Source organism: Brachyistius frenatus, unplaced genomic scaffold, assembly GCF_029030835.1.
Source record: "Brachyistius frenatus isolate BFR_SWC_R1_liver_20210118 unplaced genomic scaffold, ASM2903083v1 Contig_8, whole genome shotgun sequence".
NCBI lineage: Eukaryota > Metazoa > Chordata > Actinopteri > Embiotocidae > Brachyistius > Brachyistius frenatus.
Window position 1 is genome coordinate 5,454,260 of NW_027210607.1, and position 71,606 is coordinate 5,525,865.

General features: G+C 43.2%; 3 protein-coding genes across 6 annotated transcripts; 1 reads left to right on the top strand and 2 right to left on the bottom strand.

Moving 5' to 3' along the window:
- Positions 1-13,733: 13,733 nt before the first annotated feature.
- On the top strand, positions 13,734-41,887 carry LOC138616051 (uncharacterized). 4 transcript variants are annotated; one of them, XM_069690058.1, is made up of 34 exons: positions 13,734-14,366; positions 15,020-15,109; positions 16,429-16,572; positions 19,443-19,589; positions 20,060-20,251; positions 21,186-21,272; positions 21,515-21,633; positions 21,740-21,854; positions 21,952-22,029; positions 22,131-22,246; positions 23,583-23,745; positions 27,288-27,433; positions 27,535-27,631; positions 28,534-28,683; positions 28,930-29,079; positions 29,561-29,817; positions 30,894-31,029; positions 31,649-31,843; positions 32,262-32,414; positions 33,329-33,546; positions 33,852-34,035; positions 34,133-34,288; positions 34,672-35,031; positions 35,301-35,420; positions 37,147-39,117; positions 39,809-39,943; positions 40,057-40,131; positions 40,212-40,298; positions 40,405-40,496; positions 40,633-40,718; positions 40,818-40,881; positions 40,981-41,186; positions 41,376-41,525; positions 41,610-41,887. In XM_069690058.1, the coding sequence occupies exons 1-34, from the start codon at positions 13,866-13,868 to the stop codon at positions 41,861-41,863; spliced, it is 7,194 nt and encodes a 2,397-aa protein (XP_069546159.1). In that variant the 5' UTR covers positions 13,734-13,865; the 3' UTR covers positions 41,864-41,887. The 4 variants fall into 4 exon arrangements, with proteins under 4 accessions (XP_069546159.1, XP_069546161.1, XP_069546160.1 ...); XM_069690060.1 differs by having other exon boundaries at positions 27,538-27,631; XM_069690059.1 differs by having other exon boundaries at positions 21,189-21,272.
- Positions 41,888-52,712: 10,825 nt separating this feature from the next.
- ntpcr (nucleoside-triphosphatase, cancer-related) lies at positions 52,713-56,418 on the bottom strand. The gene is made up of 5 exons (XM_069689781.1): positions 56,339-56,418; positions 55,559-55,721; positions 55,358-55,460; positions 54,044-54,253; positions 52,713-53,431 (listed from the first exon to the last, which is right to left on the bottom strand). Exons 1-5 carry the CDS (start codon positions 56,370-56,372, stop codon positions 53,354-53,356), a joined length of 588 nt encoding a protein of 195 aa, XP_069545882.1. The 5' UTR covers positions 56,373-56,418; the 3' UTR covers positions 52,713-53,353.
- A 1,216-nt stretch (positions 56,419-57,634) lies between these two features.
- On the bottom strand, positions 57,635-60,266 carry map10 (microtubule associated protein 10). Its single transcript, XM_069689782.1, has one exon. The coding sequence runs from the start codon at positions 60,176-60,178 to the stop codon at positions 57,752-57,754; it is 2,427 nt and encodes an 808-aa protein (XP_069545883.1). The 5' UTR covers positions 60,179-60,266; the 3' UTR covers positions 57,635-57,751.
- Between the last annotated feature and the right edge of the window lie 11,340 nt (positions 60,267-71,606).

The following is a 71,606-nucleotide window of genomic DNA, read 5'->3' on the forward strand; positions in this document are numbered from 1 at the left end:
ACCTCATTTAAAGTCCCACGGATGTGAAACTGCACTAATAAGCACAACAAATAACTGATGGCCTTTCAAAAATAATATGTTGTGTGAATTGCTTCATATGTTGAAATAAGGACAGTATTGTGCTGGAAAACGATTCACTATTTATGTTTTGGGGGTCTTTAACAAACTCTTTTTTTTCTCCATGAGCCACCTTTGTTGGCTAAAGGCAAAACATCAGCGCTCAACATTAGAGGTGAAATCAAAGAAAGCTGAGGAGTTATGGTTTACTTAGGCATGTGTGTAATAATCGCAGAACAGAGAGGAACAAATGCTGCAGACGTTTTAAGACATTGGGTCTCAATATATAATAAATATGGGGGTAAAAAGAGGTTAAATTCTACATTTCAGTTACAGAAGTTTGTTTATTTTTTCTTAACTTTTCTGCATTTTTCTTGTGAAATATTAAGTACTTTTTGCTCCCGGTGCCTCCAAAAAAAAAACCTTCAAATGGAACAGTGTAGGACAGAAATTATATTTTGTTAAAAGTGCTTATAACTAACAAAATCATCAAGGCGCTACTCTGTGATGAGGGGACACAAGTTGATATTGCTCCATTTTAAGGGGTCACAAGTCAAAAAGATCGGGAGCCCTTGTCTTCACAGACTAAACGATTGGAGGAAGATGATGAAACAAGCTGATGAAACCCTCATCCCTGCAGTTTATGGCTATAATGACCCAACCAGTGACATAACTGCAGCAGTAGATGGCGCTGTGGGATTGTTGAGGTCAGCAGGCTCTTACAGACCCAAACACACAAGACTTTTTGCCCACAATGTTTCTAAGAATACGATCCCTACTGTAGTATTATTGGCCAGATAACGTGATCTGATTATCCAGTTGGTCTGGTTGAGGAGCAGTTGGGCTGTGAACTTCATAATCTAATTCTGTGTGTTGGCTGCTTGGATGACAGCCCTTCATAAGGACTGGCAGCGCATTGGGAGTTAGAAATCAGGATCCCTGAAAATCTCTGCATTATATTGTCAAAACACCTCAGCGTGGTAGATGCATACTGACACAGACTGGAGTCCGGCTTGTCTGTTGGTAAGCCACTGTAATGACCCACTTAATAAGCCTAACAACCTCAGCTTACTCCAGTGTAATATTGTGGTCAAACTGGGAAGTTCTTGCATATATATTTATGTTTGATATAAAGAAAATTCCTTCATGTTGCAAAAACTACATCCAGCTCACTGATGTCATCAAATAAGAATGTGTTTTTGGACAACATGCCTTGGTTACAGAGCAAAATAGCCTTCATCTGAGATTCATATGGGCATGACTGAACAAATCCCACTGTAACTGGTGTCCAGGTGATGGGGCCAAGGATTAATATGAACAACTCTGGTGGAGCTTGTTATTTTGTGGTATGTGAAGCCTGTCTCATGTGTTAGTGAGTGTAACTGAAACCGACTGAATAGCCTGTTTCACACATTTAGACTGGAAATATGATGCTCCATGAAACTTTATTATTCTGCATCATTTTCAAAACGCATTGAATTACAGGGGTGGGTTTAGTGTGATCAGCTCGGTTCCAAATGGTCAGGCTGAAGTGAAAATAGAGCCTTGTAAAAGGATTACGGCGCTGAGGATCCATATTACAGCTGCTATGGATCTGCTTGTATCAGTGCAGGTCTGCTCCACTCAGCAGGGCTTTGATTGATTCATTGTGTGTAGGCATTCCAACCCAATGCCAGCTGCACGTCGTGCACAATGGTGAGATTGTGCCTGTCCGAACGACAGCTGCCCATGGCTGCCCGTTGGAGCTCTGATAGGTGATTAGATGGAGACTCATTAAATGATAGAACACAGTGCATCTGGAGCTTTGTAGTTGGTTGCCTGTGTAGACCGGATTCAATGTTGTCAGTTAGCATTAAACAAGTTTTAAGGTCTCTTGTGTTCTTTATCTCGATCTGGTAAATGCAGAAGAAAAATCTTAAATGAGTTCTGACAGTCTGGTGTGTAAATCCCCAAAGCCTTCCACTCTGCAGTTTTGTCTCGGACTCTACTGACATTACACAGTTGCAGTTAGATGATGTTATTGTCTGGAAGCAGATCCAGGAATTTCTGGAAATGTCTTGGATAAGTTTATTTAAATGATCACACGTCTGCAGCACAGGATGTTATTTATGGTAATTGTTTAGTTTTTTTTTGCTTCTACATACAAACCTTAATATTGCATGATGTGGGATATAATACACCAATATTAGTCTGAGGCTACATACCTTCCCATATTAGATTTTGCGCCTCGCCTCAGTCTATAATGTCGTAAATGTTCTTCCTGTTCACCAAATTAGAGAAACTGTGTAGGGCTCTCTTGTTTTTTAGTTAAATCCCACTTACAGCAGTCATTATTTAATTACTCCAGAGACTTTTCCGTCGCCTCACCTCACTTTATAGAGGTGACGTGTGAAATTATAGCTTCAAAAAGTGAGTTTGTCGTCACACAGGAGTCCAGCCCATCCTGGTGAAAGTCTCTGTAATCTCCTGCAGATCCACCCAGTCTGCCATCCCCACCTGTCAGCATTTGCACAGGTTGCGTCACCCATCTGCCCCGCTGAGATGCTCTTTGACACATTTGCTTAGTGGTGTGTTTTACCAACTTTATAGCCAACACATGCGGTGTCTGCTTTGACACAGAGAACAGGAGTTGCCCAACTGCAGCATAGCTCTCTGCGAGTCAACAACAACTGCTAAAAGCAACTGTTGTTCGGTATTCTTGGGCAGGCCGGGTGATGGAAGAGCTTTGCAATGCTTTGTGGCAGAGAAAAGTACAGCTTCTACTTAGAAATGGCTGGTTTGGTTAACCTTCTTCTTCACCATGGCACATAAAACTCCAAAGTGTGCTGTTATTGTGAACAGTAAACCCAACCCCATGCAAAACAAACCAATATATAAGAGGAAAGGGGAAGAAGTGTTTGCTGTTGACATGAAAAAGAAGTACTGTTGTAGTTTACTATACTTTTGGAGCATTATTTCCACCTGCTTTTCTATCGTCTTTAATTACTGCATGGAACTTGCCTTAAAATGTTGTTATTATGTTTTGCATTATTATGGACCTACCCCTGAGGTTCTTTCATAGTTTCCACTACGTGTTTTCATTGCATGGGCCCAAGTGAGTGACTTTCTCGCTGTCGAGAGCATAGTCATGCTGTTGTCGAGGCATTGGACTAAAATGTCTTCACTGTCGCGATGTCAGCTCCTACTACAAACACATGCATCCACGAGCGGTGCTTTACTACAGTGTGCAGAGATATTCTGTGGATGTTTAATGTACGGATTTGACTTCCGCTATAGCTGGATTAGGTCAGCAGCATTGAGCAGTCCAGAATGATGTCATAGAGCATGATCTAACTCTGTGGCCAGATGACTGAATCATACATTTTCCTTTAATTTGGGGGGTTATTAAATGAACAGAGCTCTTCTCTGTGAGCTTCGAAAGAAGACGATTGGTATGAGCCTTAGGTCATTTTCTCGCTCATGGTTCATTTGAATTGCTCTGAATTAGGAGTAAAATTAGTACTTTGCAGCAGCTTTTATTGGTTAGGCCATGTTTCCAATTACCAATTAACCAACAAGCTGTACTTTATAAGCAAAGTCATGTGGCGGTGCAGGGAGGCAGGTTATTGGACAAAGCTTAAAATCCTGAACAGATGAATGATTTAATAGAGTATTATCATTTCCACGCCGGTCATAAAACACGCACAAATGCTTTGGCAGCAGTCAGAACTGGTGAGAGTAGATTCAAACATATTTGACAGCTCTATACTTCACCTCTGACCTGGTTGTTGAAAAGAGAATCAAAATGTAATACAGAATTCTGATTAGGAGTCAATAAAGAATCATATTGTAGTTGTAAACTGAGATTAATGATGCCAGAAATCTGCCCTGTACATTATATGATTTTCTGAGAACTATGGTGAGTTCATACTGATGAAGTGCTCACTCCAAAACGAAGTTGAGTGTTTGCTAAGCTTCATTAAAAACTGGGGTTCTGTGGCTTGTTCTTCTCTTTGGTAGCTGGTTGGAGTCAGTGCTCCCATTAGACAGAGCAGGGAGAAGTGTTTTTTAGTGTTTGTGGGAATGTTGTTTGCAGCTGCCTCACCTCCCAAAATAAAAACCAAAGGAAGTGGAGGAAATGCTGCTGTTTTTGGTGCAACTGCACAAAACGGGGCAGGTGTGAAAGTGCATTTAAGGTCCTGTAATCTCACATTCTCCCACAGCAGTTTTAGTCTGTTTGATTTTTGGGATCCTGCGTTATTGACCCATTTTAGTTTCTATTTAGTTTGCATGACGCTAGGCGGGATAAAACAGTTACCATTCCAAAGAGTCTTTCAGATTGACTGCAACAGGAGAAACAGACAACTGGTAGCAAGAAGTATTTTCATCTGAACCACTTTAATTATTACGTGGCTCACTTTCTATTTTTGTCCCCTGAGAGCCCCACTCCCCCCCACATTTGGGACAGTTGTTTCAAAGACTACACAGCACCTGTTTTAAACCCAATTGTTATCATCCATGGATGGTGGATGGATACGGCAGCGCAGGCTGCTTTCCTTGGGTGAGGTAGAAAGTCAGTCACAGAGCCCAATTGTTGTCCCACACCCTTTTTAAGGAGTCTTGTACCTCCTGTCCTCCCCTGTTCTGTCTTGCCATCTTTAACCTGGAATGTGTGAAGCATTATTTAGCCACTTGTTGTCTCTTCAAAGGGACAGTTAGTCTTCATTGCCTACAAAAGTACATATGAGCTTCTCACGATCCAGACACGCGTGCAACAATCTGTCCCAAAGAAGACAACAGTCTGGATTATCCTTTGGTAAAAGGGACTGTGAACACCAGTGTCCAGCAGTGGGAACAAGTTCTGCTTTGTCACTGGTGGCTGTGCAGTGACGTGACAGTGAATTGAAAGTCAAATGTCCACAAGTGCTTCATGAAATCACAAAATGGGCTTTGGAGTTTTGCCTTTAATGGTATCACAAATGATTGTGATGGCTCACAAATAGTGACTGAACTTTGCAGATTTATATTATGTCTATTTGCCTTTTTATGTGTTACAAATTGTCAATCTAATATGGAGACATGTAATGTGGTTAGTAATGAAAGCTTTATTTGTAAAAGTATACCACATAGTGTTACTTTGTTCGTGTGTCAGCTGACTTTTAGCATCAACAAAACCACGCATAGCTCAGACTGGTGTCAGCAATGAGCTCATTCATTCCACTAACAGGAGGTGACATGAGCGAGGCAAACAATAATGCAGAACTTTCAGGTAGGTCCAGCTTGTTATGTAAAAGCCTTAAGGCCACCTTGTATGCCAAAGCAGGGGGGGAAATCACGTTTGCCTGTCCTCTATTAAATCCAGACTCTTCGAAGTGAAGTATAACGATGTCTTCATTGTAAGACAGAATGAGTGTTGACCGAACTGCTTCTCAAGCGGGTCAGAAAACATCTGTAAAGGTTTTTCCAAGTTGTCTGTGTATTTATTGATATTTTTGTATTTATCTCCAATTAGAACATGACAGAGAATACCTCAACCAAAACATTAAACTAACCTGCAACACAATAGTCATGTTCAAAAATGACTCAAGATGTACGTTGGCTTGTCTATATTTTTCCATTTGCCTTAAGCCCTCAGATGAAACAGTTTTCTTTTTCTTCTGCTGTTTCTCTCGTTACGTTTTGAAGTACATTGTAATGATAAAGGCGATCTATCAAAAGTCTGAACATGTAAATGTTTGGATGTAAATTTGTAGGTTTATCTCTTTCTTGATTCATTGTCTCTGCATTGAAAATGTTTAACAACACTGTCCACTTGGCTAAAGCGGCCTTTTCAGATGTCAAGCATGCAGGCTAGCAATATACTCCAGGCAGGCTGCGGCATATGATTAAAGTTTCTGTATGTGATAAATAAATCACGCCGCCAGGTCAACAGACTTTCTGAATAAAGGCTTGAAGGCACCCAACTTGCTGCCGGAATGACATCAGAGGTCAAATGTTAAGTTCCTTCTCAGGGTGATTGATACTGTTGGAGAGGGCAAAAATAAGGAACAGGTTTCTTCTGTTATTCAACCTTTGATATGGGAAAATTGCTTCCTGCTGCTGGAGCACAGTTGCCATGTTAACTTATGATGTCACGTAATGGAGTGACCTCATCCCGCCTTTCAGCCTGACTGCCACCTGGAGGTGGCTTCAGATTGCACTCAGAGAAAAGTACAATAACAGCATGTGTGACAGTCTGTCCCTGCTTGTTGTGCTTCTCGCACTTGCAGTTTGGGGCATGGAGAAGCTGAACTGCTTTCTATTGAGTTCATTACAAGTTTAAAAGTCCATAGTGCTGTCAGAGCGTACGACCAATTAAAATGTTCACAGACACACTCGACACTTCCTGTGTGCATTTTAAATTAAAAGCCCTCTAGCATTTTAGTAGACACAAACCCTTAATTTCTTAACAAGGCTTTTATTGTGAAAGATTTGCAGGAGCATGTTGTGACTGAAATCAGACAATAACAGTTTGATGAGTAATCCAGGACAACTGTTGAAAATAGCATGTAGTTGGCTTTATTAAATTAAAGTGATGGAAATATATATTATTGACCCTTAAACTTGCCACTGCAGAAAACCATACCCTGCGTGTGTGCGTCACTCGTGTGCGCCAGTATTTTAAGAAATAGCACCACACCCCTGTAAATGTCTACAGCCATGCTAGTGCATGTAAAGCTAAAAGCTAAACACTAAAATCAACACGCTAACATCAGGAAGATGGAAAGTTCTGATGTCCGAATAGGAAAATAAACCTGAACACCTGTCAAACTACAAATATCCCTCTTGAAAAGTGGGAGGATTTTCCGAGATCCGAGAAGTACATTTGACGTCACTGGGCATGGCAGCGTTTGTGGTAAAAACTGCAGAACATTAAACGGTGTACCTTACATGTCATATTTATCTCCTGACCTCCTATAAGTCCCTGTTGGAGTGGATAAATGGATGCTGACGAGGTTGCTTGTCAATTTTCTGTATTCTGTCTGATTTTTTGGGGGTCTGCCATGTTGCCTGTATGAATGCTCGCAACCAAAAAGTGGGATGTTCCCAGATAGTTAATGTCTAACAAGTTTACCATCTCGCTTTAGGAGTTTCAATGATAGCATTTGCTTATTACCACCAAATAAAGTGCAAGGAAGGCAGAGGAGAAAGTCATTTAGTTTTTAAGCTATTCGGTTATTGTATAGTTATAAACCAAAGTGGTGGAGAAATTACAGTTTTTACCTGACAATGGTGCAAACGTTATAGGTGCTCCAATTCATCCTCAAGGGAACATGGATTTCTGTTCCAATTTTATGGCAATGCATCCAGCAGTTGTTAATTCAGCATGGACCAACTGAGAGATAAAGTCAGCCCAAGAGGCATGTTGGTAGCACGACTAAAATTTAATAAAGTAAGATAAAATTTTCCTTATGCAGCCAAGAAAAATGCACTCATTCCCTTTGACCCTTATATTTGTTGAGAACCAATGATCCTGTGGATGCCAACCTGTCATCAGCTGGCCTCCAGTCCAGAAGTAGAAACAAAAACTAACTGTGAAGTGGATACATTTGATCATCTCCAAATTTCCTTTCAAATCTGGTCTCTGACTTGGTGGACAAACCTGAATGTTGACTTTGAATAATCAGCTTTTTGAAGAGGCAGTGAAAGCTTCTTTTGATCTTAAACTTTCGTAACTTCTCCAAATAAAATCCCTTTTTCCCCAACTCCACTGCCACATGTATTTTTCTAATGTCATGGCCAATTGTTATGGTAGGAGAAGAAGTCCATTTCGGCGGTCTGAGCAAAAACAAAGGAACTCTTGTTTTAAAGCCAGGTCTGACTGCTGCCTTTATTGTATTACATACTTAGTAACACAGGTTTCTAGACAAGCCTTTTACTCACGATGCTACACTGCTGCCAAAGATGGTGGCTAAATTGAACAAATATTACATGTTTTCATGAAGGGATGCTACAAGAGCAGGGCAGAGATTATAGTATTATTGATTTCAGTGCAAAAACATAAATGTGACCCACGAGAGGAAGATGTTAAAATAGGGGTGTTGTGTTTTGGGAACAATGCTGCTATAGTTTAATAGACAGAAAAAGTATATGCGTCATGGCAGACGGTTATGTTTCATTGTCTCTGAGTGACAAACTTGGCACTGACTCTCTGTAAACAATGAGCACTGACTGATGAAAAATGGCATTTTATTGCATGTGATGTCATCCAACACTCGAACTTGCTCGGGCTCTTAATGTTTGTGATAAGAGTAGACATGTTCAAAAGAAATGTGTGAGAGAGGACTCCCAGGATGAAGCTCCACAGGTGTGTGTGGACGTCAGATGATAAGCATTCGGCCTAACCGGGTCAAATATAGCCTCAGGCATGAGTATTAAATCGATGACTAAAGGGTTCGGCACTCAGCTGACAGGTTTCAAGGCTTCAGCTTTCATGTTTTTAAGAGGATTTGACTGAAGTTATGTCATATTGCAGCTCCTTCCAAGAGATCTGGGGTGGGCAAAACCCATGTGGACACCATGTAGTAAATGCTGAAAATGTGTCTTTTGTAATGTGTTTAGATTATCCCTTTGTCCATAAACTGCAGATGCCGTATTGTTCTGTTCAAGCACAAATCATTTCGCTTTCAGTCAGCGGCTGACGCACAAAAGCCCGCGGGCGGCCCATCTGAGACAGGCTAGGTCATTGTCAAGATGTGGGTTCAAAGTTGTGAGCTCAGAACAAATGAATTTTAAGCCGTTTTGATCAGCAGATAAGCATTTGTATAAATATATGAGTTCACAGTTTTACTGGCACAATGCCCCCCTGCCATTTAGATTGTGTGTTGTCTTTGATTTTCACAGACTTAACAGAGAAAACAACCATCTCTATTCTGTTTTTGTTTTTTTATATATATAAACAAAGTAAAAAGTGAACTGGTATAAATATTTTTTGTTTTAAAAGGAAACAAATACTTTTTGTTATGTTTTATGTTAACATTATACAATACAGTATATACAGAGATAATTACTTTCTGTAAGATAGAGGTTTTAGTTCAAATTGAGCTGACTGAGAGGTTTCTTGTGTGATGTTAAGTCTAAATGTTGGTCTAACAGACCTTATGTGACACGAGATGATGTGTTTTCCTTTTTCTATTCCTTCCATATCGACCTTTTTTAAAACTTCATCTTTTCTTTTCTGATTGTGATCCACAGCAAAAAAAAAAAAAGCAGTCTTATCTGTAGTGAAACTTGACCAGGAGGCCGATCATGCCTTTGTGATGACATACACAGAGTGGAAAAGTACAGACGCCCCTCTTGCTCCCATGCATTTTCTCTCCTCCGCCGCAGCTATCGCTCTCCTTTCATGCGGGCAGCCTCTGTGACATCACCCCCGGAGTACGTCTTCCAAGTCGTATTTACTGACTCTAACAAAATGGAAGATATCTTACAAGGGCAATCACTAAGCAGGGTCTGTGGTGAGAAAGCATCGGGTTTTTATTATCATCTTAGGAGGCAGTGATATCAGCCGTCAGACCAGAACCAGCTTGTCTTTTACATCCCTCCTCAAAGGTGCACACAAAAGAGGGTGGCACATACAAAGTGCAATCAGATCGAGACTGAGGTCTGAATTATTCGTAACGGATGTGGGCAGCACAGTTAAACACACGATGTGAATGAGAGCTGCGGGGAGGGAGGGAGCACTTCCAGGGTAAACAACATAAGGAAGGTGTTACGGTAGCCTAATCTGACTTGGTTGGCAGAGGCGGGACACCTGGTTCAAATCTAACCTGACAGTAACTCCCTGAGCAAACAACTTTCCATCCTTTTTAAATGTTTATAGTCTTAAGTGGAGAACAGGGGCAGCACACACAGACCTTTCAGTTCAAAGACTAAAGAATGAGTTTTCAGAAACCTTTTTTAAATTATTGCACATCAGCAACTTCACATTTTTGGAAGAAACTCTGAGTTCAAATCAACTCTATTTGCTTGTACACGTGAGACCATCAAATACACTCTCAAGCAGAGTGAAAGAACTCTTTTCTAGGAGTTGATCTTTTAACATTTTTCAGGAGTTGAACCTGAACTCTTTGGGAGTTAAAACTCGACTCCCACGAAAAGTAAAATTTTTACTTTCACCTTGAGTTGTTTGAATGTGAACTCTTTCACAGTGTTAACAGTCAACACTTAAAAGTGAATTATTTGACAGTCATGGAGTTCAAATTTCATCACACTAAAAAGGTTTTAGGTAAGACTGACTACAAGATAACAACATGTTCGTCACAAATTTATATTTAACAATTATATACGGTGTGATTATATGCAGTGTGCAACATTAATGCTGCAAGAAAACTTTGTGTAACAAGTTACAAAACTACGAAGCTTTAACAAAACTAAATATAATTTCTGCCCATCACTTAGATTTAATTTGGTGGCTTTATTCTCAAAAGTTACAAAGAAATAACTAAGGCATGCTGGGAAATGCTAATACGGCAACAAAGCTGCGAGGTAAACACGGGGAGTGGTGTTGAATCATTCTCCTCAACACTCAGCGAATGAACACCAAAATATGACCAATATCACAAAGAGCATCCCTGAACACAAGCTGTAGTCTAACTTAGAAAATAAACTCCCAAAATCCAACTCTTTGTTTAACTCCAGGATATTCCCCTCCAGAAATTTGCTGTGTAGAATTTCAGTCACAAAATAAAAGTAACATTTCTCTAAATGTAAAAGTCAACTTTTAACAAATTCCTAAATGATGCTAAAGAATGTGCCTGTTTTACAATGTAGAATCCTTAGTAAAGATTCTTTCAGTGCCCTCGGCCACGGAGAATGATTTTTTTTTGGACATGAGTTTTGTGTTTCACCTCCATGAATCTTTCCACACTTGTATTGTCCTTATTAAAGGAAAAGTCAAAGCAATGAGTTAAAAATTTGGGGAAATAGTTTTTTTTGGTGTGCAGAGTTAGATGAGAGGATCAGCTCCATTTTCATATCTGCATGTTAAAGGTGCCCTGTGGAATTTTCTTGGAAACAAAAATTATGTCAGCATTTCTCTATGATCACGATTTGCTTGCATCCTTGACATTTTACAAGTGTCGAATTTTAATCCTCATAAAAGACATGAAAAAAATTTTTTTTTTGGAACGTTTTAAATTGTGCTTCGTTTATGTCTGTGTTTGCAAACTTGCAGTCTTCTTGCTAAGCTGCTTTAAGTACCATCACCACCAACTCTCAATAACTAAAATAGCATGAAAACCAAATGCATGGTGGGAGCTGGCTCACGACTTTTACTCGTGAATTAGGGACCACTGATCAAAACATTGCTCCATACTGCTAATATTGTTCAAACATTCCATATGGTACCTTTAACCTTTTAGGAATTAGCTTAGCATCAAAATTGATGTGAAAATACACAACTGAAGCTCATAAAATATGTAAAGTTGTGATCTCTAAGGACACTTATAGGTGCATTTTAGTTGAAAATATGAAAACTACAATGTAAGATGCTTCATTTATACCTGAGAGTTTTGCACAATATGTAAAAACTAAAAAAAAAAAAATGCTAAGCTTGTAAATGAATTACACCAAAAAGTAATATAATCTCTCTTGATTGTATTTTTAGGGGAGATAAAACAAGATAGTCAGCATGGCTGCAAACAGTTCAGGCCCACACACACACTATTTAATGCTTTTGTGCAATGTTTGTGCAAGTGCATACCCTGTGCAATGTTTTGGTGTAAATGTTACACAGTCAATTTAAAGGAGTAAATCTGTTGTGGATTTAACTTGCATCAGGTTGTATTATATAAGCTGTGAATTGAACATTCTCAGGAACAGCTGTCAGTGGGCTGGTTTGCCTTTACAGAGCATGACTTTCCACATAAATAAAACAACAGCAACAACAAAATAATCCTAAATAATCCCTCACATTTCTGAATGAGCACAAATTCTAACTGAACACAATCAAGATTTCAGCATATGTTGATGTTACAGTCACACAGTGTACCCACTGCACACATAAATTACCCATTTTTAGAGCCACTCACTCAGCAATATGAGGAAATGTCATTTTAAAGTTAGCCAAACCCCAGGAACTCCACCCATCCAGCCTGCCGTGCACACCACCCACCCTGAGCAGAATTTATCTCTGATTTCAAGCTGCAACACATTAAAACTCTTCCTTAGATGACTTCATCGTGAAACCAGAGCTCTTTTAAAAGCATCATTAACCATGACGACTCCGGGGCCACGTCTGTCATGTGGAGCTCTGCTGAGTTACTGTTGTCGCGCTGTCGGCTGTGTTCACCCTGCTCAAATAATAAGGCAACACTGGAGACATTAGGGCATGTGAGTGTTATACGTTATATAATTTTACTGCGTGGGTCGCTCTTATGTGACACGAGGCGAACGATCACCTCACTTTCACACTGTATTGCCTCAGATTTGTTCTGAGTGGCTGAACTTCTCTGTGGAGCCACTGGACCAGGTGCTGAGGTCAAGTCGGAGGGCAGCAGAGTGAAGAGTGAGACTTCCTTTTTTGGGAAAGGCTTTCACCAGTGGAAGCAGATTCTCAGCTCTGCTCCCTGCAAATATTTTCTCTGCTGTCTGCCCTCCTCAGTAATCCTCCTAACCCTAACACGAGCACGCCAACCCTGCCATTCCAATCCGTCAGCCCAACATTTGCTCTGTTGAACCTTAGCCACCATCAAGGAGTGGCAGGGGTCATCATCTGCTTGCCTGCTATTTGCCCCCCACTCCCACCCCTCCACACTTGTCATGCCAGCAGCTCTGAGGTTTAAGAAGCAGAGCAACAGTGCTGCTCTGTTCCATTCAGCTGTAACCTGTGTGACAACTGCTCCTCGCTGATGGGGAAAGAGGAGGGTCAGAGCTGAGGAGAGCACTCTCACTTCTGGACAGACAAGCAGCAACATGAGTCTCTGAAGATGCTCCTCTCCTCACATTTTAGAGGAAGACTTTTTCTTTGTGTTGTAACTTTTGTGCCGGGACAGAGCACAACACCTTAGGGCTGAACCTGTTCCTCTGTGCTTCAAAGTGGAGGTAAGGGAGAGGCTTTGTGTGTGTGTTTATGGGCGTGTGTGTGTGTGTGTGTGTGTGTGTGTGTGTGTGTGTGTGTGTGTGTGCGATTCAGGATTGAGGATATTACCTCATCGAGGATAAGTTGTGACTGACGAGGTCTGACAGAGGTCTCTCCCTCTGACTCCATTACTCTTATCTGAGCAGATTTTCTGTTCGGGTTCAGGGGGGAAGTTTTGACAGCCAAGCTTTACAGCCCCCTCTCCACTCTGTCGCTCCTGACAGAGAGAGAGAGAGGTGGTGACTTCATCTCCTCTCTTAACCAACCCTCCTCTTTCCCCCTCCTTTTCTGAGTTTTCCTTTTTTTTTTCCCCAAGACTTTAGCGGAGCTCAGTCAGGCAGTATGCCAGCAGTTTTCATCTTGCTGCGGTCCCTGGTTATCAGGCTCCTCAGTAGCAGACTGGCAGGCTCAGTGGCACAGTTCCTCAGGAGAAGCCTCTCTACAGGCGCTGCCCACATTGGCACGGCGCTGCGCCACATCTGGGACCGCATTAGATCCCAGGAGTCCAAGGAAGCCATCCTGGGCTGTGTGCTGTGCATTCTCAACATGCACAAGAAGGTGGAGAACTGAGCGCTCCCTCCACTTGCCTGTTAAACAGAGACTAGACAACTGTTTAGTGAGGAGAGAGTACCAAGGGATGTGACAGACTTTTTTTTTTCAGAACTCATTTGGACTTCAGTAACTTTGTTTTCTTATCTGGACACTGGTCATGTCTGAAAGCATTGTGAGGAAGGTGCAACCCTTCACCATTGGGACAAAACTGTCAGTTCCCGCTGGGCCAAAATGCCAGGAGTTTACACAGACTTATCTGCCCGGCGACACTCTGGATAACTGCGTTTTACAGCACAACCTGAACTCGCTCTACCTCAGCCGATCCCAGGTCTGCGCACACGGCCCCTGCCTGGTCCCACCGATTGTCAAGCAGGTCGCCCCCGTGAAACACAACCAGGAGCACATGGCAGCGGAGGACCACCTGAACCAGAACGTAGCCTCTCCCTCTGCTGTCTCCAGATCCATCAAGAAGATCACAATCTCTGGGAGTAAAGACGGATCAGTGGACAAAACAGCAGTGGAACCAGCACAGCTTTCAATCACGGGGTCCACGTCTGAAAACAACAATAACAACAACAACATCACCTGTACATCAGATCCACATTTGCCCAGGATTGTGGGAGTGAGCTGTGAGAATAAGCCAAATTCTCAGTTTAAGGTACAAGATACACTTACAATACTAATGCAAATATGTGAATAAATATCACGCAGAGTTTTGATTTCTTTTGATTTTGCACTATAATTCAAATCATTTCATGAAATAAAAATTCAATTTTTACTCAATACAGACAAAACGTTGGAAGTTTAAAGATAGTTTTTATAAAACATGTGAAACATGCCGTTTTAATTACACAAAGTTTACATGATAAATCTTTTTTTTTAAAAACGTTCTAACAAGAATTCTGGTGCTATATCTAGAAGCAACCTCAAATTAAGAATGGAAAGTAAACATTTTATTCAACTTTTCAACATTCAGTGCAAATATATTTGAAGAATCCAGGTCGTTCACCGTGTACTTAATTTGTGGGGTTTTTTTTTTTTTTTTTTTTGGGGGGGGGGTTAAGTTATAGAATATATTTCTGACATAGCAGAATGTTAACGTTACCTAAAATGGTTGAGATGTTTGTTTTAATAAGTCAAATTGTGACACTTTTTGTAATAAGTCACATGTACTTTCTGACCTTGTAAAAATTATAATTTGTAATTAGCAAATTTCCTGCCTCTGTTTTTTTTTTTTTTTTTGGTCCTTCGTGTCCAGCATGTCCTTCTTATTTAAGGAATGTTTTTGCTTATTCTATCTTAATATTTTAGGTTTTTCTAAGAAAAGACAGCAGTGACGAATTTCCGGCCACGCAGGGACAAACCAGGGCGAAACTTAACGGAGAGAAATCCGTCCAACAGGTAAGATACCAGCGAACAGCTACACACACAAAAAAAAAGACAAATAAGCAGCTATAGTGACTTTTATTTTACTTAAATTAGCAGTGAAGGTTGAGTAAAAAGTCCATCATAATCTACCTAAAATATATATATATATATTTTTTTTTGCTGCTGAGTGTTATGTTAATGATTTTTCCCAGCTTTATTCAGGCTGTAGGAAAACAGTTGTTGTGTTGTGAGTCTTTATAGCCAGCTGTGTGTTGATTAATCTCTTGGAGTTTAGGAAGTGAAGTCATGTGCTGTGTACGCCAGAATTCAACAGTTACTATATTATACATTTGGAGCAAAGTTACACAGAGGTGGAAAACAAGTTATGGGAGCGATGTGTCTTTGTTTGAAAGACACCCAAAACACCCTGATGTTTCCTCTGATTTGGCTATAGTCTATTATAGGAACAGTATACAGAGCATAAACAGTAAAAAGTATATTGTGGGATGTTGTTTAAAGTCAGTGGGCTGTTGGATTTGGCCTGTTCGTGGTTGAAGTCATCGTTGCATGTTGTGGATGAAGTGGTGTGTTACAACAGATCTTGCTGCGGAGGCAGAGCTCACTGGAAAACATGAAGTCAGGGAAGATGTTAACAAAAGAAAAGTCTTGCTGAAAACCTCGTGGAGGCTGCTCATAATAACACGCTGACACGGCAACAGCCTCATTTCCCTTTTTAGAACAACAACAAAAACACTAATCTTTCACATCATGCCTTATTCTGTAACCACAACAATACTTGTCTTTTTCTCCGCACGTATATTATTCATGCAAAGAGCCAAAAAAAAAAAAAAATCTAATTACATGCGAGGAGGTAGTGGAGCGTTTACCTGTGCAGGTACGACAGAGAGAACATGATCTGTTAAATCCCTTCAAAGGTGATGTTTACACGTCAGGCTGAAAAGACATCCGAGGATCTGTCCGTTCCTGCTTCCTTCTTGTGCCCAGATGTTTCCTGATTGGAGAGCAGCAGGAATGCTCGTCCATTAGTGAAGCTGTGCCAGTCGGGTTCATTTCGTAGTGCTGACACTGGGTTTTTGTTAAGAGGGACCTTGGGGCCAGTCTGACACGTGTTTGTAATGTCTCTCCATGGTAAACAAAAAAGGTATAATCAACATGAATGGACACTTAGACAGCACCTCATTGTGAGGTGATTACAGCTGCAGAGCTGAGCCTCCTTCTTAAAGGTCTAATCCGACGCAAGCATCCTCTGCCGTTCCAATTACAAAGGTTAGCGTTGCCATCAAATTGCTGTTGTGTTTCCAACACTTTGTCTGTGTTGTTTGCTCACGCAGATTTCAGTGCCAGAACTGCAGAAGAAAGAACCTCAGAGGAAAGAAAGTCATCCACACACACAGAGTGAAGTGTTGGCAGCTGTTTGGTCCCAGAGCGACTGCTTCACTCAGCGCAACTCGCTCTTCAACAAGGAAGTACTGCAGGTAAATGTAGCATGAACACTCAATTTCAACAGTTTTTAATGGTATTTCAGGGGGTTGATCACATGCTTTGTTTTTGAATCCTCATAAAAAAACAAAAGCTGCACTTTCCTCCACTCTCTGTTTCCTCATATCCATCAGCTCATGTTTTAGAACATACTTCACTCTCCACTTTTCTAGATTATGTACATTTTGCAGATAGAGATGCTTGGAATTATATTATAATGAAACCAGCTTATCAGAATCTCTCTTCCCCTCTGATGTAAAACGACTAAATGAAAAGAGTCTGGAGTGGGGGTTCACCTCAAAAGCAGCACGCTATGCTGTTGAGATGAAGTCAGAAAGGAAGCTGCCTGTCGCATGACCCTCCAAGGAGAACAAAATATGTACTGGTTCTTATTTTGTCCCAAGAACTGTATGAGCTGTGTTCGGCTGAGGGAAGAGAGGGGAGGGGAAACCGCCACAAGCAATTATTTAGTGATGAGATCATTGTTTGGCTCCATCTCTTCACGCCTATGGCCCGGAGAGGCTCAGCCAAGCAGCACAACTGGTTGTGTTATCTCATCGCTGCGTCCACCCCGACGCGAGCGAGGACATTTTTCAGCGGGTTCGGCTGAGGGACGTTTTGTCCAGCAGTTGGCTTTGTCATCAGACTTCTTTTTGAGCAACCAAGTGATAGGCCGTTTACTTCCAGAAATAAGAATTTAATATTGGATGTGTCAGCTGAATGAAACATATGATGTATGTATGTGTTGAAAACAGCTCTGTAGCACATTGTTAACATTAACAAGCTTAAAAGCCCCTTTGCTCTTAAGTGGAGCCTCAGTTTCTGTAGCTTTTTGGAGGAAACTACCTTTTTGTACTTTAACTTTTCTTTTTTAAAATAGACTTTAAATAGCCAGAGGTTTTGGTACCTGGGGACCTGCTTGTTTTACAGGGATTTGGTTGACTGCTATCGCCGGTGAAAATGTATTATTACAGTATTACATTGCTGTGAAAGTGGAAGTGAGCTTTCCAGGGAGACTTTTAAAGGCCCCTAATGGTTGAAGCCAGGGGAGCAAAGCAGGTCACCACTTTTTATTGTCTTCTTTTTTGTCTCGAGCCATCTGTCTGCGAGGCTGCTCTGCAAAATATCTCACCTTTCACCATTTTCATTTCCATGATAGAGCAAGGAGAGAAATTTCAACTCCCACTAGTTTCAGGGCCAAGTTGCATTACAAGAGAGTCAAAAAATTTGGCCAGTTGAAAGACATTTCATAACGTGTAAAGATGTGCACTTGGGCTGACATTCAGTTTCTTTAAACTCGTAGAAATGAAAAGCAGCCTGAAAAATTATCCCATGTTCATTGTGAGGATGTTTGTGTGCCAATTGATTTAAAAAAAAAAAAAAAAATCAGATGGAGTGATACAATTTGAATTTCATGCTTTAGCTCTCTATTCTGGCCTGACTAAGGCCCAACTGTACGTTTTGATAAACAGACCATTGTTGTGGAGAGTGGACAGGAAGAAACAAGAGAATCATAGACTTCCTGTATGAGGTCATTATAATGCCATGGGAGCCAGTGTGAGGAGATAGGGGCAGGCCTGTTTTGTCAAGCTCTTTTCCTTCTGTTCAACAGGAGAAATACCTCTGCCGCCCTGGGGGCCTTGTAAAGTTAATGACTTGCTTCTCTAAAGAGAGGTGACATCATATTTTAATCTCGAACAAAAAGTTGTTCAGTGGATGTGTCATGTGCGATCTTGATGCTTTATTGATTCAAAAGTCGGGTTGTTGTAGAGTCTATAAATTCATTGTCAGTCATACTAAATTGAAAGGGCTATTTATTAAATAGTACATTTACTAAATAGTTTCTAAATAGTAAATAGCTCAGATGTCATTACAATATTACATGAAAGGACTATTTACTAAATTCTTTGCTAAAAACAAACATGTACTTTATATCAAAGGGCTTTTTACATAATGGTAAATAGCCCTTTGTTGTAATGACTTGTTTGTGTGTTTAACTGTTATTTGACATTCTGCACTGTACACAAAAGAAAAACTGAAAAATAAAGCTCTGCTGATTTCATCAGTCATATGAGTCATTCAGGATCAGTCTGACAAGTAGCAGAACCTGAGTTGATTTATTAAGCCATTCAATATATGTGACTTACTGTAGGTGGGATCACTGACTCACATGCCGGATTCTATCTTTGCAGAAAACAAACATGTACTTTCCATCACTTTCTCAGTTTGGGCCACCTGGTTCGGCCTTCTCGTTCCCCACAAAAGGTTTGCCAGAAAAGGCAGCTCTGCAAGACAACGCCTTATGCAAGGAGTCCAGGCACTTGCCAAGAGAAACCTCTGCTCTGCATAACATGACATCGGAGAACAAAGAGCTGTTCTTGATGTGCCTGAAGCTCTGTATTACTCCGAAGCAGAGAAGGCTGTGACTGCAAGCTGTCATACAGCAGACATCACACAGCTCGTAGGAGCTAAAGGAGCTTCAGCTATCAAAGTTTAAAGCTAAATTTGATTGAAAACATTACAAAAACAAAATCTGACACAAATTTCAGCATGTTGTTGAGTATGCTATTGATCCATACAAGTATAGCTAGCTGTTCACAACATATGTTTCACATGTACAATTTCATATTTTAGCACCCAAAAAAATCAGCTGAATTAAATTCAGTGATTGTCACAAATTAATTATTTTTACATGAAGAAGGCATGCTGTCTAAGCCGACCTCTGACGTTGCATCAGGTCTTCAATCAGCTTACTTTCTCCAATTTTACTTGAAAATAATAGAGGAATATCCCTCAGGTCTATAAGCGACGTGAGTGATGGACTACATCTTTAACATTTGTGTCTGTGTGTCTGTTTGTGATGTAGGCAGAGGCATGGATCAAAGGCAAGCTGCAGGACCTAAAGGATGGATGTAATATTCAGTGCTGCCCCCTGCAGGACTGGGAGGAGGCCTCGCAGACGCTTCAGAGGGACCTCAAAGACTTTGAGAACACCCTAATTCAACTCAACCAGGTAACAGAATGATTCAACATGCAGCTTGACTCGAACTTTAATGTTACAGAGTTAACAGAGCAACAGCACATCGGAGCACCCCAGATCCAAAACAAAAAGTTTCTTTGAACTTTTTAATGCATAATGGAGATCTGAATGCAAACATTAATCACTGTGTCTGTTGCTAAAAGATTCTGTCAGATCACATAACATGTAACATAATGGTCTTGTAGGCACTTCCAGGCAGGAGAAAAGCAGCGCCTCAGTGTTCTAGACACGTGTGTCAAGCCAGTTTATACTTTCTCCCTCAGGAGAGATGTTTGGAAATTGTGCATTCAGACAGCCCAGGCGGGGCAGAGCTGGGTGATTTTTTTTTAAGACGTGAACGGGAGTTTGAAGCGTCACATGTGTTCCCTCACTGCTCTGTGTTCGTCCTGCTCCTCCATTTTGCTACATCTCAGAGGAACTTTATGTATTTTATGTTTCAAAAGATGGGCGAGCAGTTGATCTGCAAGCTGAACCCCACATCTGATCTGGTAAAGAAGCAGCTCAGCCAGCTCCGGGACCAGTGGCAGACCCTGAAACAGATGGCTGCCAATCAGACGAGGGCCCTTGGTGGAGCCAAGAACCTGCAGGAGTTCAACAAAAAAGTGGACAAGCTGGAGGCGTGGATTAAAAAGAAGGTTAAAGGCATTCCTGGCTTTTTCTTTAGAGGAGATTTAAGAAGACAAAGGAGCCAATTTAATCAAACTACTGAGTCAAATCTTGGTTATAATACTGGTTGTTTTACAAGAATTAAAGGATTGTATTTGATTGTTTATTACAGATTTTTATATTTTCAAATTGAACACTAATGTGAAACAGGGTGAAATTTGAAACAAATTGATGCCTTTTAAATTTGCTTTTTAAAGTTGCTTTTCTCATCTACTTAAATATTACAATTTATTTGTAATAAATTTGTAATGTATTTATTCATATTTCTGCTCCTGTTCACACCCCTTTTTTAATTCCCCAAATGTGTTCCCATTAATCTAAACAGCAAAAAAAAAAATCTAAGCTATTGAAGCTCTCCAACTGTAACAATTATACCCAAATCAGTTTGCCCAGAGGCAAATGTGAGTCCACAGACAGCTCTAATCAACAGTTGTCAGGATAATTGGCACAAAAAAACAGCACTTGCTAATTCAGGAAATTAGCTCAGTGTCCTGAAGACATCTCTTGTTTGTGTATATTCACCGGTGTAAAACATCTGCCTGTCATTATCAAAAAGCAATCATCAGGCCTGTGTTTATCTCTCTGTTCATGTCCGTGTCTGGCACAAAGGAACTGATGATTGATAATGGACCTGCGGGACTGTAATGGAGGATGTTGCTTATGAAGTCTATAAAACATTCCTCCTTGGAAGAAATGTATTCTCCATTAATTTCCACTCATCCTTTCCTCTGTGCATTAGTATCAAGTTCAAAGTTACCCCCTCCTCATGCTGAGGGCTATTTCTGTTTAGCATCTTCCTTGGTAGCGTGGGTAATGTGGTTTCATCCTGGTGCCTCTGAGAAGAAATAATGGTTGGGTTGCTAACAAATGGGGGCTATAAACACTGACTTTTATGTGTGCCAGCAGGAAGAGGAGCAGTCTCTGGCGCATGTCCTCGGGGAAAATGTTGACAAAATGCAGTTGACCAGGAGAATTTTAGATCTGAAACAGGTGAGCACTGTAAAGTACAAGTACAATAATTATCAGAAAACTGGCAAAAGCATTAAACAGGCTACACACTGTTCTTGAGGTAAAAATCTATACAGTACAAACCCATATGTTAATGTTTTCGTTACAATTTGGTCGAGGTTTCCCGGTCATTTATCTATGGCTGACTGTAATTTGTCTCCCAGGGTATATGGTAAAGACAGCTGAGGTCATAGTTGGATTGTGTTCTCCCGCTTTCCTCGCAGGATGAACAGCTACACAGAAACCTCCACGAGGAGATCAACAACTTGGCCCTAAAGCTGGAGAAACAAGGGAAGACAGATGGCAAAAACATCTCCAGCAAGAGGAAACACATCAATAAAATGTACAATTTGTCCCTTAACTTGAACTGGAATGCTGCATGAAACATTTTAGATCTAAAGAAATCATTTAAAGACTGGAACTTCTGTATTGTGCTGTGGTCTTTGTAGGTGGCTGAAGGTCCAGTCTCATCTGAAAAACTACCATGAAAATCTTCATTTGGCTCTGGAGGTGTCCTCGTTCTACCAGCAGGCTGATAATACATTGTTTGCTATTAACAACATGGTAACATCGCCTGAAAGCCTAATTCTATGTTTATTTTCATGTTAATCCTAAGATTTATTTACACAATTCTACTCACTGCATGTGTCCTTTCTCTCAGAGGAGAAGCATATCAGCACCCAAAGAGCTGGAGAGCTTTGGAGACAGAGAGATGCGTGACATTGCCAGTCAAATCATGGTAAGAACCATCTGTTCGCTCAAAGCAGCGCTGCTCTGTCACATCCTGAAAGTGTGTTGCAGAAGCCTTCTCTACCTAACCTGCAGGCCTGTGTGTGGTAGATGCTAGATGTGAGCGTGTCCCAGCTGTCTAATCTCCATCCCGCCCTGGCTGCCAGCGTCACACAGAAGCAGAGCGAGGTGAAGGACTGCTGGGCGCTTCTTCAGAAGGTCTTCAGGTACGTCAGCGGGCCAAAGATACCACTAACATCTATGGTGGCCTTGAATACATGCGCCATTACACCCAGTAATTGGTCCTTCACGGGTTTCCGCTGAGCTGGAACTTTCTGTTATTACTCTACCGGTGCCCAACATGAAAAGTATGCACTGGCAAAACCGAGGAGAGGCTCTCCACATGAAAATGAGCTTTGTGTGAACAGTTCCTCGATTAGCCTTGTTTGATTTGGGTTTGAATCAGTAAAAAATTATATTATAAGCAAAGTGAAGGACTGGTAAGCCTTGATGTCCAACTATCACACAGAGCCTCACTCACCACCCACTTTTTAGTTTATAGTATTCAGTTTTCTGTTCTGCTTTGGATTGTTGTAGTAGGTGAATAATGTCTTGGCAACGCGTCAAGCTGGCAGCGTGGCTCGTTCTCTTCTCACGATTGAACTCCCGACGTCATCCGAAACACTCTGCTGAGTATGAGATAAAGCACGTTTACAAGAATATTTTTTAAATTTTTATGGAATTTGTAAAACAAATTTATTGTTACTGTAATAGGCTGCAGTAAGCATCCAGACTTTTACATCATTCGACTTTTCAGGCCATCAGAAGCAATATCTACTTAATGAGAACAACCACATTTCATTGCTGTGGTAAAATAGGAACCGAAGTCCAAGAAATGGCTTGACTGATTGTGCGCTGTGGTTCATTCTGAAGTGGGATTTGTTACAGACCAACAGCATGCATAGTGAAATGTGTCATTCTTTGGAATAATGTTCAAAAGGCTCATCTTCAGGGCAATCTGCACACCATTTTTTTCTTGTTTGTTTCCTCTATGAAAGTGGGAACATTGAGGCAATGGTGTTTTTAGAGAAAAGACTTTGTTAATTTGTTTTAACAATTGCTGTTTAAATGAAGTTTATTTTTAGACATATAATGCGTATTCTGGGGTCTTATATCAGTCTGGTCAGAGTGATGGACTGGCCAATGCATAACAGTAATTCTTGTGCTTTGCTCAAGCCCCCCCAAAAAAGAAAGAGATTGAATTGTTCATAATTATAAATACGGTCGAGACTAACCGAAGTCCGCTGTTCTGACTGACATCCATCTCCAACATCTCCTCCCTTCCAAACATTTCTCCGGTAGAGCGCCTTTCGTCGGTGGCCTATCTTTAGATCCAAACATTACATCATTTCTTCAGTCTTATCAGCTGCATTTCATAACTATTTCCGATCAAAGAACACAAACACTGGTATAAAACTTCAGAGCCATAATTGGAGTTCACCATGGGCCCCCGAAGCCCAGCTGTCTGCACCACAGTAACCTCCTGCTCTGCTCACCCTGCAGGAGTGACAGGCCCACGCTCTCCCTCACTGGCTCCACTTTCACCAGGGAAGACGCTGACCTCCTGACTCCGCTCCGAGAACCCCAGTGCAACATGGGAACGGAGACACACGGGATCATGGGAAAGGAGGTGAAGGAGGAGCAGAATCGTCTGAAAGGCTGCGTGGTAAGCGGCTTTGGTATTTCATGCTAATGCTGGAGAAACCACACTGTGGCTCTCGAGTAGGAGAGAACAACTCCATCAGAGCTGGCAAAAGATGAGACCAGCCCCTTTCAGTCCTACGAAATCTGTGGCTGCACAAAGTGACGCACTTTGTCCTTTGGTTTGGAAAATGCCTGATTTACAGCTTAAGCAAGATTTTCCAAAATAGAGTCTGACAGATGGGCTGCAGAGCAGTGGCTTCTAGTCTTGGCACCAAACATACTGCTGGTTTTCCATCCTACCAGCTAGTTAGTAGCATCATCTGATGACCCAGTGGTAAGGAATCCCTTGATAAAAGGGTTAGCATAAATACCGGCTTGGCTCTAAAAACTGTGGAGAATAGAGCAGTTTGTAACTTTGCTCTCTGTTTTCTGCCAGTCTTCTCTATCACCGAACAAGAACCCCAGTCTGCCAGTGGTGTTGCCCTGCAGGAGTCACAGGAAGAGCTTTTAGAGGTGTTATTTATCCTGGCGCAACAATTACATAAGTTTCCATGAAAAATGTCAAGTCGTGATTGTACAGCATGGTTGAACAGCAGGCCAGAGCAAATAAGTCTTTCCCTCCGACCCAAAATTTCACTTTATGGTTGAAAAGTATCTTGGCTTTCAACCGTTTGAACAAAAGTGCAGTCATTGAATTAATAATTTTATTAATGGATGGTCTGTGGTTCAGCCCAGGGTGACTGAATAATCTGCAGAGCATGTGGATTCCTCAGACACGACATTCCCCGTCTTGAAGGAACTTTATTGAACACGTGGGTGCTCCTATAGTAACCCCATAACTGCCCATAAACCAACAAGGAAATACTCTGCGTCTTTTGGTGGACAGAGTATCCTGAAACTTAAGTGCGTGGTATGTTAAAAACCAGCAATTATGTGTATATTTAGTCTTTTAACTTTGCACATTAAATCTCTTTATAATCTGTAAGCGAACACACAGTGGCTATTTGTGCTCAGAGCTATCCCATAATGCAATGCTGCTCTCCTCTTGTTGACCTTGAGCACTTCTGAAGTCCCTGCTGAGCCTCTGGCCTCATTTTGCCCATTGAGAAAGTGCCCAAATGCTCAAGGAGAATACAACTTCAGTCTTTCCATTCTCCTGGTGTTTCTGCTTCAGTTTATATCCCTGCTCATATTTTTGGGCTCTTACCGGCCCTGTGACCTCACCACCTGCGACACCGACCTGACTCGGTTGTTTCTCTCCACAGGCACTGAGCTTGTTGGCATGGCCGTCATGAGCCCTTTCACTGCAGTTTGTAGTCTTTATTGCGCTGGGAGCTGGGAGTTGCCTGGGTGCACCGTCTGTGGGAGCAATACTTGTTACTATTTATGGTGGGGTTAATAAGACACTCCAAACAGAACCCTGGAGCCCAAAGGCCAAACTCTGAGCCAAACACAGGCACCAGTTGAACAGTAAAAGTAATTTGTCACATACTTTCGCAGCACTTTAACTCCAGAGCCCAAGTGTAAATTGATTCAATTAGTTTTTAGCTGCGCAGGTCTGTGAGCTGATAGTGACTTTCAGGCATTTGCATATGTGCTTGTAGATTACACATTCACTACACCTGCAGATGTATAGAGAGCGCACATACACGCTTTCTTTTTTTGTAGTCTCTCCCTCTGGTGCAGCTTGGCTCAGTGGATTATAGGTTACTGTAAAGATTTTAGTGTCTGTGTGAGTACCTGGATTTATAATCTACGTATACATGCGTGTCCTTGTGTTCGCAGTAGTACGGCCTCTTGTTTCTGGAGGTAAACATGGCTATCGTCTGTTTCTTTGGCTAATTGTAGCCAGATGCCGGGGCTGCCGACCAGATGGGCTTGGTGCTAAGTGATAGTTCTTGGCTGACATCACTTCATAGCACACTGCAGAGAGACTCACAGGGGAAGAGGAGATCGATAGAAAACTGATAAGACTGAACAGTTTGCAGATAGGGAAATGCATGCTGAAAAGGCAGACGATTGGATGTCACCTAGGAAATACAGCATAGGATTGAATATGACATTAGCTACTCATATTTGCTGTGGCTGACATGATTCTTTTTCATAGGGCAGAGTTGTTAAATGCAGGATTTGTTTATAGTGGAAGCCACTGTGAAGGACGGAAGCAAATATCAGGGGAGGAGACGTCAGCGATGGTTATCAGTGCTGTCAAATGAATCACACTAGTTTGTTAGTTCTGCAGCTTTAGCACATAAATGGGCCGATAATGTGCCCCTGTGAAACTCGGACTGGCCTATAAAATGACTGGCACGTTAGCAAATGATGTTAGACTCCTTCAATTTACTGCATCTCTCGCATAATTTTGGAGGCGACACTTTTCTCTCTGACTCACATTTTATGTGAACCCAGTCAGGAAAGAACATGGTTAAATTAAAGCCACTCCATAAACCGCTATTATTAATAGCTGTTATGTGTTTGTGGCTGTCGTGTCATTTAAGATCTTTTAATGTGACTTCTGCATTATTTATGAAGTTATATCAGCATGTCTACTAAATTAAATAATTTCATATTTCATATAACACTGTTGCTTTAAGATTTTGAACTACAGTTTGAAACAACACCAAGGACAATAACAAGTATTAAAAAAAAAAAGTGTGAAATCAACCTAAATAGTTGTAAAACAAACACTTATATACATACACACAGTACACAATAATGAAGATTTGAATAAATGATTTCTCCACGTTTTGTACATGGTTGTCTTGGATCCTGTTGCAGTACAATGTCTTGAAACGGTAGACTACAGCAGGTAGAAACAGCAGCTATCAGATCAGCCCTCTGTGTTCTTTGGAGTGCAGATGCATGTAGCTCTCATTGGAAAGCTCTCTGCAGAGTCCTCCGGCCAACCTTTAAAGTGCTCAGATGGTTGTAAAAGTGGCTCGGTGGCTGTTGACGTCTTTGATATATTTCTGCACATAGACATGGTCTACTGCTGTGGCACTGACCTTTTGCTAAAAACTCCACTGCATAGTTCTGGATGGCTGAAAAAACACTGCTGTTTTTAATGAGAGCTGGGGATTGGGAATTTGAAAAGGGTTATATTTCCAACTACAATGGCTCTTTTTCATCATCAGAGTGGTATAACACATGTCGGTTACCTTGTTAGACGCAATGTGTTCATTCATGAAGTCATTTTGATTTATTAATCTTTTGCTGCCATCGTTAGTATTTTTTATAACAAACTTTGATGCTGTCTAACAGAGTTAGTAGGTATCTTTAGCCTGGTCTGGTCTGTTTCACTGAAAATGTCCAACCCTTGTAAGTTTGCTTTGTGCCATTTACAGGAGAACCTTTTACTGTGGGCAGCAGTCCATGTTGTCCAGCCTCCAGACACATTGTAACATTCATCAGCAGTGAGCTGCAGCAATGCGTCATTGTTTTGCGATTGCTTGCAACATAAAATCGTTTTTGAGATGTTTATGCATCCACTCAACATTTGTTCAATATATGGCTGACAGAAAAAGGAAAAATATTGTCACACGAGACTTTCACTCTTGTCCACAGAGTGCTGTTGACTGTGGGGGTGGTCCACGCACACAGAGCAACCAAAGCCAGGAGCAGCAATCAGCAAACCACACCTCTCCGCCGATGGGAGACGGCCCCGCCTGTGCGACCGATGCCATCGTCAGACATCAATTGAAGGGGGAGAGGTAACCTTTCACCCTGGCTTCGCTCTCCGTCTGTGACTTACATAATGAAAGATCTTTATGTCAGTCATAATTGGAGTCACATGTCTGTGTTTTCTTTGCAGCAGGAAGCCCAGAGTAGAGCCCAAGCTGGCCACCGCCCCGCGAGGCCACCCACAGCTCCACACGCAGCTTCAGAAGTTTACTGTGTCTGCTGACAAGGTGACCTGACCCCTGCCGGCCACACCTACATTTATACATACCTTCATATCAGTTTTCAAAACTACCTATGTACATATACACACATGTTAACACAAAAGTGGTTCATCTTGTGTTAAATCAAGTGGCCTCAACCTCAGAATTCCTTGCTATGAATTACCAAATCAGCATTGCATTTGTATTCATTGATTGTGACACTTATTGCTTTTCACATTTTTACAAGAGACTACATTGTCATAGATTTGAGTGTGCTGGTGTGCTGCTTCTCACTTCCAGTAGAGATGCACCCATGTGGAATTCCTCTGCAGATTAACTAAAAACACATTTTTTTAATTGACGTTAAGTTAATTTGAGTTTATTTATGTATCTAACACAAGCCATGTTCAACCTCACCTGAGATTCTGTAGCTCAGTCCTTCATCAGTTTGTTGACATAACTCAAGAGCTTAATGACAGAAGCCACAACAAAGTTCAAACTCTTCTTTAAACCAAGTCAAAACTCGATACTGCTGCTAAGATAACAAGAGTTTTCTTTATTCAGTTACATTACATTTCATTTAGCTGACGCTTTTATCCAAAGCGACTTACAATAAGTGCATTTCAACCATGAAGGTACAAAACCCAGAACAACAAGAATCAGTTCCAACATGAATCATCCGCTCTGCATAATACATGCATAATCATCGTTGATAATTAAATTTTCGTACTCAATGACCAATCATATATTGACCATCAACATATGCATCCTAAATTTCCAGTAAGGGCTGTTGGGTAGGTTTAAAGATCCGGATGGGAGCCATCACCTGAGTCCTGTGTTCTCTGTGGTGTGTTCAGCAGTCAGATATTTCTCTTTTAAGCTGTGCGTCATTTTAACTCTTTCCCTCTTTGCTCTCCTTTCCATTTCAGACTTTGACCTGGCTCAAAGAAAACGTCTCAATGGCTACACAGGTGTGTTCAGTAGCCAGCTTCGAGGGACCGGAGGCAGCCAGGAGGTGTCAACACACTCTCGAACAAGAAATCCTCAAAAACAGAGCCAGGATAGAGGTGGTCAAAAGGGTAAACCGAGACACACCGTCACAGTCACAGCTTCTATTCAGACATAAGTACTCAATGAACGCCTTGACTGAAATTATCCCCCTCTACCTTGGCAGCTCTGGTTTGTGTAATAATCAAATAATGAGCTGATATCTCATCTGAGACAGCTTCACTCACCCCAAGCTTCAGATTAGCTTCATATTTCGCAACATAAATTACAGCTCTTCGTCATCACATGCTCTCATCGATCTAACACCCCCCCTTCAGGAGGGCCACGGGCTGGTCCGTGCGCAGCACCCGGGCAGCACCAGGATCGAGGAGTTCCTCGACCAGCTGGAAGTCCTGTGGGAAGAACTGAGGAGGAGGCACCAGAGGAATGCCGTGTTCCTGCAGGCCTCGGAGGAGCTGGGTTTCGAGGCAAGATTCATAAAATATCTCTCAGCAGGGTCTCCTCTGAAGTCATCCTGCTTTAGGAGAAATTTATGGTTATGACGGATTATTCTGGATCATTTCTACCACTGTTAGAAGCTTTATGTTGGACCGGGTAGAAGCTCGTTTACTTTAATCTTTACCATCTTAATTGGCAGAGTCTTCAAGGTATATTCGCAGCAATTTATGAAGGCTAATCCAAGGAATATTTATTGTGCTTCCATATAATTTGATAATGACTTGGAAAGAGGCTGCAAATCCAGATTGATGACTCAGTTGGAAACGGTGAGTCTTTTATTACAAAGCATGTAGGTCAAAGAACAGTCGACTTTCATTAGGTGTACCTATTATTATCCTTGTGCCGTTGGTTGTTTTCACTGTGCACTAAATCACTTGAAAATCAAAGCAGGAAAACATCTACGTACGTAATGATACCCTCTCACGACGTCTTTGCTTATGTCGTGTACAGGCTGTGAAAGTGCTGCAAGCCCTCGGCAGCCTGGAGGCCTGGCTGGAGTCCGTGGAGCTCTCCATGAAGGAATCCGCGTTAGCCGGTGACCCTGAAACCATGAGCGTGGCCGAGAGGGAGAGCTGTCTGCTGGAGAAAGAGGTGGCAGCGCGCAGCCTGGAGCTCAGCGCTCTGAGGCAGGAGGTGGAGCGCCTTCACAGCCACAGCCACCCACACACACGAGGGCTGCCAGCACGCATGGAGGAGGTGGAAAGAAAGTAGGTTCTTCAGAGGGATACGTAAGGGGGAAGCCCCCTTGATGTTGGAAGATTCATGTTATGGATCTGAACAGTTACTCTGGTGGTTTAGCTTGTCACTGTGGTCAGGAAATAAAGTTTGTCACGGAGGTCACAGGTTTGGGCTTGTTATGCTTGTAATCCAACATGGAAGAGTTTATTCATAAAATCCCCAGTTCGTATTTAAGACAAACAATTTCACCCCATAATCCACAATTATAATAAAAAAAAATATATATATATACATATATATCCATAGATCTCAAAAGTTGCCTTTTTCTAAGATTTGCCAAAAACGACTCTCCGTGTACTTGTTAATTGTCCGGCTCGAGTTTATTCACTTGTGATTCATGCAGCACTTAGCGAGGTCTACCCCACAATTCTGACACATACTTCCCCCGCAGCTTGTCAGTGTGTGTCAGAGTCACCCACACCGTGTTTGCAGGATGACGCCTCTCTCCCCTCGCTTGGCCTTTGAAAGACGGGTCGTTGCCATGGACTCCCAGTAAAACCTTATGATGTTGGCTGCTTCACTGGACATACCTGTGTCTATAAACACAAGTGCAGACTCTGTAAAGAACACCGAGCTGACCAAAGAAAATAAAGACGGGGAAAGGTCCCGGCTTAAGTGTTTCCAGGGTGGGGGTGTTACACGGGGCAGAGATGGCCACTTGTGCAGTCTGAGGGAGCATTGATGCAGGTCGAGGCTCTCACTCAGCAGCTGTGAGACACTTGGTATGATGTCATTATTTAACACGACAAAGAAGCAACTTATGGCTCATTTATTCTGGAAAGAAAATACTCTTTCAAATTGATCCCTTTACCATCTCATATATAAACACAGATGAGGTGCCTTCATGCCCTGAAGTACAGGATATGTTTATGTGACACATGATATATGATAACATAAACAGTGCTGGAGCATGGTAACGGTCACCCCAGTGAGCTGCATCTCTCTGATGTGGTTATGCTGAAGGATGTGAGGTTGTGCGGATGTGGATGGCAGCTAAGGTGCAACTTCTGGTTCAAACATTCCTGCTGCTGTTTGTGTTTCCCAGGTACCATCGTGTCCAAAATGCCCTGACCCAGCAGAGCTCGGAGCTGCAGGACACGCGCATGCTGACCGAGTTCCTGGAGCGCGTGGAACTGGAGGAGAGCCAGGAGCTCAGCGGGAGTCAGTACAGCCTCGGCCAGGTGAGAAACATCTTATCGGAGGGGGCATTTGAAGGATCAGCTCTTCCAAAGTTACTTTTTTTTTTTTTAAATATTGCCCTTTAACTTCAGCTGGTTCCAGCAACATGGGCAGCTTTGGGTTTGAGGTTTTACGATGTTTGTTTCTGAGATTTCTGCCTCCATCCTAGATGCAGTAAAGGGAAATAGACGAGATAAACAGCACTTGTTTTCTTATGATCCATTCAAACAGACATTAAAAGTGTTATCTTTGTTTGTACACAATAGCCAAATAGTTGAACATGAATGAAAAATGGGAGCTATAAAAAGAAGCACAATACCTGACTCTTCTCTCATGACACACAGCTGGCCAAGCACAGCGTAAATGTATAAATGGGTAGAAAGTTTATCTGTGCGATACGTGGCTGAAGTACAGTGATATGGCATCAGAAAGATAAAGAGAACAAAGATTAGATAAATATAAACTTAGAAAAATAAAACCTAAATTCTCCACAGTCATGTGCCTCTACATTTTTTATCATTTCGGTTACAGATCCTTTTTATCATGTTGAACCAGTCATCTGTCTCACTCCATTCAACTTGACAAATGAACATCAACTCTTCCTCTCTGTGTACCTAACAGCCTCTCCACAGTGACATTTCCTCAGCTCCTACTTTGCTGGGACTCCAAAGCAGCGGCGGGGGTGAGCCCCTGATAGAAACTATGGGAGACCCTGTGGAGGAACTCCGAGAGGCTGTAGAGATGCTGAACGACACCGTGAGGGAGAGAGGTCGATCGCAGAGCCACGACCAGGCCATCCAGGAGCTGCTGAGCAAAGTAAGGAAAGCATGTGCATGTGAGAGCTTGAGCTCTGCTTGATGAGAGTCAGTGGTTGCTGCAGTATTAAGTTATAATGAACTTAGATGATGCTGAATGGTTTGTAAGTTCCTCCACTTCTAATAGAGCCACATCTGGTTTTCCTTTTTCTGCGGCTACGTGTTTAACGGGCCACCACTCCCCCTCACATGAGTCTTTTTGTGTTAATTCAATTTATTCTTGGTTAAAAAAAAAAAATAATAGAAACACTACACATGTCAAAACAGCAAATCCACAGATGGCTGGAGAGGAGTCCATGACACCATTTTCAACAGTAATTTTGTAATGTGGCTCTCAGTGGAAAACAAATAATGCACAGTGTAGTATAACGACTTAATGGCATCCTATGAGCGCTCATGATGACTCTGTGCCTCGCCAGCACGCCAGCCTGGCGGTGCGTGTGGAGGAGCTCTTGTGCTGCAGCAAGGAGCTGGGCCTGGACGTCCTGGAGAAGGAGACAGACATGGCCATCCAGTGTGAGCCAGACCGCTGTGGCCTGGATGCTCTGCAGGAGAGGCAGGACCACCTGGAGGTGAGAGGAAGATGCCGGCACATGTTGTGATTACGGTGTAAACATCTGAAATGATTCACTGCTGCTAATACAGCCCAGTGTTTTATTCTGCTGACTTTCTGCTCTGTGAAATGAAGATGGGGAAGCCCCCTTGTCCGTCTCGCGCTCACCTCCAACACATTGTTCCACAGTCTGTTTCCTGTTGTGCCAGAAAAAAATAGGTCCAGCCCACCCCGCTTTGTGCAGTGTTTAATTTATTATATAAACTGCACTGTGCAATCACACACATACACACAGAGAGCGTGCAAAAGTTTATTATTCACACAGGATATTTATTTATGCTCGTGTGAGTCACTGTTCTGTTAGCTCTCAAAGTGTGTGTGTGTGTGTGTGTGTTTATGAGTAAATCTGGTAGGGTGTGTGTGTGTGTGTGTGTGTGTGAGTGTCCAGAGGTCACAGGGTTGGCGATGTGGAGTTGGGGATGGTAAAGTTCTGTGTGAGTCATTTTTGGGCAGTGTTGTGTTTATCACACACACACACACACACGGACACACACAGCTGTCTGGACTTGATACCATTGAAGAGCAGAAATGACCTAATCTCCCAAACTGAAATAACTGTGCCGTCAGCAGACAGGCATCCACAACTCCGTGTTGTTGAAGCTCACTGTAGCTGAGAAACGTTGTGAAGTATTGCTCCCAGAGAACCTTGAACGCTATTAATTACTGCCTCGTCAAAAGCAGAAAAAAAGCGGTCAAGATTGCAAGCTTGCTATACCGTGGCAGCGCATATGTAGACCATATGGGCCTCTAACTGAATAATATGCATAAAGCTATGGCGATGAGGTCATAGTCGGAGATACAATTGGTACAGGCTGTTTGAGAGATACCAGGTTTGACGGGAGATGATAGATTTTTCACCGTGATTCTCCACAGATTGACTATGAAGTCATCAGGGAGGAGGTAAAGGAGATGGGGAAGCAGGCTTCTCGCTTGAAGGAGCTGTGCCCCGAGAGAGTGCGCATACTCGCGGCGAAGATCCAGGCTACGCTGCAGGCCTGGAACGAGCTGGGGAAGAGTGTGACGGAGAACAAATCCCGCCTGCAGGAGTTTGCGCAGCTCCAGGACTTCTTCAGGAGCTACCTCGCCATGATGTAAGCAGGACGTGAGGATGTCGTGACCCTCCTCTGGGCCTGAAGTTCTTTCGTAATCCACTTTGTGAGAACATCTGCGTATTACAATGTCTTTGAAGAACAGAACAGGATGTTCTTCTTGTCAAGCGCAGGGGTCAGGGGAAGTGTATAATTTAAGATGTGCTGGGGAGGCCAGAGAGAGTCCTCCTGGGCCGAGTGTGACAGAGCGATGAGTGTGTGTCCTATCAGGGAGAGTCTGTTCATTCTCACGGTTTCTGAGTGTATGGTTTCTCTCACAACCCTCTTCTCCCCGCTCCTCTGAACAGCTCATGGACAGAAGACACCAGGTCGTGCATCTTCTCAGATACCGCCTTGCGTCTTGGGAGAGATGGACAGAAGCCGCTGGCTGCGGAGCTGGACATGCAAATTGAACAAAAGTTTGAGGAGTTTGATGAGCTGGCGGCCACAGGGAGGAATCTTTTAGACAAAGAACACCACCTCACACAGATGGTGAGCAGGGACACACACTTCAGACTCACTGCGATCATTTGATATATCATTGTTTACATTGTATCCACATTTACAAACCCTGAGTCATGTTTTGTAGGTACGAGAGCGCATGGAGGAGCTGAGGAGTATGCTCGGGTGGATCTTGGTGCACTGGAGGGCTCAGAAGCAACAGTGGCTTCACAAGACCAGCAGACAGGAGCCTTCACAGGATAACATTTATTGTGAGGCGACCATGTGTCCTCCATTAACAGAGGTAAACGAGCAAAGGGCCATTTCCTGTCTGGTCGCTGTCATATTTCACACATAAAGCTGACTGCACCACCACTGCGGATCACTAAAACTTCATTTTAGGGGTTTAAGAGAAACATTTCTTTGATTTTAAATTATTCAAAACAACTTATAATGTAGCCTAAATTAATACTGCAGTATTAGTAACAGAGGACATGCATACTAGGACATCCACACAAACATACAGCAATAAATATCACATAATCTTTCAAATCCAAGGCTGAGAGATTGATTGGCTGTGGATGAAGAGTGAGGAAAACAATCGCAGTATCACGACTAACATGTATATTCCCTGATGTATGTTACCAATGTGAGCATCTGTTATTTTTTCTTTTCCATCCCACGTAGAGTTCATCTCCTGAGTCCGAGGTCTTCTACTCTCATCAGTCCCAAGTTGCCAGCCCTTGTGACGACACGACAATGGCAGCAAGAGATAGCCAGCCCTCCTCCCTGCTGCTCAAACACACCGAGCAGCTCGAGGAGAAGCAGTACGAGGACGGGTATGAGGTCATGAACAGTATCGGACAGCAGGGAGACTCTCCCAAGGCCAACATCGTGGTGCTCAAAGAGAGCAGCAGCCCTCCTGTGGGAGGCACGGTCAGCCTCATCCTTAGCTTTGGTAACACGGGGGACAGCCAGGTTCAGGTGCTGGACCTGCCTGCTGGGACGGATGAGGTAGAGGTGGAGCCCTCTGAGCCCGTTCACAGGGTGAGAAACACTCTCAGCACTTCACAGGAGAAGTCACTACACATTTCTACTACTGGCTGCACACATCTCTTCCCTGAACGCACTGAAACAAATGATATTTGTTGCTGTTCCTGAAGGCTGATGCGATGACATTCATTCTCTGTAACGACACGGCATGGGATCTCCCTCCTGGACTGTCCTGCTGTTCATTCCTCTCTCTCTCTCTCTCTCTCTTTCTCTCTCTCCTTTGGCCTTCACATCTTCCTTTTTTTCCCCGTTTTCTCCCTCAGCCCATTGTGCCTCAATCTTCTGCCTGTAAAAACTTTTGGAGGCGCTGCCAGGGGCTTTTGGAAAATACTTTGGGTAGTTTAAAGCGAAAGAGAAAGATTTATCGGCAGAGTACAAATGAGGTAAATTGCGCAGTGTGAACTGGCATGGCATGCTGCGTCCGGAGGTGTCCTGGGGCTGCATGCTGTGTGTAGCTGTGTTCTGGGGGCAGCATGCTCTACTAACCCGTTACAAGGTACAACCAGTCGGCAGCTTCCCTGTCTTCTCTGTAAATCAGGCATATAGGTTAAAATTTTTTTTTTTTTTTTAAATTATGCCAAAGTGCTGACTCCATCTCCAAAGTCGTGGCTAGAAAATGTACAGTTGAACGTGAAAAAAGTGATAAAAGACAATTAACCATTTTACTGTTTAAACTCACACTGTCCCACTTAACTTCAGTTGTGAAATCAAATCCAAAACAGAAGAAAAACTACATGAAAAATGACAAAGCTGAATTTTCTAAAGAAAGAAGTACATTCTGACATCATGTTTAATGGGATGTGAAAAGAAAGGTGCTAATTTTACAATCCATTTATATATATACATATATATAAATATATATATACATATATCCATATATATATATATAAATGTAACGAATTAAATGCAGTAACACCTCTAATCTCCAATATGTGAACAAAAATAAGAGATTAAAAATAAGAAATACATCATCTTCAAGTGGATTTCTTTATTGATTAATTTTATGGAAATGAAGGTTGATGTCAAACTGTATTTTAGGGAACTTTATTTTCAAAAAACATTATTTAGCATCATATTTAAAGGAGTCACGTAACCTGTTGTACATTCCGGATTTGAAATTAAGAGGAGTGATCGAAGGACTGAAAACAAACGTGTATATTTTGGATTCGCTGGAGTGAATGTGAATCTGTATTTACAATAATCTGCCAGCGGTTATTTTCTCTTCTCAGTTTGTCTTATGTAAACTCAGATGAACGGTGGAAGTTCCCACCAGAAATCCAGACAATGAATCAGTGTGCTCACAACCTTACTTTTCTCTGACATAATAACTTTTCTTTGGACGTCAGCGTGTTAAATGAGGCAGGATTTAAAACTGGAGAGCTCTGATGACAGAGACAGAATGAGGTTGATGAGTAAGAAAAGCACAAGCAGTCGTCTCCCTGCTGTGAATGTTGACAGAAGCCCTCTTTTCTCTGTCTGTCGCTTCAACCGCGAGCCTGATGTAAAGCTGGTCTTGTTTGGCTCTCTGCGGCTGTGCCACAATTGTGTGAAATAAGTGACCTCACCCTCGCTTCCTTCGAAAGCTGTGCTCCAAAATGGCTCCCAGCAGGGGTGCCAGCAGAGGTGCAGTCATTAGACAGAGAACTGGTGCTGAACTTTCAAGAAAGGCCCCCAGACTGCACACCATGATTTATAGTCTGGGGCTTCCACAGAAACAAGAGATTAGTCACAGAGTTGAAAGGTCAAGACATTACAGCTGCGTATGACGGCATGTGCAGCCACATGTGATTTTGATTAAGTCCTGTATGTGTGCAAATGCAATCACGTCCATGTTCTTTTGTCCTTTCATCTAATTTTTTTTTTTTTTCCTCCTGATTTTATATACATTGCATTGTTGCGTGAGGCTCATACATTCCTGAATTCATGGTTTTCTTGGATGTGTGTCTAATGTCATTTTTCATCCGTAACACATAAAACAGCTCTTGTCCTCACAGAGGGGCTGCGAGGCTCCAGCCTGCAGCGCGCATGAGTCCCTCTGGGGTTAACCAATCGCTTCGGCGAAACGAGCGCTCGCACACAAGCCTAATATCTTTCTCTCTCTTTTCATAGGTAAGTACCTACTTGCATGTGAAGGATAACAACCTGGCTGTGGCCCCTGTGTATGAGAGTATCACCCTGCCCCGCCAAAAGAGCCGCTCTGCAGCCTCAGCCTCCCCTACGTTCCTGCCATCCTCCTCCTCGCTGTCTCCCTCGCCGGCCGCACTGCAGACCGCCAACGTCACCTTCCACCCTTTGACGGGGAGCTGCAGCAGCTCCATCTTCAGCAGCCTGAAGAGGATGGGCAAGAAAAGGAAGAGGAAGAGAGACGCTCGCAGACACACTATCCAAAAAATCATGGGAGTGGAGGAGCAAGCTGACGGGATGCCTCCTTACGCCTGCGACGCAATCACATACGACACACATACGTGGCCGCTGAAGGAGGCTCGGAGGAAGAAGAGTGCGCCGAAGAGTCGGGATGGTGTGGAAGCTCTCGCCTACATGCAGAATCCCCTCCTGAAGGACATCGACACAGAGTGTTTGGGCGAGTACAGCATCAATCCGTATGCTGTGTCAGCAGGTCCGACCATTTCGCACCCAGCAGGTCAGGTGAGAAGCCACTGCAGGTTCCTCTCTCTGGGCTCCGTGCTGAGCTTTGATCTTCCTAAGGACATGACCCTCATCCCCAGCATTCAGGACATCATTACCATCGCGCCTCCAGAGTCCAAAAAGGGAGGAGGAGGAGGAGCAGGAGGAGGAGGAGGAGGCGGCGGCACGGATCCGGACGCCCACTCCCAGAGACACACAGCCCTGAGCTCTTTCCGACAGACTCGACCTGCCGTCACACACAGTTCACCTGAAAGCAGCTTTTCTGAAACACAGACGCCGACAACGAAAGATGTGCCTGATGTGGACAAGAGTGTCCGACCTCCACCTCCTCCTTCCCTGGAGGAAGATGAGGATCAGACTGTACCATGTAATGACTTATCTAAAAGCCAGTTCAGTCTGCGTGAGGACGCAGAGCAGGAGTGGGACAAAATGCTATCAGAGATTAAAACAGCTGAACGCGACGTGGTCAGCCGGACTTCACAGCTGCCGATATACGTGAACCAAGCTGCCACTTCCACCACAGCTGCACACAAACACCAGTGCCCCAGCGTCCATACGCTCATCCGAGACCTGAATGGACACAAGTACCATAAAAGCGGAAGACCCCGGAGTGTGCATGAAGACTGTCCTGGACTTCAGTCCTGCCAAGCTTCTCACATGAGAGTGAATCTGAAGTCCACAGTGAGCGTGAGCGTTCGACAGGACTCCGTGGACTCTGGCATCTCCACCTCCAGCAGCGTCAAGCTCTGCACTGATGCTCCATGTTCAGAGAACGTGTGGCCTAAGGCAGTCGTGGGGAAGCTCGTATCTCTGGAGGTAGGAGGTTTAGACTGCACTAAAACCAGAGAGAGCGGTGTAGCATCCTCAGGTCCATCTCCAGACTCAACAGGGTTAGAAACGGAGCAGGTCCTCCTCGACCACCAGCAGTTTGAGGAGGAGGAAGAAGAGCTGGAGGACATCTGGAACCAGACGACTAACTACAGGCAGAGCGTCTGCTCAGACATCATGTACCAGCCCAACCAGGAGGACTCCCTGTCCTCCGACCAAGCCGGAGGGCTGCTTCATCCTTCGCCTTCAGCTACGACCCCGGCTGTGCTCTACAGGAACCTGGTCACAGCCTCAGCACCCAACCTCCTCGTGGCCGAGTTCAAACTGCCCTCCCACATTCAGAGCATGCTGGGTTACGACAAGGAGCAGAGTCCCAAAGATCGTCTTCCTCCACTGGCTGTAGGAGACAGGAAGTCCTGGGCGGCTTTTCCTCACAGGGAAGCCAGCAAGACCTCTGTGACGGTGAACGAGACGGCGTCGGATCGAGTGACACTGCCGGACGTGGGGGACAATCAGAGATACATTTATCAATACAGAGAGGAAGAGGAGGAGGAGGAGGAAGTACAGGTGGGGGAGGAGGTGGACAAGCACACAGGTGGTTTGAAGGTGAGGTCAGAGTTTGATGTACTGTGATGTCACCTCCTATGGGACTGTACTGTAATTACAGAAAACATTTTCTTAATCATATCTGCTGCTGTGTAGTCGTACATGAGAATTGATTTACTTATTAAAAAATGTGCAACTGAAGGGTAGAAAATTGTCTTGGACCTTCTTGTAGTTCATTAAAACATTAAAATCACACAAGCATACACACACACACACACACACACACACACACACACACACACACACACACACACACACACACACACACACACACACACACACACACACACGCACACACACACACACACACACACACACACACACACACACACACACACACACACACACACACACACACACACACACACACACACACACACACATGCACACACACACGATATAAAGTAGTCCATGGAATGGTCCAGAAATAGTCCCCATGGCAACTGATTTCTAGCAGCAAAGACACATATATCAAAGCCAAGGTGAATAAAACTAAAAATAGAGTTTTAGAAGTAGTTTAGAAAATATATTTCACATAAACGTGACCCGGTAGAAAACTGCAGCTGTACATGTCCAGCTGGGTTGCTCTGATTTTGTCTCTGTTATCGATAATAAAGGCAGCACAACAACATGATTAACGTCTATATTTGTCATCAGTGGTGACTGTGTGGACTGTCCTCTTCCTGAACAGGACCAGTCAATGAGTCTCCTGTCCGTCCACATGGGTTTGGATGGAGACTGTCTGCAAAGAAAAGCCCAACAAAGCCTGGAGGACACGAAGAAGCCAGAAGAGCCGACGGCCGCTGGAGGGCGCTGTTTCACCCTGGTGAGGCTTCCTGCAATCTGTGCCGCTCTCTGCCTCTCTCCGTAAATATGGGCTGCTCAATGAGTTGTTCTTATTTTTTTCTTGACTGTTGTTATTCATTCATACCCATTCAGAGTGGAAAGCCTGAGCTGCAGTCTATGGAGGGCACTCTTGAGAGGAAGCACAAGCTGCAACTGGGAGGAAAGAAAGTAAGAAACCTCAAAGCCAGCACGGTCAGCAGATGTAAAGCCCGCAGTCAGCAGCACACACTCTTATCTTATTTTCACAGGCGGCCTCCAGAGGTTGGAACTCCTACCATGCTGTCCTATACAGACACACCTTGTGCTTCTACCAGGAGAGAAAGGATACACTGAGGGTAAGCACAAAAATATGTGACAAAAAGAACCCGGAAAAACAGAATGGATTAATAATGAAAGTAAATGGTATGTAGTCAGTGATTATCAATGTGTGCTGTGCTGCAGACTTCTGCATGTGGCCTGCCGCTGAACCTCACCGGAGCTGAGTGCACACCTGCTCCGGAGTACACCAAAAAACCCAACTGCTTTAGATTACGGTAAAACTGCAGCAACCACTAAATCACAATGATGTCGTTCTATAGATTGTACAGAATCGGAGGCAGTCGTAGGTGTATAGTCAGGTGTGTGTTCGACCTTCCTGGAGTTGTAATAGTTGTGTTTTCTGACCTCGAGGCTCCGAGACGGGTCTGAATATCTGCTGAATGCTTCCTCGCGCTTTATGATGAAGAAATGGATGATGAAAATACAAGCAAACACAGGTAAACATGATTATTTTAAAGCTCATTATCTATTCCAATAATGATTAAATTTTCCACTGCTGGGATTTATTCTTATGTATTTTTTTTTTTTTTTTAAAGGTCAAAGCGAGTCTGTGTCCTCAGTATCAAGTGTTCCTTTCGATGAGGACCTCCCCGTCTCCCTGTAAGATAGTGATTGAACACCTCCACTTCTATGCAATGCTTCCACTCTTTACAATAATTCTAGATGATAATCATTTCAAATTTTCCTTTGTCCCTTCAGAAAGTCCTCCTTCTGCTTTGGATGTCATGATCTACCCAGCTGCCACTGCTCCTCTCGTCACGACGTCACCCGCACGTTCCCCAGGCACAAACCACCGGGGGCCGCCGCCCAGACCAAAGAAATTATTGTCCTCACCAGAGAGTTCAGTCACTTGGAGAATTTGGATGAGTTGTCCACCGTCTCGTCATCAGACGCAGGCTGCTGTGGTAAGGACTTCTGCTGTGTACACAAAAGCTGTATTTACTTTTACCACTAGGGGGCACTGAGGCATTGTCTTACTGCATGTTAAATAACTGGAGGATCAAATGAGTTCACATAGACTATGTTACTACAGTAAATGTTTCATTTTTTTGTTGCTCAGCTCTTCTGCTTTTGTTTTCTTTGTCTTTCTCTAGATGATGATGATGTAGGCGGTTCAAAGCAGGCAATGACTCACAGACTCTCTGGAGGACTCAGAGACGACACCCCTTCCTCCCCCCACTCCTCTGTATTCAACAGTCAGGACTGGCTCAGCAGCAAGCGCCGCTCCCACTCCTTTACATCAGGTTAGTTGGCAGTTATTAACCTAAATTTAATAAAGTGAAATATTTTTGGTCTCTTAATGTTCTTTATTCTTTGTTTTCTCCCAGCGACCTACCAGAGGATCAAGCCCATGCTGCACAGCCCTGCAGGAAAAGGCTCCAACTACTGTGTGACTCTGGTGGTGGGAGACAAGTCGACAGACAGCACCTCAGGGAGCAGAAGCTCCGAGCCCCCGCTGCTGGCTTTAGCCAGGTGGCAGCCGGACACCCATCAGGACCCCGTTCCGAGAAGCTTCGCCAGCCTGCCGCGGCCCCGTAACAAGTCCGTCTTCAAAAAGTTCTTTGGGAAAAAGGACCTCTGAGTGGAGAGTTTTTTTTAATTTTTTTTTTTACTAAAAAAGGGTTTTTAAATTAGTTTCTAATGTGCAGTGCACATATTAAGCAAAAACAAAAAAAACAAAAAAAAAAAACACTACTACTGACTATATTTATAACCAAAAGACCTACCACAGTTTTATTTTTGATGTGTTTTATATGATTCACTTCCTGGGCTCAAAAGTCCTGATAATAAGTCCTTTTTATGAGTGTTTACATTTCTTCTGTACTTTTCTTGGTCAAGCAAAAGGAACGATACTGTACGAGTGTGATTGATTGATGGAAGTCTTTTTTTTTCTTCTTTTTTTTTTTTTATCTTCTTGGGTTTCCAATCTTTGTATACACAAAACCTCCCTGCTCATTAACCACATCATGACGCTTGCAGTGCCGTTACAACATTACAGCTCCTTTGCTTCATGTGCACAGTGTGTGGTGCACCAAAACATTTTACTCAACCACAAATCAGCAGTTTGATACTGCTTGAGCTTGTTTGATATAAACAGTTTTTTTTTTAAATAGTAATGTAGCAAAGACTATTCATAATAAAAAAAAATTAAAAATACATTGCTTTGGCTTTGATGAAAGTTATTTATATTTCAAGACAAAAAGTGTGTTATCCAGGCTCTGCTGTCATCTCTGGAGGCTTTGAAGAGCAAAGGGATTAGATGAACAGAGAGATTAAAGGCCAAACTAGGCTAAGAACGTCTTCACATCATTAGTTTTATTTTTGCATATTAAAACCTGATACCATTCAGAGAAACCATTCAAAGTAATGCATAATCAACATTGCATTTGCACCGAGGAACCAGGCACTCTCTGCAGACGCGGCTGCATAATGAGTCCTGTGCACAGAGCATCGGCAAAATGCTGCTGTTTAGCGTTACAAAATATTCAGTGAATCCCTACAACATGTCTGACAAGATTAGTAACAGCACAGCGGGACAAGGCAAAATTTTGGGGAAAGTTTAGAATACATGAAAAATGACAAAGCTGAATTCTCTAAAGAAAATATGTGTGTGGATGCTTATTCTGAAAACTGCAGGTGAAAACAGATGAAAATATCCTAATATGTGAATGGTTTCCATGTGTGATGTTGAGCGGGAGCTGCAGCTAAAGCCAAAAGCATTTAAAACAGTTGAGGTGTAAATAATGAAAACATATGACATTTGAATTTGAAGTTCAAGCTCTGCAGACAGAATCATCGCTGTGTCTGTAAACACTGAAAGATGAACTGTTAGTTTAAGTGTCAGAGATGAACTAAGCTGAGCGGTCGCTGTGGGAGCAGTGAAAGCTGATGAAACTGAGCCAGCAGCTCTTCAGCAGCTCAGATGTTAAGATGATGGATGGAATAAATGCACCATGAACTGGTCACAGACAACCAGTGGTGGAAAATAACTAAGTAAATCTACTCAACTACTGTACTTAAGTGCTATTTTGAGGTACTTGACTTGAGTATTTCCATTTGATGGTACTTTCTACATCCACTCCTCTACATTCACAAGGGAAATGGTGTACTTTCTACACCACGACATTTATTCAACAACTGTAGTTGCTTTTCGGATAAAGATTTAAAAATACAACACATTGTTGTTGAAGATGAAACCAGTGGTTTCCCACCTTTTTGGCCGAGGTTGTTTTACAAGAAGCAGTTTGTCGTCAGGGTCACATTTCAGATGTTGTTAACAGCTCCACCAAAGAGTGATTTTTCCCTCAAAACTTCTCGCATTGTTCCACAATGTTCAAACGATCCAACATTTTGACAAAATTCAAAGGTTAGAGAAAACGCAGGAAACTGATTTTTGTATCAGAACTTTCTTTTTTCCTCTTTCCTCTCTCAGTATTCATCTGACGACCCGTCAGATTTCTCTGCTGTCTCTGTTTATAAAACTAAACATAACGTGGTTCAAACTAGCTCCACCTGCAGCAGCTACAACAGTAACATGCTGCTGACACACTGATGCTTCATTATTAAAAATATAATGAGGTCATATATCATTATATATCAATCAGAGGGACCAAACCAGAACTTTAACTTTAATACTCTAACTAAATTTTGCTGCCAATGCTTATGAACTTTTTTTTTTTTTAATGCACTTTTACTTTTAATGGAGCATTTTTACTTTGCTGTCAAGAATACTTCTTCCGCTACTGCAGATAACAAACCTTCATATTGTTATATACCTGCAGATCTGCAACAGGACATGATTAAAGTGCACCTTTTTCCCATTGACCAACATAAGCACAATTTAGTAGAGAAGCACCATACTGTATGTTAGTGCCAGAATTCACAGTGTGGTCTTGGCATGTCCGTGTACATACACACATGAACACGGCAGCTACAGTAGCGTATGGAATGGAAAAAGCTCGAAAAGTTTGCGGTGCAAATTTGTCAAAAGCATCCAGCAGAGGCATTAATCATGGCAGGTCGGCAATCTGTGAATCATTATGGAGGCTCTGTGGAGCAGAAGGCTGCATGACTCAACCTCTCCCGGCACCGTAAAACACATTTGTTCAGTTTACATATGAGACCCATATAGGTGATGTTTACGTGCCACTGCAATAATCTATATGTTATTAGTGAAGTCTGTGCAAGACAATTTAATGATCCACAATAACATTCAGGATCGGATTGGTTGTCACACACACATATGGCACCTATTTCCATACTGCAGACAGTCTTTCCTTCCATAATGAACACATTTTTGTGCTTTTTTTTCTGCGCTCTGATTGAAATGACATCCACATCCTTTGTGGCCCTGAGGGACGCTGCACCAGTCGATCGATTGATCGCCGCGCCCTCCGATCTTTGTGTCCTCTCTATGGCCTCTGACCTCCACATCAGCAGCAGCTCCCACTGCTCCCCTCACAGCAGTGGGGGTTGTAACCCTCCCCTGCAGAGACAGTGATGCACTCATTCTGCTTGCGTGTCACCACACTCTGGAGGCTTTCTCTTCAGAGAGTGTGGGATCATACAGTATAGTAGTTGCAATGGATACTCTCAACCAGAAAACACACCCACGCCCTTCTCCACACTTTAGTTTGTTGCATTTCCTAATGTCTAATCACTAAAAACTGACCACATGGCGTATCATCCCGAAGGTGAGATAAAGTCCAAACTGTGTGTGGAGGCTACATGACTCACAGGGGTTGCCACAGTCATTAAAAGAGATCCTGGAGATCACAAGGAACCATGAGTGTAATGTAACCGGAGGAGGATGTCCTCAGGCGGCGACCCCTCCCCTGCTGTTGATGGGAAATTCTCCTCCGGAAAGATGCATGACTCTTTACACATCACATTTTTCCACAGGGAATATATTGGTGGTTTCTCTTGAACATCTCAAGTGAGCCTTCAGATCCAAGCAGTATTTCAGGGAACAAACACATTACTCTTGTGTTATAAATAGTAAAAGAATAACTTTGTGTATTGTTGAGATCACAGGAAGAGTTTTTCTCTTTTAAATTTGTCTTTCAGTTTTCATCCTCAAAAGGTAAGCCTGCAGAGAGCTGCGCTGTAGTGGCTCGGACACAGGCTTTGAAACCCAACACTGTCTGCCTCCAGCATCCCGGGGAGCCCCATGAAAGTGATGTAATGGGAAGAGTGGTTTAGGAACTATCAGTGGTGGGCAGCGGGGTGGAATAGCAGTTAGGAACCCGGATCAAATGGTTTAATTTCCACAGCCTTTGGACATTAACTGCCCACCTGTCAAGATCAGCAGACCTTAGTTATGCCTATTATCCCAGTGAAGTGTGGGTTGGCTCAGGAGTTTTTCACCTCGGTGGGGTGTTGGGAAAACGGATACTGGATTTGGATTTATCAGACTTTCCTGAAGCGTTTAAGGCATCAGGTACACAGGCTCAGTCGCTTTCAATCTCATCCATCTGCCTGCCACAATGCAGGGGACATGTAAGAGGTGCATGTAACAGAAGCCCGGGATAGCAATAACTCTCATTAGTTAACAGTGGGTGTAATTTTACACCGGCTGAATGAATCTCGTGAAAATACCGGTTGTACAGCATGACGGCCATAGCTGAAAGAGTGTTCATTGCACGGCACAGGAATTCCTGGATCATGCTTAGTTCAATAAGGAGAGATCAGTGGGAATGGAAAACAAATTATTGAAGTAATGGCGGTTAACCTCCGAAGATGAGAGGCTGCTTCGTAGAGCGATGTCCCAGACTGATGGAGGAGATAGGACAGGACACCCCCGGAGCCTAGTCACTGGAGGTGGTGGAGTGGAGTGCGCGTATTTCAAAATTTGTGTTTGTATATTGCTGAATTACAACACAAGACATCTCAGGGCACTTAAGACAGCAACCCAACAAATCCCATATGAGAATAGGAAAAACTCCCTTTTAACAGGACAAAAAGAACCTCTGACAGTATCAGGCTCAAGAGGTGGGCGGCCATCTGCCTCAACCAGTTGGGGAGAGGGGTGATGGGAGAGCACTGATCGGTACTTTGGTGGAGATTACCAGGAAAACCCAACAGATCAGGTGGTGATGGGGAGGAAAAAGGTTGCGCATCAGAATATCTGAATTACAATGAAATTTAAAGACCAGGGATGAGAAAATGATCCAAAAAATTAACAAAAGCGTGGGCAGAAGATCTTCGGGGAAATATGGGGATGACAAGATTATAAATGACGTTACAGTGTTGGAAAGTGAAAGTGACTGAGAAGATGAGAACAGCAGGATTCATTCTCAGAAGTGTAATTAAACCATTAGGCGAGGTTATAGATTTTCCTTATTGATCTTGCATGAAAATTTAATTTGGCTGCTATGTGACAACTTGGCTTGTTAATGTGTCCTTTCTACAGCAAGTTAAAGCTCAAGTTTAGCTTTTGGGGGAATATATTGTAAAATCTTGATGTCCAGCTGTCATACTCTGAGAGCCATGCACTAGAGCCTAGTGGGATAGAACTCACATACCCAGTCCACGCTGAGAAATTACCTTGATTTAAGGGAGTATTTCTAAGTACTTACCATGTGCGGGCTCTGGCACAGAAAAATCTGACATCACAGATCCTAAGAAGCTTTTAGCTCCACATCTTACAATAAATCATATAGTCATCTTGGGAAATAAACCGCGAATTTGAGGTCTGGCTTCAGGGGAAAAGCTGAAGCAGACTGTTGTGCATCTCCCACACGGTCTTTGAACAATATGTCCAGTTTTTATCTGCTCAATTTGGCCTTTTGACACAAGGGCGTCTTGGACAATACGTCAAGTGCCCCCCTCCTGCTGTCTACAGCTGTCAATGGGCCTCTTGGGCCGGTACCACAAAGTGCAATAACTGGAGAGACATTTCCTCATCTGAGCACCAGCTCCCTGTCCCCCCCACCCACCGTCCTCCCTTTTGTCCTGGATTGTCTGTAAGCTCCTTGCATTTCTGTGTCCTCCGTGAGCGGAGGGATGAAGGGTGCTGCACAGACAGCTGTCCCGCAGATATGGTGCGAATGCATCTCTGCGTTATGGATGTTAATTCATTTCATATTCTTTCAAACTACTCCATATAGCCACATCAATAGATTCAAGTCCCCTGACAATATATCCAATTGTTACAGCTGCACAATGGTTGTGTATGAACTAAACCGTGCTGTTTACAATGCAAATCACCGAGCTGGATAACCACGTCAGGTTAACATGAGCAAAATTAGCATAATATACAGTAATGTAATATAGAAGGGGTTTGGAGTATGGAAATGGTTTCTACAGAAAAATAATCCCCTCAATGGCTTTAAATTATTTGCTACTGTTTCAGATATTGGTTTTATGATGATGTGGAATATTTCATACGCATCATTTTACTGCAAATCAGTGTTTCCCAATCTTTTTTGTTCCTTTGCCTTTGCAGTTCAGATCAACTGTTTACCCCTTGTCAATAATATTTTCATCCATTCATTCATTATTATCAGTATAATATTTACTACGCTCACCATTATCCATTACTTATGCCTAACTATTTCATCCTTACACATTTGTTTTAGCTGTTTTTCAATGTACACTGCTCAAAAAAATAAAGGGAACACTTAAACAACACATCCTAGATCTCAATGAATGAAATATTCCAGTTGAAAATCTTTATTCATTACATAGTGAAATGTGTTGAGAACAAAATAACATAAGAATGATCAATGGAAATCAAAATCATTATCCCATGGAGGTCTGGAAAATAAATAAAAGTGGAAAAATCAGATCACAGGTTGATCCAACTTCTGTGGAAATTCCTCAAGACAGTCAAAATGAGGCTCAGTAGTGTGTGTGGCCTCCACGTGCCTGTATGCACTCCCTACAACGCCTGGGCATGCTCCTGATGAGACCACGGATGTTCTCCTGAGGGATCTCCTCCCACACCTGGATCAAAGCATCAGTCCACTCCTGGACAGTCTGTGGTGGACGTGGCGTCGGTGGATGGAACGAGACACGATGTCCCAGATGTGCTGGATTGGATTCAGATCTAGGGAACGGGCGGGCCGGTCCGTCATCATGCAGGAACTGCTGACACACTCCAGACACATGAGGCCGAGCATTGTCATGCATCAGAAGGAACCCAGGGCCCACTGCACCAGCATATGGTCTTCCAATGGGTCTGAGGATCTCATCCCAGTACCTAATGGCAGCCAGGGTACCTCTGGCTAGCACATGGAGGGCTGTGCGGCTCTCCAAAGAAATGCCTCCCCAGACCGTCGCTGACCCACCGCCAAACCAGTCATGCTGGAGGATGTTGCAGGCAGCAGAACGTTCTCCACGGCGTCTCCAGACTCTGTCACGTCTGTCACATGTGCTCAGTGTGAACCTGCTCTCATCCGTGAAGATCACAGGGCGCCGATGAAGAAGCTGCCAATCTTGGTGTTCTCTGGCAAATGCCGATCGCCCTGCACGGTGTCGGGCTGTAAGCACAGTCCCCACTTGTGGACGTCGGGCCCTCGTACCACCCTCATGGAGTCTGTTTCTGACAGTTTGAGCAGAAACATGCACATTAGTGGCCTGCTGGAGGTCATTTTGTAGGGCTCTGGCAGCGCTCCTCCTGTTCCTCCTTGCACAAAGGAGCAGATAGCGGTCCTGCTGCTGGGTTGTTGTCCTCCTACGGCCCCCTCCATGTCTCCTGGTGGACCGGCCTGTCTCCTGGTATCTCTGTGCTCTTGACACTGTGCTGACAGACACAGCAAACCTTCTTGCCACAGCGTGCATTGATGTGCCATCCTGGATGAGCTGCACTACCTCAGCAACTTCTGTGGGTTGTAGACACCTCATGCTACCTCTAGTGGTGAGGACACTGGCAAAATGCAAAAGTGACCAAAACTCATCCAGAAAGGATGAGGACAGAGAAATGGTCTGTGGTCACCACCTGCAGAACCGTTCCTTTATAGGGGTTGTCTTGATAATTGCCTCATTTCCACCTGTTGTTTGTTCCATTTGCACAACAGCAGGTGAAATTGATTCACAATCAGTGTTGCTTCCTAACTGGACAGGTTGATTTCCCAGAAGTGTGATTGACTTGGAGTTACATTGTGTTGTTTAAGTGTTCCCTTTATTTTTTTGAGCAGTGTATATTTTTAGCTATTGAAGACAACTATTTATCCAATACTTTTAGTTTATAATTTGAACTGCTTATCCATCATTTTTAGCTGTTGCAATTGTTCCGACTTTTCTGCTTTCCTGCTCGTTGTCACGCTCTCTCATCTTAATTAAAGTATTACACTTGCAAAGTGTAACACATGTAATGTGTTCACATTGACAAGTGTCTCACCCTCAACGGTTGCCATCTTGGTGTAGTGGAAAGGGATGGACCACCGGTGTGTCTTCAAATGCCTGCATGGCTGTATTGTCCTTAGAGGAGCGCTCTGCTTTAGTTGGTTCACGGTCATTTCTAACTGGGACCCATGATTGAACTGATCCATTATTAATACAGCTGTGTATGACCTTCTGTGACAAGTCAAAGTGTCTACTATATCAGGTAAGGACACTACAGCTGTGTGTGAGTTGAAACAACACTATCTTCCTCTGTGACTTTTACTTTTGTTTTTTATTTTTCAGTTGAAATCTTGTTTTATTTCTTGTATCTTCCTTTATTAGGGCCCAAGCACCGATGGTGCGAAAGCCCTATTGTTCTTCAAGGAATTTTTATTCTGCGTTATTATTATCCTCCGTAAAAAACTGCATTTTTGGAGGCTTTATCATATTAAAAAAAACTCATGAAAGTTGGTACACGCGTCTAGCGGTACAAAGTGGAGTAGCGAGTGGGCGTGGCCAAATGGCTCGCTCGCGCCCCCTAAACAGATGCCCCGGCGGCTACATTTACCTAAATGCATGAAATTCGGTGGAAATGTGTATCACACCTCGATGTATAAAAAAAAAGTTCCAACGCACCATTATGTCAACTCAGCAGGAAGTCCGCCATTTTTAATTTACACATTAACTTTAACGAACTCCTACCGACTTGAAATTTTGTCTGTGTACTCTTAACACGTTTGGAATTAAAAGTTATCAAAAGAATTTGTTTTCGTCGATCGGTGTGCCTGTGGCGTGGCGGCCAAAAAGTGACCCAAAAGTCATAAATGTAGCATGCTGTCCAAAATGTGATAAAAAAAAAAAAGTCATACTATAGCATGTCGTCCAAAAAGTGACCCAAAAATGACTTTTGACAAAGACACGGAGAGTGAGTCCCCGTAAGGTTAAGCCACACGGTTTTGGGTTTATGCTGTAAAGTCAGACTAATACCAAACCAAAGGTCAACAACAATACAAAATAAAAAACCTAATAAAAACCAATAACTAAAAATAAAGGGTGTGTCTAACTCTTCTTGTATTTCCGTCCAAACTACCACAAACTTTATCCCCCAAAATCCCATTAATACATTTTAATGTGTGACTTTTTTTTTCATATTTCAGACGACATACTATAGCATGGCGCACTGGTGCAGCGGTTTGAGCAGTTGCCTCACAGTAAGAAGTAACGAGGTTTGATCCCCACTTGAGGCAAGTCAGTTCAGAAAAAGGTCATACTCCAAAAAGTGATCAAAAACACAGCCTGTGACCCAAAAGTAATTTTTGTATATAGTATAGCCAGGGCGATGCGGCTAAGTTTGATGTTTCGCCGTGACACAGGAAGTTGATGTTGAAGGTCAAACGGTGCTCCAAACCTCACAAAACTTTCCACATGGGTCAGACACCAACTTTCATGAGTTTTTGAAGATGTTAAAGCCGCCAAAAAAAAAGGCAATTTGTTTTTAAGAAGAATAAGGAACGAGATCGAGAAAAAAATTAAAACTGCAAGCGGGAATATGAGGAGCCTCGCGTGCTGACCCGCTGGATCCCCGACGTGCAGCGTGCGAGGGCCCGCATGTCACTGCTTGCAGTTTTAATTTACTTCTTATATCGTCATGTTTTTTTGTCTTTTGTCTCATATTGCTTTTACACTTTCTCTTGAGGCCTATATGTTTTATGTGAAGCACTTTGAATTACCTTGTTGTTGAAATGTCCTCTAAAAAATACACTTGCCTTGCCTATTGTTAAAAACACACTCCAAAAATACATGTACTGACAGAAGTAGGTGAATTGATACAAAGGTGTACAGGTGTACAGGTGTTACAGCTGAGCTCAGTTGAGCTCATCCACAGTGTTTCCACGTAATCCCTGGCAACTGACTGGGAATCACGGCTGTGAATGACATGCCCATATCATAACAATATGCTCAATATAGTCGCTAATTACATCATAACATCAAATGCATCCATACAGACACCCCATACATGTCAGAACTGGCAAGATCTTTGTCACTGTTACATAATCCATCTGCTCCCCCGCTGCAGGGTGCCGAGGATCACCTTCCAATCTGGAGAATCAGCTCCCTCAGCAGGACTGCTTGGCTCGCCCTGCCATGAACCACACCATCAGCTCTAGTAGCACGTCAGCTCTGTGCCTACAACAACTATACGCAGTGTCACATTTCCATGTCGGTTCAAAAAAAATACGACCGCCGCAGTACTGACTTTGAAGCCAACTCGGTTTGGCCTGCTGGTGCCAGTTGATCCAGCAGTACGTCAGCGGACGCCGACGAGCAGATGCTGGCGCAGCAGCAAGTCTGACGCAGATCACAGCTGGCAGCTCTTTCCGCTGCCAGCCTGACAGGTTACATCAGTTACACAAGCAGCATTGAAAAACAAGCCAAAAAAAAAAAAACCAGCCTTCTGTGTTTTTTCACTTTGAAATGACCTGAAGATGCTTTGGTGCTGAAAGAACTGTACCAGAGGGCTTCTATTAAAAACAAATCTTGGTACAACTGCCAGACCTCAGAGATCACGCAGTGTCTGTGAGCTCCACTTAAAGCAAGTCTACAATGTCTGATTTGAACTATGTCAACAAACTCGTGAGCCTAGAATGTACTTGAACTACTTCCATCTCTAGAAACCTACATCACCTCCTTCTAATACACCTGTGAATGTTTATGCAGCTACTTTACAAAGTCACATTTTTTAACAGTCAAGAAGAGCTTAATTTTTCTGCAACTTTGACATCCTCTTTTGCTACAGCTTTCACAAACCTCTTTTAAACTGGGTTGGAATAAATCCTTCATAAATGCACCCTGACATCTCAGAGATCTGATATCCACTGATACTATTTATCCTTTCCTGTAATCTGACACGGATAGAAATTCTATTATCTCCCACGGTGGGAACATAAAACCCCTGAAACTGAAGTGAAGCATATTTATTTGCACTGCTGAGGATGAAAACAACACTGAGGCTCATCATCAGTGTGAAAACCTTCGCGTAGAAACTAACAGTTCCTATCTTTAAACATCAGAAATAAATACCAGGTAAAACTATTTTTTTAAAGACAAGGTTTATTTATTTTTTCAATTGTTTTTTTCTTCATGCTAGGGGATGAATAAACCATGAAGGGATCTTTGCAGTGTTAAATATTGATTGATTTTCAATGAGCACAGCCTCAGGTTGACAAGAAAAACACAAAGGAGGCTCACATGGTAAAGAACTAAATGAGTCAACAGGGGCACTGTTTGTTTGCCCCGTTATGAAAAGAAAATAGCAGCACTTGTCCTCGTGAACAAATTAATATTATGCACTAATACACGAGGAATGGCTGCCGGTGTCTTTGTAAGACACAGTTAAATAGAAAGAGCTATCTCGAGAAGCCAGCAGTCCTCCACTCGGCGAGTCTGGGGGTATTTACACACTAACTGAACAATTCCCCCGCTGTGCTCCATCTCACAATTAATTATTCAGCATGCAATCCATTTTAAGGCTGTATGAGAAAGAACAAAAAGTAACTCCTCCAGCAGCTCGGGATGATGCCCCTCGGCTTAGGTCGCAACCCGTTTGTTGTTTAGCGTATGTGGATCCACTTAATACTCTGGCCGTGTGCGAACTGTATATGCGCTGACACACATAAAATGTGTTGTCAGCAAAAAAAACACGCACAAACTGCTGTTCCCCTTTTAGTGGCTCTGAATCTCCAGGTTAGGTTGTGGGCTTCAAACATTCCTGTAGTGTTGCTAAAATGTCTGGAAGGATAGCATTTCTGTTCTCCTTAGACACCTATGTGGGGGAAGAAATAAGTAAAAAAATAAATAAAAAAAAGTTAGATATGAATTATAGGCAGTATAATATAGCATAATGGGAGCATAATGTACATCAATACAAATCATACCAGCTCTTTGGCGAATGCTATGTCCTGCCAGATCTAAGGCTCTCAGACAACAATGTCCACTCTGAGATTGTAGAACCACATGTTGTTAACACCTAATCGCTGACCTACTGTCTTCTTGTGACAGTGAAATGATACGCTTCCCTAAAAACTCTTCATACTGCACCGCGACCTTATTCGATATCATAACCGCCCCGGCACAGTGAGCACTTTGCGTGACAATATCTATAACTGAGATGTCCTTGATAAATTATTTTGACATTTGAGACCACCCTTTGTTGTTGAATCAGTCACACATGATTTAGAGTTAATCCTGCTATGGGAGAGGGATAATGCAGGGCATGCCCCTTCTGCATTACTGAGCAGACTGACTGCCCTCCTAAGACCAAGTGGATACAGAGTAAACAATGTTCTATGACTATTGTCCGATTTAAAAGCTCCTAAACTGACCTAAATATGTGTTATTTTTTTCCTCCAGAGAGTGTGTTGGTATCTGTACTCACGGTGAAGACCTTGACGTCTCTCCTGTTCCGCACCTCTTCCACCAGACCCAGTGGTTTCCCCTTGGGGATGGGGATGGTGCCCAGGATTGTGCAGGAGGAGCTGTCTAAAGTCTGCCTCACCGCCCTGATGAACGACCGGCTGAAGAGCTCCATTTTCCCGATCTCGTCGACGACAAACACCTTCCTGCTGCTCCCATCTGCTGACCCTACCTGGAGACACACAGTGAAGGCATGAAAGAAGTGCAACATCAGTGCGACATGGACTAATGATAATGATATAATGCAACACATGGTAATAATATAGGGATGACAATTGGTGCTTTCACAAAATATTTACACAATGGGATTTTTGATCAATAATAACCAGTAGTGTGGAAATAATAACAAAGTGAGTAAAGGTAAATATTAGAACACTGGGAACAGTTTGGTAAATTCAGAAAATTGCATCAATTTAATTTGAATGCAGCCTATAAAACGAGGGAAAGGCAACACTTGCGTCATATTGCAATATGCAAAATGATGATATTTCATCTCATATCACAATATTACATAATATCCATATTTCGCCAAACCCTAGTTGGTTACAGTTCAGAAAAGCAGCTTATGATATTTTGTTCGCAGTTAACCTGTTTATTTCAATATTCAATCCATCATTTTGTCTATAAAATGCTAGAAAGAGCTCAAGTTAATTTGTCTTCAAGTTGCTAATCTTTTTTCCAATCAGCAATCCAAAATCCAAAGATAATCCATTTCCAGTGATGTCAAACAGCAACATCTCACAACAAACCAACAAATGATTCGCGTTTTCCTCTTGATAAAAATCCTTAAATAAATAATAACAAAAATGTTCTTGACAAAATCAAGTCGTTGATCATCTGACCAGTAAAAGGAAATCCCTTTTACTGACATGCAGACATGTTAATGTGTCGTGTGTGAATCTTGCTGATGGATAGCATGACTATGACAGAGCTCGCATGTTACAAGCGACGGGTGATCAGCAGTGATTACAGAGACGTTTAAAGGGAGATGAAAGTGGAATTTGTGCAGCCAAAGTGTAGACACCTTCTTTTACAGCGCCGTGCGTAGGCGTCACTCCAGGCTCACTTTACATGCTGAATTAATCACGGTCAGTGACAGCCAGACGGCACCAAGAACACTAAAAATGTCATTGTGGAATTTATGTGTTTGCGAGCCTCCAATTATTCCATCAACTGAGAAAATCAAAGGTTTGATGATTTCTAAGTGGAGGAAAAATCTAGCGCACAGTGATCTATTGATGAAGGTGAGTTTGAAAGGCCCGAACTGCCGTCTTACGTTTCTGAAGAGGGGGAGAGCCAGATTTTCAAATGAAGACAAGTCCACCACATACTGTCCAACTGTGTATTCCCGCCTGCCATGAGACGCGTCACCGCCGTCACTGCAAGTTGAAATGAAGTGAGGCTGAGTCAAAACACTGTGATAAAAAAAAAAAAAAGAGCAGGTAGTTTGATTTGGATAGGATGACAACCCTGCTACCTGACTCTGGACAGGCGGCCCCTCTCTCCTGTCACGGTGACCACATCAAAGCCGACTCTCCGGCCTCCCTGCCTGACCTCCTCCGTGTAAAACCCTTCAACTCCCACTCCCGATGTCACCAATGCCTCACAGGCTTTCTGGACCAGAGTGGTTTTCCCCACACCTGGAAGCAAAACAAGAGAGGCTGTCGAACTACTGCAGTATCTTCATTTTAGAATAAGAAATGAAAACTCATTTTTCAATGACAAAATGCTTGAATTCTCTGATTTCAACTTCTTAAATGTAAATATGTTCTTGTTCCTTTGGTCCTGCGTGACAGTAACTGAGTCAATGTTGTTTGTAGTCTGATTAGGACAAGATATCATGATATTTAAGGCCCCACCTTCAGCTTTGGGAAACAATGGTCGACATTTTACATCAATTTCTGATATTTTAGACCAAACAACATATGGAATAATTGTTAGGTACAACTCTCGTACAAGTAAATGTATTACTGAGTAACATCAACCTTTGACCATCAACCGTGTATTAAATTAAATGTGCACTCTTTAATCTTTGGAATGAACAACATTGCATGAATATTTCGGTGGCAAAACACGTTACCACCTAAATCCAACATGAACCCGAACATGAGCAGCTGAACAGGCTGAGTGTGACGACAACCACCGTTCACGGCCTCTTCATCGGGACTCATTGGTTAAACGTAGCTGACTGACTGCTGTGGATTTACAGCAACTTTAACTTCGACAGCGCGGGGAGCCCTCGGGTGTTGACTGTTACCTGGAGGTCCTGTCAGGAAAACGTGTTTGAACATCGCAGCTTCCGCCGTCAGACACGCTGCAGCAGCTCTTCCGTACACACCGAGCTGACGCATGCGCGGTAAGAAGCGCACGTCACAACTTTTCTTTTGCAAAAGATAACATATTTCATGTCATTTCTGCAGGATTTCGTTGATTTAAGTGTAACTACAATATCGGTGGAAAGTTTTATCTCGGTCTATGAAGGAAACAGGACCTGTCAGTGTTTTATTATTCTTATTATTATTTGTATTATTTTACTTTCCAATGCCTTGACTGAAAACAGCATGTGTGCTCCGGTGTGCAGGCTCATTGTAACTATGCGATGAGATCTTCTGTGCATTTATTTTCTGCTACTCTATAACAATGCCACTCACCGCTTAATATATTGTTTAAAATATGAATGTGCAAAGGAACAATTCGTTCAAACAATTAAAAAAAACAAACAAGTTGTGTAACAAGCACAGCATTTTCTTTTGAAACATGGAGTATAAACAGTGGTGGGATGAAACATTTACTCATGTACAAAAACATGAATCTCTCTGATAATCTGGGGGATTGAAATGTTCCTGCATGGTTTGAGAAGAATCTCCTACTTTTTTAAAAATTTGAATTAAACTATTTAAAACCCCTCTTTGATTTGCTGGGAAATACATCGTCACAAAGCAGAATACAGAACTGCTTTGGACTTTTTAGAGATGTGTGGTTCTCACAGGACAACGATGATCTTAATAGAATATGATGCGTTTCTGCACATTAAACTCACCAACAACATAAAGTAGTTCACATGAGCACAACCTTAAAAAACTGCAGCCTTAAAAATAATCCAAAAACATTATCATCTTTAAATTCCTTTTCTCTGAACGTTCCAGTACGTGAGTAAATATATTGTCTTTATTTCCACCGCTGCAAATCGTTATGATGTAGGTTTTTAACTGTATTATGCAAAACACACAGCACCCTTATTAAAATGAATGAAACAGCAGTCTGTGTTTTGCTTATCAACAATGTGAAGAGGGGAAAAAAAATGCAAAGTAGCAGGTGGTATCAAAGGACATTATGCCCCGGAGGACTGGAGATTTTTAGTTTATGACAAATCTACTGGAAACAAGAGCTATGAGTTTAATGATTTGCATAAACGCAGAGAGATTCTCTTTCCCTCCTCTTGTATGTTACTAAAAGATTCATTATCCAACACCCTATGCAACTATCTAACAGCCTGCTAATGAGCAAGTGATTAAGACAGAAAATAGTCACAATGTTTCCACAAAAAGCTAGTTTTATTAAAAAAGACTGGAAGAAAAACACGTCACATATTTATACTGTTACTCCTCTATTTCATTTGGAAAATAGTTCCTCCTCATGCTGCCATAATGTGGAGTTATACATTTGTCCTTTACGTGGTGTATCCTGGGAGTTTGTTGGCTACTAGCTGAGAGATATGCTGATACTCCTTCCTGAAATCCAGAGATCTGAGCTCACCTTCCTCCCGAGGCTCAAAAGAAGATACCGACTCAGCAGAAAATCCTCTAACAGGGCTGCTGTGCGTGGCTGAATCGCTCCTTCGACCTCTTGATGATATGAAACTCTCGGCACCAGAGCTCCGTTCCACTCTGCTGCTCTTCAGCTTCCCGGAGCGTATAGTTTGTAAGGAAGCCGACGCACCTCCGTCGCCATCATCGGAGGAGAAGCTGACGGCCGAGGTGCGGGTTTGAGGTGGGATGATGCGTGTACCCCTCAGAGAGCGCTGCGGAGAGCCGGGGGCTTTGACGGGCACCGGGAGGACGGCCGCTCTCCTCCGGACGCCTTCAGATCCAGAGTCAGAGTTGCAGAAGCCGACGCGCAGAGGAGCTTTCGAAGTCTCGACTCTTGGGGGCTCGGGGCTACTCACGGGGTCAGGAGAGTAGGTGGTGTCGCTGGGTTCGAGACTGGTGAAGTCGTCAGCGTAGTCTGCGTCCTCGTTTCCTTCCCCGCTGGAGTCTGAAAACTTCGGGCTGCTGCGTCTGCTGCTTCTTGAAGACTCGCTTTTCTCTTTGTACCCGTCAGAGTCAGACTGTGATTGATCTGATTCGCTGTGACGCTCCTTTTTGTCTTTGCTTTGGGGAACACTGTCGGTATCCACACTGGGGCTGTGAATAAACTTCAAGTCTCTTTCAGAAAGGGAAGGTTTTTCTGAAATTCTCTCGGTGTCTCCGTCCTGCTCCCGATGAACCTCCTCACACTTGTGTTTCAGTGTGATTGTTCCTTTCAGACCAGACTTCACTGGGACACTTTGTGTCGCTGTCTCTACATTTTTACTGAAGGTGGAGCTCTGATTTAACACAGATGTCCTTCTGCTGGACTTCATATTTTTATTACTTGCCTTTCCTTTGGCCATACTTGACTTCGTTTCATTCTGCGTTACCTGCATGCATTCACGATGTTTTACTCTGAGAGGAGAAACCTGCTTCAGCCTCAGATTAAACGTTTTAGTTGTTCCATATACAAGCTTCTTCCTGGGAGATTTACTTAAACCTCCTTCTTGTTTGTCTTTCGCTCTCACAGACGCAGGCCTTCCCATCGGTGTGGAACAGTTTCTGGGAGGACGGAAATGTCTTAAACGGGGACCGGTCCCCGGTTGGGTTTTATGCAGTGATTTAGTTTCAGCCTTTTGCGGTGTGCTTTCATGCCCAGCTGAAGGCGCTGTGGAAGCCGGCCCGTAAATCCAAGTGAGACCGGGATGAACAGTCAAAGGCTGGCGTGAGTTCTGAACATTCAGCTGTGACAGTTCAACAAGAAGAGCGTTTAGTAGAGGCAACTGTCGCACTGCTTCCCCGAGGACATTTGGAGTCACTTCACTTGTTTCTTGGGCGCTTGACTTTTGCGCACCGTGTCTCACTTTCTGGTGCATCGCTGGAGAACCTCGACCTGCCACTTCCTTTCCCACCGCCTCGTCCTCAGAGGATGAATCTTCGAATGGAAAAGCTTCTAGAACAAGATTAAAAAATTTATAATCTTCAGTTTTGTCCTCTGCAGACTTATCGTAGTAAAGATGCGGGGGGCAGAATAGAGTTAAATCCTCCTCACACACATCATCATCATCATCTCGATTATTCTCATCCAACAGGACTTTTGCATTTGCCACTGCATTGTTTTGGACGTCTCTGCTGAAGTCAGACTTGTCCTGTGGGGGCGAACAGACATTTCCAGAGTCAAGAGGCAGCGATTCTGTAGATTTGTGTTTCTCCTCGACACACTCTTGTACTCGTTTACCTCCGGGGACATTTTTAAGGCCCCTTCTCTCTTCGATATGCGGCAGTAAACTTGCTCCCAGACATAACAGTTTGTAACTCAGGGATATTGATCCGATGTTCTCCCCCGCCAGGTTGCATATACCAATGAGCCCCCTTTCTCTGTGAGAAGAGGGACTACAAACACCACGATCAGCCATGTCCCGCCTGATCCTGTCCACGGCTTTAGCCAGCGATATCAGAGAGGAGCCAACTAGTTTGGGGGTCTCCTCTTTCACGTCCAACACCATAGTGTACAGCGGGGTGTTGGCCAGCTGGATATGCAGCGCGTTCAGGTTCATTTTGAAGAAACAAGACTTGCCTCTGTTGAAGGCGTGGACCCCCCGCTCGTCCTCCTCCCTCCGGCCGGGCCGGTTCGTGCTCCCGCCGCCCCGCCGAGGCTGATAGATGAGCAGCGTTGGGAAGTCCAGAAGCCGCAACCCAAGAGCCAGCTCGTCGGACACTTTACAATGTTCCTCCACTCGGACATATTCCACCAGGAGCTCAAATGAAAACAGAGTCTCGGGGTTATCGTAGTTTTGTTGTCCCGACATCCTGAAAGCTGCTCGAGCACAAAAAGATGAGACGAGCTGCTTTTAGCTTCCAGCGGCTCCATGGAAACGAACCGCTGTCGCGAGCGTTAGACGTCATCCAATGCGCCGGGATGCATGGGAAATGTGGTTTAAGTTGTTTTTTTGTTTGGTGTTTTTTTTTTTTTGTAACACGTAGCACAGATTTAGACTGAATTCATCAATTCATCGATTTTCTCACCTTTTTTTTTTTTCTTCTTTTAAATAAGTAGGTTATTATTTCGTTTTGTAAATCCATGTAACCGTGGACGTCTGTGTTTAAATTCAAATTAAGGGGAGAGAAAAAAAACAACAACAACAACTACAGGAGGACATATAGATAATTAAAAGAACAAAGGACACAAGCACGAGTTCAATAAATATTTTAAGGGGTGACCGTTTGTTCAAGGAGTTTGGGAGAGCAACTTTTCTGCGGTTCAGCAGATGGTGCCAGCGGAGGGCTTATTGGGTTTATGGACCAAAAATAATCGTGCGGTGACCGGAAACAAGGCCACCGGACAAGTTCACGTGACAAGCTTGTTATTAAGTCTGTGGTGGACATGCGTGTGTTGTTGTTGTTGTTGTTTTTTTGGGGGGGTATCGCTCCAACATCAACCTACAAACCTGCAGTACCCTAATTTGTGAGAGGACACCGGGGTGAATGAGTCCCAGCGTCGGGTGGGCGGAGTCTTCCTCCGTGCGCGCTGTCATCACGGAGGTAGGTGCTGCATGGATCTGGTCGTGCTCCGTGCCACTTCAGTCTGGAGGCTGAACCCGAAAGAAGGAGATGTGAAGGCGAGAAACCGCAGCTTCAGCTGGCTTTAAGGATAACTTACCAGCGTGGACGACCTGGACGGGACGTCGCTCCTTTACCTTGAAGGTAAAAGCGCCGCGTGCGGGTTTTTTGGTTTTTTTTGGTTTTTTTTTCTTCCCCACCACCTAACAAAGTTTAAAAAAAACCAACAAAGTGTGTCTGGAGATAAAAAAAAATTAAAAAAAAAAAAGTGGGGAGCGATACGCGCAGCGAGCGTGAGGCGTCCAAAAACTCACCGGCTCACCGACGAGAGGAGTGAACACAAAGGATAAAGTTGCTCTCGGGAACAGACGCCGATGTAAGTCGAGCGTAAAGGAGCAGGAGGGTGTAAGGTTTCAGAGGGAGCCTATGTTTAGACCGGCTGTTCATATAGTGGACAAACTCCGTGTTACCGGGTCACTTCAACTCGATTTTTGTTTGTTTGTTTACATGTCAGCCTCCTCTGTAACACCTAATGCAAAGCAAAATACTTTTGGACGATATCATTTGAATGTTAATCATATTGGTTTTTTTTTTTTTTTAATTGTTTTTTTTACGCGTTATTTTATTTATTTTTTTTGCTGGCGGTGTGTGTTCGCGTGCAGGGAGAGCGGGGCTCGCGGGACTGGGTTTTGCTCATGAATATTTTTGAATGAATTTGTTTGGTGGAGTGCTCCAATGAAAACGGTGGGGGGCGATAAAGGCATCATTGTCCAAATGGTCGCGGCTACTATAACCCTCACATGCAGGTAAAAGCTCTTGTCTGTGCGGCCCAGACGGGGACGTGTTTTCTTTTCATTTATGGATGCCATTTGCTGTTGTGTTGTGTGTTTACTTTGGGTATCTAGGCTATACTTGTTTGGAGCAGTAGCGGCTTGTCAGTGTGTCCAGACAAAGAACAGTTTCCCCTAACATCCTAGTTGTTTGCACTCTAGATAAATAATATTTGTCAGTCTGCTTGTCCACATAATATACAATCGTGCTTTACTGGCAGCAGCTTCTGTGGCCTATTCAATGCACCCTATACTGTATACTCCACCGGGAGAGTAAGTCAAATATTGTTTGTCTTCCAGCACCATATCCTTTGCTGTCTTCCTGTAGGAAGTTTAGTCCCCACTGAAACTAAACTCCCAATAAAGGGAAATAAATAGGCCCAATCCTCTGCTGGTGGCAAGCTGCAGACACAACTAGATGCTGTTGATTGTAAATGTAAGTTTCCATTGCTTAATTTTCATTTCTCTGGATTTATTTTCCTTTTGCCTTTACAACTCCCATCTGAACAGATCAAGCGTATAAATTTCTGCTCCCGGAGCATTAAAATCAATAAGACACCATTATTTTTCACAGGGTTTTCATGTCTGGGAAAGATTAGTTTTCCGTGAGGCTGTGCTGAACTAAGTAGGCACAGGAGTGTTTTTAAGATGGCTAAAGTATGCTCATAGCCTGCTATACCATTTAACATTTATTTCCCTTTAACGCCAAATAAAATGCTTGGCTTAACTCCAGCTGCCACAGGTCTGCACATCAGGGAGGCGATCTTCCAACTGACCACTAACCTGAATGGGCATAAAGACATCTGTAGTGATGTGTGAAAAATGTGCTATTATTGTGCACAAAAGCGAAAAGAAACCCCATTAATCTGCTCCTTTTCCCTGTCAGCATGCACATATTCCTATTAGCGAACCCATATTCCTATTAAGTTTGGTTTCATGCCTTTCCTCATTATGTGTTTGCGCCACATACTTACCTATATGATCTTCAATTTAAAGCGTTTCTCTTGATTCCTGGCTTATTGAATTTTCTATTGTTACATTGCAGGAAGGAATTGTGGCTTTTTTATTCCAAAAAGATGAACCACAGATTAAAGTTCATCCCTATATTGTAGATTCAAATGAGGCAGTTTATATACCCTGTCTCACTCCTAAACGGAGAACCACTCGGCAGCCACGACGATAACAGTGCCAGGGTAAGCATTTCAATAGTTTGAATAGAGATCTGTTGTATTCTGCCATCGACAGGGTGCAAAGAAGGTCCTTGAAGAAGAAATATGCTCTCATCTATTTCTAACATTTCCTTCTGCATGGCTAACCAGACAATGGGTAATTGAGCTGGATAGATATGTCTTTCAAAATAAAGTTATTTGCACAATGTGTGCTCAGCTGAACAATAAGGCACCTGTCAGGTTTGGAGCTTCCTGTGACATGCCCGCAGGCCATATCCAGTTGTTATCATTGCAGAGCTGTTTAGGATGTCTTCTGGCCTAGTGGGCCTGGAGACGCCCAACTAGGGTTACAGCCGTTATCTTTAGTTTGTGACAGAAAATTCCCTGGAAAGATATTACCGTAACACAAATTACTGAAAAGAAGTGCCTGATTTTCAGACTACTTATTGTACCATTCACATTCGTGAACCCGACACTGTCTGGACTCGTTATGTGTGTCTCTGTTTCCCACGGTGCTTTTCTACCGAACTGCTGAGTAGTCATGATTTGGGGAACACCAGCAGAGGAAAAAAAAAAGCTGCTGAAGGTCTTAAGTTCAGAGCACATTTTTTAGTGGTGATGCATTTCTCCTTATTGTACCGTTTGAAGCATGCCAAACCATGTAGCCTAGCACATCCGTTTCCAGCAGATCCCACATCCCATGCATGTGACGAGGATCAGGAAGCCTGGTCTGGTGTGTGCCAGCTGACTGGCTGGCTGTCTGGCCTGCCAGGAGTCACAATAGGCCTCCCCAACCAAATCCTGTTGCTTCAAAACCAACCAACCAGCAGACAGGGGATCACATGCTGCCTGCTCCTGTTGTTAGAGACAGTCTTTCTCTCTATCCTTTTGGTCAGCCTTTGTTTTGATTGCAGTCTGGATTTATGGAAGGATTTAAACCCACTCATCATTGTTGGGGAAAATCAAAGATGAAGTCATTAGGTTGATGTTTGTATACAAATTCATCCCCTGTTTCACAACAGGAGTCTTTTTTTGATGGACGTGGGTGGTTTATTGAGCAATGTTCATATTGTGGGGAGAATAGACACAAAGACTATAAAAAAAAAAAGTTTCTGTTTTGATTTTCGGTATCACGTTTGTAACATTGATGCTCAGCAGCAGAACTATCTGCCTCCACAGCACCAGAAACATTTCATATTAATTTGGGATCAAAAGTAACAATCAACCTCTCGCACGGTTTCGCCTAAACATTCTGAAAACACAAAGGATCTTGCTGCTCTCGCTGCTTCTAGATCCGCATGTCGGGTTCTCCTGGGTCATTCATCATTTTGATCTGCGCTGCACATTATACGACTTCTCGTGTGTAATCAGTGTAATGGCATTAAGACGCCATGTTTAACACGTTGCACTGACGCTGGCGTGTGTCAGCATGCAGCTCAGGGAACCACAGGAAGACGCCAACGGCTCTTCCAATGACCATATTGCCGCACTTTATGCGAGATGCACAAATGAGATGCTATGGCTTGTGGTGTGTCTCCTGGCGACGTATGTGGATTGGTGCCCTCGTGTGCCACTTGGCTTGTTTATAGCTGTATCGTTACTTAATCTGACTTTAGTGTCCTTATTGGTTTAAACTCGACAGTAGATGCAGTAGATTAGATGCAGCTCTGTGATGTCGGATGTAATACCTGCAATTTAAAAGCATTTAAAAATACATCTCTTCATTGTACTTTACTTTGCTCTTTAAGGATGAACGGGAGAGTTTTCAGTATTTTCATAGTTATCTTGTTTTAGAAGTAGATATAAATTGCTGAAACAGCTGCAGCACCAGCTCATCCCTTGTACAGCTCGTATTTGCTCTGCTCTACATTTTTCCACCCTTTCGCTGCTCATCCACTGGCTGATGTCGTACGTTTGAGTAAAAAACGCAGCGCTGTGGCTGCAGGGGAAGCTGCCGGATAGAGCAGATGGTATAATGACAGAAGTCAAATGTTGATCGCGCCATTGCGGGCGAGAGGAACCCTATCAACCTCTGGCAATGTACAACCAAGGTCCAAGAGGAGATGGGGATGTGAGGGGTTAAAGGTTTGAGCCCTCTGATGACTAACACTGTCAGCCCATGCATAGCTAGACCATTAATGGAGCAGATTAGACAGTGGATGGATGGTCCATGCTTTCTGAAGCCCTTTTTTTTTTCATGCAGAGTGTGAGTAAACAGTGACATATTGCCTTTTTCCATTATTTAGATATTACATCTGGTCATGAAAACATCGTCATACGACCAGTTTAGATGACCTCACTGTTTATCATGACCTCTTGAAACCCCACATGATTTTCTGCACTAAGCTCCATCCTACATTACACCGCTGACAGAGGGAGCCACATATAAGCTGTACTCTATGGTTTACAAATGTAGCCCTGACAGTCAACACAGATGTGTAACTGTGACAGTTTTTCATCTGAAAGAAAGTCATTGATCCACAACATGCGTGATATGATAGTAAGATGAAGAAAGGCTGTCATCATAATGAAAAGATTTAGAAAAATAGAGATCTGAAGCCATTTATTCTCCAGAGGCCCTTCCACTCAATAGTTTAATTTAAGCATTTTTTTTTCTTTTTTTTTTAATCCTCGCACAACAAAGTCTTCCCAGTGGACTGCAGTGCAAATACCACTTGTCAGAGCTTTGAGCACGGGAGGATCACTCTTTGTTTCCCCAAGCCAATAATTTAACATCACTCCAAAAAAGCATCATGTTCATGCATTATGGATTTGCGGTAGTCAAGCATATAGGAAAATGTGTCTTGCCAAGATGAATTATGTCTGCACCCCACTTGTTCCCTTTGGGACTCATTAGTGTCCATATCAGGAATGTTGGGGAAAAGGCCACCGAAAGTTGCTGACCCTCCCCTACATGTTTTGTCTACTTGCCTGTCACCGGGCCACAATGGAGAGAATGAGCGCTGGCCAGTCATTAACCCGATGGCCACTGAGTCCCAAGGACCAGCGGTGACCCATGGGGTTAACTCGGTCTGTGTTCCCCTCAGCAGGCCCAGACAATCAGGGACGACTGACCTCTGTAGTCGCAGCCAGCCTTCAATGGGAGATAAGAAGGGATTTGGTTTAGTGCTGCTGCGCATACCTCCGTCCTACTGTAGCGAAAAAGAAAGGGCCTGTCTGAATAGATGGACAGGACTGGGTGTGGATGATACAGCCAGACTGCATGCCGTTATGGTCTCTGTGGATTTTCTGTGTCTGCTGAAACATCAGTATATGTGTCATGTAGAAGGCTTGAAAACCATTGGCATACAAATAGGATATGTTCAGATGTTTAGGACAGACTGTCTGAACTGTTATTTGCAAGTAAACAGGCCAGATTTGGTAAGTCCAGACGGATCCAACCTATCTGCATGGGTTGCTGTGGTAACGGCGTACACGCAGCGACGCTGGTGAAAATGGCTTTCCCACATGGAAGCTGCTGGCACAGAAGTGGCAGCAGATCGTTTATTTCGGTTTCTATCTGTGGACTGTTGTTCTTTTTGTCTTCTACTGCACGAAAATCTACACTTTCTGACAGTGCTCTGCTAGCGGCAGCATAGAATCTGCTCATTCTGTCTCTCTGAAAATGACGTTGTCACCTTGCGAGTAACAAAAGAAATGCGACCTGAGCCAGCAGAGCGTCCGGACTGACACGCATCTGTAGAAATCCGATTGGAATCGCATTTCAGATCACCTCCAAATGTGGTTTGGATCCGGATTTGCAAAATCACATTTCATGTGTGTTTTTGCTGTTCAGACTTTAAAAATGAATCTGCATATGACAAAAATTGGATTTGGGCTGGCGGTCTGAACATGGCAAGGAAATAACCACATGAATATAGTATGGCTGATCAGATGCAGATAAGAATGATGAAATAATAAATACACAATGATTTGGGTTAATGGTTGCACAGACTGGATGGAATTCTTTTTCCATATGTTGGTTTATTTATGTTTTCCCTGCATGGGATTATTGGTTTCATAATATTCACTATATTTATGTAATATTAGTCATGTTGTGCCTCGAAGGTGCAGCAAACTGCTCCTCTTGCCTCAAAATGTAGGCCAGTATGGCACAAAAACCCCCGCGCAAGCATCTGCGCCCTTGACAGGCAAACCGACCTATAGGGTAAGCAAAGGAGCAAAGAGCCGTCGGATGAGTTGTTTTGAAGCGTAAAAGTACACGTACTTGTTTCTGATAGAGAATGATTGTAATTAACAAGTCAAATGGAGCAGAGCCGTGACAGATGTGCCATAAAGTGCTCAGCCTTAGTGTGTGTGTGTGTGTGTGTGTGTGTGTGTGTGTGTGTGTGTGTGTGTGTGTGTGTGTGTGTGTGTGTGTGTGTGTGTGTGTGTGTGTGTGTGTGTGTGTGTGTGTGTGTGTGTGTGTGTGTGTGTGTGTGTGTGTGTGTGAACCACTGAGGCATTTCTGTTGGGGCCAATATCCTTCACTTAACCTCACCAGAGCACTGCAGTGCTCCGACACTAGATATCACACTGTGGAGCTTAAGCAGGAAACAAACAGCTTAAGAGTATAAGAAACATGTGTTTTCATAGTGAAGGTGAATATGTCTCCTTTGTGCTTTTTGTTTGAGACTCGTGTGTTGTGGTGAGTTGTCCTGTTATTGTTCGTTCACACAGGAATGTGCAGGATTTCTTTGTATCAGCCGTTTTTTTTTTTTTTTTTTTTTGTACGGGAAGGAAGTTCCTCCTAAACAGTCCTTTATCAATTGTGAGAAAGTGTCTGTGTGTTTTTGTGTTGGTTCGTTTCATGTTGCCTGCTCACTGACATGAGACGAATCAGAACGTCTAATCGTGGTGTGTGTGTGTGTGTGTGTGTGTGTGTGTGTGTGTGTGTGTGTGTGTGTGTGTGTGTGTGTGTGTGTGTGTGTGTGTGTGTGTGTGTGTGTGTGTTTTTAAAGCGCTGAGATGTATTGGGAGGAGGATGTTGTTCTTGTTTGTGTTTCCGCTGGCCCATAAATCAGATAATAATGAGTTTTGGTATCCTGGGAATCCCCCAGACTATAACGCAACTTTTTATTTTCACCGTGGATTTCAAAGTGGTGTGATGCAATGTATTATTCTGATTATATATTCTATGTAATTTCTTTTGACAGCAGCAGAAAGCTATCAAAATGTTGGCTGGAACATGTCAGAGTCGTTATAGTGTTCTTCCAAGAAGCCCTTTTCATTTTCTCAAGCTTCATTTGCTCTAGATTAACATTTGATATCCTTGAAATCAAAGCATTTTTTTCTCTTGTAGTTCAGTTGAGATTATACTTTTGAATCGTGCAAATGTTTAAATCAGGTCATTACAACATAGCTTTTTTTTTTTTTTATCCACTTACAGAAGCCTGGACATGATGTTGCCTTTAGCCTATTCTTGTAACTTGCTATTAGCAAAGACGTAGTTGTCTGTGACTATTTTAGTCAAGCCTGAGATACAGGAGTTACTGGTGTGTATTGGGAACCCTTTTACACTAAGTAGTAGGGAAAGCTGCAGCAGAAAGGAGCTGCACGGTTCTCGGCCAGCACTCGGGCCTGGCCTCTTCCTCGTACTCGGGGCTGCAGCAAGCGGTATGATGTGTTTAAGGAGCACCGGCCCAGCCAAGCAGAGCTAATTTGAAGCTAGACTTGTATATTCCATCTCACTTGTTCCCCTTTTCTTTGCAACATCATTTTGCCTAGCCTTCCTTCTATGCGCTTTGTAAAGGCAGTTGACGCAGGATAATGATCTGGCGTAACAGTGGCCTGATTTTTTCCCCCCTTTCTTTTGCCTCTGTAATCACACCGTCTCTCAGTGTGGAGGAGATCAACTGCTTGCCTCCTCCCTTTCGTATTGAAAGCTGCTGTGGATGTTTGGAGGTTAGCCACGGGGGGTAGTATGCTGTGGGATCCAGAGTCATAGGGGGCATTGCTGAATGCCCGCCTTTATATGGGTGTAACGCCTTAAAAGAAGAGGGAGCAAAAGGAAAAGAGGATTACATAACACATACAGGCAAACAATGTCCCAGACACTATGTTAGGATCACAACAAGAGATCTCTGTGTGTGTGTGTTATTCTTGCAATGCCCAGCAGCTACACCGTGTCTTCATTCAGTGCTTACCGTCCCCAGGCCCATGTTTACTGGAAGCCTTTGGAACATCTCTAAAATGTAAACAGGACTGCAGGGCCACATACAGTTCACAGCGAGCTGTTCGGGCCGGGGCCAGAACATAATGAACACACAACTGCTGGATACACAGCCAGGTGCTGTATATCTGACCACAGGAGCAGCTGTATAATTACACTGTACTCGTCTGTCTCAGGCTGATCTGCGATTAGAAGGAGAACACAAACACCAGAGGTCAGAGGTCAACGTAAGCTGCCAACATGCTGATGGAGTTTTTACTTTGTTGTATATTTACTTTAATACAGGAAGTTAAAAGTTAGTTTCCCTCCTCCACGTGGCTCGTCATTAGGTCACACACACAGAGACTCATTCTCTCAGTTGGTGACATTTGACATTTTCAAGGGGAGTGCAACGGGAGAAATGAGTGTCGCTTAATTGCTTCCTGTCATTTTGTTTAATTTTCTCTGAAAGGCAGGCTGAGTGTGCTCAAGGCGAAGCAGGTTTCTCGAGCTGAGCATGCGGTCTCACACTGGATTCTGCTTGCTATTTATTTGATACGGAATATGGTATTAGTGTCTGTGGTTTCTCAGGGATGATATTAATGCTAAGAATTCAAAAATGTCAAGGTCAGATACAAACACTCCCCAACAGACTCCAACAAAGTGCTTCAGGAGTATTTGTATCTTATTAACCAGGCAGGTTCACTAAGATGTTGTTTATAGCAGTGGCCTGTGGGAGTCATTCATCTTATCAAACCTGGCTGGATGAAATGTTAGCAAGCTACCAAAATGAAAGCAAGACTTTCCTCTCCTCCACAGGGCTGGTGCAAGTCATACCGCTGCCAGCGCCTGGTGCGTTTTCCCAATTGCTGCCGTCTTGGCGACGCTCTTCCGAGCCTGCTGCAGTTTAGAGATAAGGAAGTGAGGAATAAGGAAATCTGTGCTTTTTTGGGATGCCGTTGTAAAGTCTGGCCAGCTCTGTGATTAGGGACAGACACCTTTCCTGCGCATATTTTTCATTCATCTTGTGCCTGATTTCTGCTTGAGTGAGGTGGAAGTACATTAAAGAGTCCAACTCCAGCTCTTTGTGTGTCATTCTGAACTGCATAAATATATTTAAAAAAAAAAGAAAGACGCAAGAGCGTTCACCAGTGGAAGAAAACCGCAGTTGTAGCCACTCTCCTTACGACTGTTGGGATGCCTGCTTTTCACCCCCAACCCTCCCTCTTCTTTTTACACTCCCTTCCCCCCCCTTCGCAAGAGCACCTCATCAGATCGTTGGCCCCGATCAGTCTTGAAGGTCAGAGGGCGCTCGATCGCAGAGGGGGCCTCGCGTCATGTCGGATCAGTGCACTTGGCTCCTGGTGGAAGGATCAAATTCATCTGGAATCATCTCCCTGGACGCTTTTCTCCATTTAGCATTCAGGAAGAGGGGGGAGGGTAAAATGGTGGCATAACGAGGTGGGAACAAGACTAGGGATGAGATGCAGAAATCTAAAAAAGAGAAAAAGCATCCCTTCCTCCTATCATCACTGTTTTATGGTCCATGTGCAGTATGCATGCACATAAATACAGATATTTACCAGGCGTTGATGATGACCTGTTGACTGAAGGAATGGGATGCGTGTACGTTCTGGAGGGGGCTTCTTTTTTTGTGTGTGTATGGCAGCTGACTCCTCTCTAAATCACTAAGGATGTGAGTGGCGGTGGAGAGGGAGGCAAATTTTAGAGCGCAGCATGTCCCCTGATGCTTTGGTATGTCATGAAAGATTATTAAGCTGTACACAGAGAGACAAAGGCAGGATTGTGACATGCACCAGTCATTTGTGCATGTTTATGCAAAGGTGAGTGTTTGTGGGTGGTTCTCAGTGGGAGGTTAGTCTTTGACACTGTTTTAGCTGCCACTCCTCCCTTAAAACACACCCACCACATGCCATGCCAGCTGCAGCTGCTGTGCCTCAATGCTAGAGATGTAGAAAATTCCTCTCTCTGCAATTAGAGCTGCAGATTGCTGAATAGCACACATTGCGATGTCCTAAAATTGCACTTGGTCCCCTTTCTAATCCCGAAAACACTGAGTAAATAGAAACTGATGAGAGTGAATCGTGAATAAACTGGCCTCGTCTGCCTCTGAGCTGACAGATTGTGTTTTGTGCAAGCTGCTCCTTGTGATGTGCTGCTAGCGCAGTTAAAGGAACCAAATGGTGGAAAAGGGCCTCATTGATGGGGAGGGTTTCTCATGCCTGACTGAGAATGTTCGCTTTCCATCGAGTCAAGTGGTGCATTGTGATCTCAACCAAAGAAATGCAAATATATAGAACAGATGTACTACTTCTTTTCCCCCCCATTTTGTCGTCGGGAGTAATCCCTCACTCTGATGGAGATTGTGTTGGGTGCACTCTGGGTGCAAGACTAAAGTGTTAACAAGGGAAAAGCCATGTCACTCTGGCACATGTGATGGTTGCCTGCCTTTCAGCCCCTTTTCTCAATAAGGCTAGATGCTCAGGGTAGATAAATGGAGGCTTTT

Coding starts and splice junctions, on each gene's coding strand:
- LOC138616051 (XM_069690058.1), top strand. CDS start 13,866: ATGTCTGAAAGCATTGTGAGGAAGGTGCAACCCTTCACCATTGGGACA. Junction 16,573..19,442: donor TCAACAAGGAAGTACTGCAG/GTAAATGTAGCA, acceptor TTTGTGATGTAG/GCAGAGGCATGGATCAAAGG. Junction 22,030..22,130: donor ACATTGCCAGTCAAATCATG/GTAAGAACCATC, acceptor TGTGTGTGGTAG/ATGCTAGATGTGAGCGTGTC.
- ntpcr (XM_069689781.1), bottom strand. CDS start 56,372: ATGTTCAAACACGTTTTCCTGACAGGACCTCCAG. Junction 54,254..55,357: donor CTCTCCCCCTCTTCAGAAAC/GTAAGACGGCAG, acceptor GTGTGTCTCCAG/GTAGGGTCAGCAGATGGGAG. Junction 53,432..54,043: donor GAGACGTCAAGGTCTTCACC/GTGAGTACAGAT, acceptor TCCCCCACATAG/GTGTCTAAGGAGAACAGAAA.
- map10 (XM_069689782.1), bottom strand. CDS start 60,178: ATGTCGGGACAACAAAACTACGATAACCCCGAGACTCTGTTTTCATTT.